Consider the following 72,089-nt stretch of genomic DNA (forward strand, 5'->3'; position numbering starts at 1 on the left):
TAATAGTAGGCACCGTTGGTGGTGGTTGGCGCGGTGGTCCGAGGTGAACAAAAGACCCAGGTGGCGATAAAGCTTCGTGCTGGCCTTTACGCCGGTGGGAGTGTCCTCAATTGCCACTTGAGGTTGATAGGTTAAAATGCAGATCTAATTCTGGCGTTGTTTCATTGATGGGAAAATGTTCACGTTGTAAGTCCCAATAATCATTTAAAAACACCATCGGTGAATACGTTTTACCACCATCTTCTAATTTGGTGTGGATTTGGACGGCAACTCGTGCGATTTTTCTCGATTTTTATTTCTTACCAAAATTTTTTTATCTTTCTTCGTGTGTATGCAGCCGGAAACTCAATGCCTTTCTTCCGCTAGTGATGGCCGGTCTGTCTTTTTCTTGTTTTTCGATATCTTTTTATCGCAACTTTCGCCACATCGCTAGGTGTGTTCGCGTGAACACGCTCCCAAGTGGATCGTAGCCGTAGACCGTAGCAGCAGACCGTAACAGTTATAATCAGCTGTTCGATGCGGCCACCTTGTATCGTTCCGCCATGCAGACAATGACATTTGCTTTGAAAACTAAGAAGCGGAAACGGAAGCGGAACGCTGCCAACAGAGTTGCATTGTGCTTTTGACTTCATTAGGCATTCGATTAGCTACTAATGAAATAATAATAGATTCGAATTTTGTAGGGAAGATTGAGCTCAATAAGCGTCTTAATGTAGAAAACTGCTTTTATTATTCAATAAGCCATCTGTGTGAAAACAGTATAAGAGTTCTTACATCCTTTGCAAGTGAGAATCGACTAAAAAAATGTTAAGAATGATAGAACATACCTTCGAAAGAATCACCAGTATCCTCAACAAAATCCCGATCGCTCGTGAAACAAACCTCTGATTCTGCAATCGAAATCAGTTAAATAAATCGGTTTTTAAGTATAATATAAATATAAACGAAATCTAACCATCATCAGTGTCAAAAGCAACATTATCCTCAGCAATAACATCTATTTTAGTTGCATCGTTAACAACAGAAGCTTCAAAAAATTCGACAGTTGTAAACGAAGCGTCTGCAATCAAAATAATAATAAATTATTTAGTTGCATTAGACTCTCTGCCCCCCCCCCGCCCCCCCCCCCCTCTTCGTTTCTTTCTTTCTCTTTCCCAAATTCCTCCGTTTTCATTTGTCGTTCTAATTCTGAGTCTCCCTCTCCTTTTCCCTCTTCCTTCCTCAATGCCAATCATACTCCCATCCAACTTCTATTTCCGAAAAAAAAATTGAAAAAGTACAGAATACATTCATTTGTCAAAAATAAAAAATCGGACTTTATAGAAGTTTTTATGCTGATTCCAACGGTGTATTTCTTTTTTGGTGCAAATTAAAGGTTTGGGGGTAATTCCATGTCAAAAAGCGAAATTATGAATTTTTCAAATTAAAATATCTCCGAAACTAGTGAATGGATTTCAAAAATTAAAAAATCGAAAAATAACTTATAAAAATACCTTTCATCTGATGTATACGTATCTTTAACTTTTCTAGTCTTTATTTACCAAAAATTTGAAAAAACTCTTTTTTGCATTCGTGAACGAGCTGATATTACCTTATAATATCATATATGTTAGCCGATCCAACACCGGCAGCGCCATGCAGAGTAATTCTGCGATGAACACCTTTCTGCATAGGTGGCCTTTGGCCGCGCTTATAAAAAATAACCCTGGTCTACGCCATGCCAAGTCCGGGTGTGTGGTATAACCGTGGCTACGTGACGTATATTAAAAAAAAATAAATAAATATACCTACATCGATAAAAATAATTGAACTCATATGACACCTTCTTTGTTTTCGCCCCTAAATAATCAAGTTATACCTTCTAATATAAAGATATATATACCAAATTAAAGGTAATGAAATTATCTTCAACACGATAGTATTAAAGTATTTTGTCAATAACACATTTTTCGACTTATTATTCGATTTATGATAAGTTAGCAATCATTTTCCCATGAAAACATAAATTTATTATAGAAATTTCTTCTAAATATAGATGTTTTATATATCAAACAAACCTTGTTTTATTACCTATCTAAAGACATTGCAATTTTCAAGATTGACTCAATAGTTTCAAACATATTTTGTTTTAAAAAAATGTAAAATTTACCTTTTGACGTGGAATTACCCCTATAGTTATTATTTGCACCAAAAAAAGTTATACGGTTGAACTCACCATAAACACCACTACCATACTCATATAAATTTTTTGTAATTTGTCAAATGTATGTATTCTGCACTTAATCGAAAAAAGTGTTTAAAACTGATTCTGTATCGCAAATTAACTAAAACATTAACTGACATGTCGCTGTACGACACCTTCTACTGAATACCCCTCGATTTCAACCAACGCAACAATTTCAAAAACTTCTCTATATAAATATGCAAAGATATATCTAAACTTGCTTTATATTTATGTTATAATTTCGTATTCGCTTTTGAATAAATAAATAAATATCTAACCTTCAAAATAACCACCTGAAACATTATCATCAGCGGCACTGTCAACAGAAGCTGTAGCACAATTGACGTTTGAACTAAAAACATCTGAAATTTAAATTATCTTAATATCCATTCAAATTCTGATATAGCAAATTGAATCTAACCTCCCAAATAAGCAACCGCATTATCATCAGTAACTGCAATATCGACAATATGACGATCGGCATTAGTAGTGGTAACATCTGCAATTAGACTTCTTTAATATACATTGTTTACAAACTGCGCACCAGAAAACGTTAACACAACTGTTTAGTGATTACCATCTGAACGCACCATTTAGTATATCCGCGTATTAAATAAGTTTGGACTAATATGATAGCAAAGTGTAAAACTCGATTAAGTCGTCACTAAACAGTTGATCAACTGTTATGTTTTTGTATGCTAATTTATATCACTCACTGAATGAAGTGTTTCTAACGATTCACTCATTAGTGTGTATTTTGAATGCTTACAAATATTACCTTCATAACAAGCAATAGTATAACTATCAGTAGTTGTAGCATCTTGAGCACCAGCAACAAAAAAATCACCACTTATAAAAGAAACATCTCTAATTGAAATTTCTTTCATATAATTTCTAATATTTTATACGAAAATATATCTAACCTTCAAAATAAGCGACAACAGCACCTTTATCAACAACAGGGGTAAGAGCAGTTGGAGCACTAGCAACAACAAGTTCAAAATTATTTTCTTCATACTCCCTGACGCATCGGGGCACGAAGGTGATATTTATGCCCAGAGGGCGGAGGGTTTTTAAAATATCATCTTCATCCATATAGCACTTATGTAATGCTATAACGGCAATACGGTCCTCATATTCTGACCACTGCAAAGTATTCCCTGAAACAATTATACAATTTGTATTCCACTACTAAATCTTCATATTAATAGAAATGTTATACTAATTACCTGATTGGCTCATTTTAAAATAAAGTTTAATCAATTTAATCAATTTATAAAGGATTTACTAAAAAACACTTTAATATGTTCACACAATGAAAGCTCCGTTAGTTTAAAGCGCCAAACGATATCAACTATTAAATTATATAACGGACGTAGCCAAGGAAAGATCTTCACAATTAAGTAACGAGTAAACAGAGTACTTATTCCGGACTTGCATAGAACGCTTTGTAGCGTTGCTTCGCTTTAACGCTTTGGCAGCGCCATAAGAAATTAGTTTGTGAGTGAATAAGCTAATAAGTAAATATTAGATATCTCCATTATACCATCAATAACTGTTTCACATCAAATATTTCCAAGTAATATTTAAAATTATTTAAAATATTTAAGAAAATTGTCATGATGTAGTTTTCCATAATATTCTTACCTTCAGGTCTGGCAGCCCCTTAACACATAAACGAACAGTCTACTCGTTCAAAATACACTCGCTCTGCCATATTAGCCGTGTTTTTTAACACGCGTATATACATTTACGTTTACGGTTAAAAAAAAAACGGCCATCGACAGTTGCGCATAGCCATATAAAACATTTGGCAGCACTGCCCCGCAAATATCAAAATGCCACAAAAACTTGGCAGAACGTACACATATTTTTTTTGTTTATTTATGACAGTTCATTAATTATTCCGGAAAACATTAAAACGCAGAAAATATAATTGCTGAGATGTTAATAAAATTCTTACAAGCTCTCGCTTAACCTGGTGTGTAAAAAGGAAAAATGTGCTTTGTTTAGGCACTTCTAAATGACATAACACCTTTCTGCGTTGGCGGCTTTCGCCCAAAATAATATTAAGTTATATAGAATCAACGGGATAGCCTAGAAGGTTTCAAGTGGTCATACTAAATCGCTCCCGAGATGGTCGGGCTAGTACTTTAATGGTGCTTGTTCCCGGAACGTACCCGATCTGCATCCGGCAAAGGACCAATAAAGTCCATAACGGGGAGTGTCATCGGTACAACAACAACATTTTTTATTTTCTGCTTTTCATTCATACGTATGTGAATTTTTAAATAATAAAAAGTGTTATATTAATTTAATAGATAACATCTCTGCCGGGGTGCGATTCAGCTCTGAATATGCCAAAATAAGAGGAAACCTACAATTAAGTTCAGATTCACGTTTCATTTGCCAAGGATTTACCTGTAAACAAGGTACTTTCTACAACCAACATGCTTTGGAATACGGTACCAAACTCGTTGGATGTATTTCCCCAAAAAAGGGTGGAACTATGCATCTTGGTTTGCCAGTATTTGCTTCGGTAATTTATATTTGTATTGATTAAAAATTGAATTGTAGATAATGTAATGTGAATTAAAATTGAATAGGTAGCCGAAGCAAAAAAGGCAACTGATCCGCATGCAACTGTTATTTATGTGCCGCCACCGTGAGCTGCTGCTGCTATCCTAGAAGCATTAGAAGCAGAAATTTCTTTGCTTGTTTGCCTCACCAAAGGTGTGCCCTAACATGATATAGTTCGCGTTAAACACGCTGTCTTAAGGCAAAATAAATCGCGTCTAGTCAGACCCCATTGTCCAGGAATCATCACACCAGAAAGGGTAAGTAAATTGCCTACTATTTGAAATATATAAACAACATGTGTGAATTTGTGGTAATAGTGCAGTTTACGTTACCCACCGAAATTTGGGCCAAAATTTTCGAGTGAGGTATCAAAAGCCGCGTATTCACGTCTAGATCAAGAATCCGAAAGCGGAAGTTAACTTTTTTTACCCGTTCAAAAGATATTAACGAAAACCCGAAAAAAGACCTGCGGGTTCCTCCGAAACCGGGGTGGGATCCATAGTATTTTTGCGCAGAACACCTTTCTGCGTTGGCGGCCTTCGGCCGCGCTTATAAAAAATAACCTTGGGCTACGCCATGCCAAGTCCGGGTGTGTGGTATAACCGTGGATACCGCCACGGTGATGCACAATTTTTTTTGTGGGTACCACACAACAACAACCACATGAAAATCGCCAACTTCGGATTATTGTTCTCGAGATTAATACGCGTCTTTTGATACCTCACTCGAAAATCGTGGCCCAACTTTAGGGTGGGTACCGTAAACTGCACTACTACCGAATTTGTTAGTGATAATTTGTCATGCTTTGGTTTATAATCAACTGAAGAAAGCAAATACCAAAGAGTTCGAAGTTCATGTAAATACCAATTGATTTCTTTAATTAGCGTTTGGAGAGTAAAATACATATGTATGTATGCATAGAAAGGGCGGAATTAATTAATTATTATCAGTAGATTTACAAGATTTTTGTCATTTTCCCTGCGTCGCCATTGTCATTACATTGCGCTAAGAGAGGACATCATCACCTTATTACCCGCAGCCAGTTAAAATTTTAGTAAATTTTGCTTTTTTCATTACTGATTCACAACGTGGAAAGTTATATATCGAGCATTCCATGGAGAATGGTAAATTTTAGCAGACTTTCGCATTGCGGTCATTATTAATATTCAAACCCTAGAAGGTTTATTGTAGTCATATCAAAGTTCCCGAGGTGATCGGGCTAGTACCTCAATGGTGCTTGTTACCGGAACGTAGATTGATAGATAATTTATTGAGGATTGCACAGTGACTTGCACATCTCCTTCACAGCACCTCATCCTAGTCGACTTCCTTGATGGACCCTAGCAGTGTTCTTGGCTTGAGGGATTGAATGTGGGAATGCTCTGGCCATGGTGAGCCCATGAACTTACCCCTACGTCTTGAAATTGCGTCGCATTCTTGGAGGATATGGCCGTTTACTGATCGATCACAAAATCGGCATGTGTTATTCGATAGTATGCCCAGGTTCTGCATACGGCTGTTCAGTCTATAGTGCCCTGTAAGAACAGCTCTTGGGATTCTAAGGTTATCTTGCGATAGGTATATTATTGCTTTGTAGCGACTTGTGCTATAACCTCCAAACAGTATCTTAGATTTTCTGAAACCTGGCGTATTGCCCCAGTGTTCTTCTCTCTTCTCCCTCCCTTCTACTAATAAATGCCCCTGTAAGCTAACTGGCAGGAACGGCTCGGGATCGATGGGTGATGCAGTTGCTGCCTCTGTTGTTGTTGTTGTATCAGTGCTTCGCCCCATCCAATAGATGTGACCGATCACAAATTGACATCAATATCCTCTAACGGAAGTCCAAGGAAACTTGCTGTTTCAACAGGGGTGGACCATAATGAAAGGGGTGTTAGAGGCGTTGGTTCCACATTACAATTAAAGAGATGGTTGGTGTCAAGTGGGGACACATTGCAAGCGGGGCATACATTTTGTATGTCGGGGTTGATTCTGGATAGGTGAGAGTTTAGCCTGTTACAGTATCCAGAACGAAGTTCAGCCGGAGTGACTCGCGTTTCCCTGGGGAGTATGCGTTCCTCTTCCGCAAATTTTGGGTACTGTTCTTTGAATACTGGATTCACCGGGCAATTCCTGGCATAAAGGTCCGACGCCTGTTTGTGGAGTTCACCAAGGACCTGCTTGTGTTTTTTTGTTTCATACGGCTGAGTTCTCAGGTGCCGTATTTCCTAAAAGTGCTTACGGAGATTACTCCTTAAGTCCCTAGGCGGTGTTGGCTAATCAATCAGAGGTCTGTTGGGATGCCCAGGTTTCGCGAGGCGAAAAACTGGAGAGATCAGGGAGGTAGCCGTTTATTGTGTTACAAAGCTCATCGATCTGTGGCCCTGGCCTGTGGCCATTATTGTGCAGTCATCGGCGTAGGAAACGATAGTAACTTCTTCTGGTGGCGAAGGTAGCTTAGATATGTAGAAATTAAACAAAAGTAGGGATAGGACACCACCCTGAGGTACCCCTTTTTAATTCTTCTTGGTTTAGATGTTTCATTTTTAAATTGCACCGATGCCTGCCGACAACCCAGATAATTTACGGTCCACCTTTTAAGTCATAGGGGAAGAGTAGGCCCTTCCAGGTCTTGCAGTAACGTGCCATGGTTGACCGTATCAAAAGCTTTTGATAGGTCTAGCGCAACGAGTACTGTTCTATGGTGGGGTTTTGATTTAAACCGCAATTTATCTGGGTGCCGATGACATTTAGCGCGGTGGTGGTACTATGGAGCTTTATGAAGCCATGCTGATGACAGGCTAGCTGCAAATTTGCTTTAAAGTAGGGGAGCAAAATGGCTTCAAGCGTCTTGGCTACTGGCGATAGGAGAGATATCGGGCGATTTGACTCTCCTATGTTAGCTGGTTTCCCAGGATTTAGTAGCGGGACCACCTTGGCCATTTACCATTTTTCGGGTATGACAAAGGTGGAAAGAGACAGGCTGGAGACATGTGCTAAATATTTGAACCCCTCTTTCCCTAGGCTTTTAAGCACCGGCATGGCTATGCCGTCCTTGCCGACTGCTTTGGATGGTTTAGCCTGACCGATGGCATCCTCAACCTCTTTGGCGGTGATGGTAATTGGTGACGCGCTGGAATTATGTTTATGTGCGTGTCTGTTGGCCCTCCGTCTATCTTTGTCGACCGCTGAATGCATTATATATTGGCGGCAGAAAGCGATCGGGCATTTTTTCGCATCCGACAGCACTTTATCGTCAAAGGTGATGGAAACTTTGTCATTGTGCCTAGACGGATTCGATAGGGACTTAAGGTGAACCAAAGTTTACCTACACCGGCAGAGAGGTTACAACCGCTTGGGTGCTCCTCCCATTTCGCCCGCTTGTGTTCATCCACAAACAATCCCTTATTTGGGGGTCGCCAGGATCGAGCTGTCTTATAAGGTCACGTTCTCTCGCTAAACTTGCGGCCTCCGCCGGGAAGTGGGGCCGAAGTTCGGGAATTCTACCGACGGGAATGAAACGAGCCGAGGCGGATTCAATGACCTTGCGGAAAGCCCCCCTTGGCGGGCAGCAAAGTGGTTGTCTGTAAAGGATTTCTATTCGTCCCACTTTCCTTTTTTAAAGTTAATGAAAGTGCGTTTTTCTGTGCGATGAAGTCGGCAGAACGCATGAGCGAAATAAGTATAGGCAGGTGGTCGGATGCCAATGTTACCATCGGTTGCCAGTTGACGCAGTTTACGAGTTATGCGCTCACGATTGAAATATCCGGCGAACTGTGATAGCTTCCTACCATACGTGTGGGGCGTCTCCGTTTATTGTGCAAAACGTCGTTTCTTCTATTTAATCCGCCAAAATCTCATCCCTACTGTCCGCCCAGTTGCTGCCTCTATTTCCGGGTTGTCCGCCTGCTGTTGTTGTTATAGCTGTGCTTCGCCCCATCCAATAGGTGCGGCCGATCACAAATTGTCATCAATGTCCAAGGAAACTTTCTGTTTGAACAGGGGTGGACTATAATGAGAGGGGTGATAGAGGCGTTGGATCCACAATACATTTGAAGAGATGGTCGGTGTCATGTGGGGACACGTTACAAGCAGGACATATGTTTTGTATGTCGGGGTTGATTCTGGATAGGTAAGAGTTTAAACTGTTACAGTACCCAGATGGGAGCTGAGCTATAGTAACGCGCATTTCCTCTGCTAGTTTTGGCTATTGTTTTTTGAGTACATGATTCAATGGACAATTCCTGTCATAGGGGTCCGACGCCTGTTTGTGGATTTCACTGAGGACCTGCTTGTGTTTTTTAGCTTCATACGGCTGCGTTCTCAGATGCCGTATTTCCACATAATGCTTACGGAGATGCCTCCTTAAGCCCCTTGGCGGTGTAGGCTCATCAATCAGATGTCTGTTGGGATTCCCAGGTTTCTGGGTTTGCTTGGTTAGCATCTCATTTCTGTCTCTAATGGGGAGTATTCTCGCCTCATCATGTAGATGGTGTTCTGAGAGCAGTATTTTGGCAGGCCTGTTGCTTCTTCCAGTGAGTAGTTTTTAGGCTTGGTGACCATATAGGGGACGCGTAGCATGCAATCGGCTGGCCAATTGCTTTGTATGTGGTAATGAGCGTTTCTTTGTATTTTCCCCAAGTACTACCAGCAAGGGATTTGACGTTTTATTACGGCTCTGGAATTTCGGTAAAATTGCGGTGGCATGCTCACCAAAATGTAGATCCTGATCGAAACTAGAAAGATCGAGGAGATAGCTATTTATCTCAGAGACTAATTCATCCATTGAAGGGCCAGGTCCCATTGCCATAATCGTGCAGTCGCCGGCATAGGAAATGATTGTAACTCCTTGTGAGAAGGGAACCTTGATATGTAGAAATGAGATAAGGCGGGGATTGGACACCAGCGGGTCAGACGCTTGCTAACCATTCAGATAATTAGCAGTCCATCTGTTTAGAAAGGGGGACATATGTGAGCCTAATATATATGTATGTATTGGAGTAGCGTGCTGTGTTTGACTGTGTCAAAAGCTTTTGACAAGTCAAGTGCCGAAAGCACCGTCCTGTCCCATACAAACCGATGGTTCAGATAAGAAGCTTTTCGTCATTTCTGCCCCATTTTAAAACCTACAAGTTTAAAATTTCATCAAATACTGACGTATACGTCATATGTTGTTCAGATAAGTGATTCACAGCTATGTCATGCAGACCACAAGAAACGTGAAACTTTGTATTCTCACACAAATTACCTACTTTTTGATTTAATTTTTATCTAAAAATTCGCTTCCTTAGTTCAGCTCCGTTCATAAAAGGTATGTCCCGTCCTTCCTTGTTTTAATTGATGTTGAAAACGACAAAGTTAATAGTGCCCTAAAGTCAAAACTACCACTCATTACCATATTGTTATTTCAATAAGTTTTTTTTTCTATTACAGCATCACTGTAACAATAGTTATAATTCAATACGTGTATCCCCTACCAGTACGTTGAAGCGAAAAAGATATGATGAAAGCAATAAATATCCCTTGTAGGGAGTCTCGAAGGAAAGTTCATCCGGGAATCGAATATAAGCTAATCGCTAAGGACACAATGATTCCACTGCCTGGAGTTTTAGAGAACAAAAGTCCCAAGATGAGACTTCCTTACTACACTAAAAACCTTTGAATGCCATAAATAATATAAATTGCTCGCTTAATGTATGATTGAAAATCAGAATTAAAATGTATTTATTATATATAATAATCTCGTGTCATGGTTTTACTGGAACAACTCCTTCAGAAATTACTGAACCGAATTGTGTATGTATATATGGTAGGTATGCGAGAACGTAGCTAAATATATTTCATACTTTTGGGTAACCACGGCCTGGCGATATCTACCTAAATATGGACCCCGGAGACCATACCGCGAGGGTTTATATACCCTTGCTCTGCTCTGGAGATAGAAAGCTATATATAAACCAAAAGTTCCACCAAGGATTTTTGTTTTGTTTTAACGATATAGGTTTCAAACGAAAGATATGAACAAATGGTGGTTTTTGTTTCAATATCTTATTCTGCTCCGGAGGTATTGGCCTAAACTGGGGTCGAGATTAAAGGTAGACGTAGATGGTAAGGGCAACAGTAGAAACAGAGGCAAACTTAGAAAGGAAAAGGGTAAGAAGGCATTAGTGTGATGGAGGGAGACAGAAAACATTAACGTCAGGGTAGGATATTCCCTATTACGGATTCAAAAGCAGGCCTGGCGAATTTCCGATGCGGTCGCCATCTAGAAACAAAAGCTGTAATATTGAACAAACACATCTACCCTATCCACACCTGTCTTTAACTTAATTCGAAAATACCATTCCTAATGTAGTCATTTTTAGCTGATGGATCTTGGTATTAAGGCCCAAAAACGACCTATCGCTAAATAGAATGGTTTCCCAATGGCCCCGGTAACATTGATACAACGCTGAATACTTAACAGAAATAAAATTAAACTTGTATGCTTTATTAAATTAACTGACAGCATACAAGTCTTAAAACAGGTACTGTGTTACACGATTGACAAAAATTAAAATTAATTCATATAATTCATTTAAATTTGCTGACTTCATGTATATACATTTATTTATTAGTATATCAACTGCTGAGTGGAATACATCGGCTGCCAGTTCGATAGCGCCCTATTTCAGAAGCATGGCATCTTCCAAACAAATTCTGAAACAAGTCGTTTTCGAACTAGCAGTCGAGGTATTCCACTCAGTAGTCTATATATAGTCTTGTTTTTTGTAACAAAAGTAAATTATCAAATTCAAAATATATTTGTCTAAGTACCACAAAATTAAATTCCTCAATTCAATAATTTTAAATTTACATACATATTTACACACATTAATTACATAATTCAGTTTATAAATTCGCTTACTTGCCTAAAATACTAACGATTATTTTTTTTTTATACTTAATTTACCCTTGGCCTTTCGAAATAAATAGGCTACCGCTAAGTTTTAAATTCATTGCTTATCACATTTTAAATTCATTGTTTTTTTTTTTTAACTTTTTAATTTTAAAATACTAACGATTATTTTTTTCTAAATACTTAATTTACCCTTAGCCCTGAATTTGGAAATAAATAGACTATCACTACGTTTTTAAATTCATTGCCTATCACATTTTAAATTCATTGTTTTTTTTTAATTTTAAAATTCATTTCCATCTTAATAAAAATTGATCAATTGCTTCAGCTTAAAACTTCCGACCTTCTACTTGAATTTTTCTTTAAGAAAATTTATGTGAAGATTCAGAAATCTTAAGAAGAAGCAATTATTTTTTCGATCGTGGTATTTACGCTTTTGTGTACTCAGTGCATCTGTTGTACAAACTTGGGAGAGCGTGAGTCTAACGTGTTGTGAAACACCTGAAAAATGCTGAAATACATTGAATCAAATTTATTTGCTTAAATATATTAGTAAACAACTTGTACGTATGCCACACTTACACTTCAATACTTGTGATAAATATCACAGTCATACAACACTTGAAGGTGATTGTAGAAGTATTGAAGTGTAAGTGTAACATACGTACAAGTTGTTTACTAATACATTTAAGCAAATGAATTTGATTCAATGTATTTCAGCATTTTTCAGGTGCTTCACAACACGTAAGGCTCACGCTCTCCCAAGTTTATACAACAGATGCACTGAGTACACAAAAGCGCCTTGGCTTAATGAGCATTTAATTTCTCCGAAATCATACTTTTTATATCTTCGTAAAATTTTCTTTTCAACTCCAACTTTTTTTCATAATAATTCTCCTTTGCACTCTTTCTTTTTCGGAGATTGCTTGTCCAATAGTCAAAGGTACTCGGTTGGAGGCTACATAGCACAATGACTCTGGGCTGGAAAATAAGTTTCCACTGGATGATGGTACATCTCCTAAAGGATCGCGATTGCAATTCGACAAACCCCTTGACGTGGAAGCCATATTGCACAGTGACTCTGTGTTCGATGATGAGTTTTGACTGAACAACAGGGTATCAGGACGTAAACATGACTCTATCAATAAATATAAACAAATAATGTATTTAAGAGAAACTAATAGGTGACCAATTAGTGAAATATTTACCAACAGCAGCCAACGAACACCTCTCAGATAATGGCCTTTGGATTTTTGAGCCTAAATTGAGGGTGTGAGAATTTGAGATTATTGGCTCACGGCCAAAAATCTCATCCATTTCTTCCATAAATGGAGCTTGGCCATATGTTGCACCGGTCTGCCTGTTGTTGTCTTTGGCGCTTTTATAAGCGATCAAAAGCGTGCGCATCTTCACCTCCAACGCCTTTGTTGTTACAGTGGTATCCTACAAAATCAATATAAAACATAATCAACCTTTTGAATACAAAATTTAGTAAAATAAACATACCAAGAAGCCTCGTGCAAACATATCTTCAAACACGTTCACGTAAGCATACTTCTTTTTCCTGCTATGCTTAAATTCGTCCTTTCGGGCACTATAGCACTGCAACAAAAGAAGCGTCCAACGTTTCCTTGATTCTTTTCTGAAAAAATTTAGTAAATATGAATTATTTAGAATTTTTTATAATATTTACCCAAAAATACTTACATTTCTCCTGATGACATTTTGTTTTTTAATTAGGGATAGTAAAACAGACTAAAAAAGTCGATAAAAACTACTTATTGAAACTTGGAAGTACTGATTTTATATTCTACTATTTCATAAGCGACAAAAAAACTTGTCTCTTAGCAGTCTTAAGCGTGAACGGATAAACGCGTGTTAAAAAACACGGCTATTATTTCGGTTGCAGATGACAATTCGATTATAAAATAAACAAAAGAACTCGTCGACGCTGGTGTATTTGCTCAGTTTTAAGTTTCGTTAATTATTAAATTAAAATTCGTTGTGGCTTAGTTTTTAACATCGGCAGTGGCTAAAATAACTCAGTTTAATGATATGAACTTATTCCAAGTGCGGTATTCTAAAGAAATCGGTCAGAACGCATTAAGTTTGTCCGGTGAAATTTACATTTTTAAGCGCTTATATTTCATAAACTAAGAGTTTCCTAGAGTTGGGGATGATAATTTTGTGATTTTTAGGACCCCCTCTACCCCTACAAATCAACAAAAGTTTGAAAATCGTGGCAAAATATATAAAATCCAACCCTTATGTACTTTCACAGAATAAATTACAGGGTTAGCTGGAGTGACTTGTTACGCAACGACCAGCATCTCCTAAATGGTTAAGCGCCAATTAAAAAATGTATCTTCCAACCGTGAGGAAAACGACCAAAACAAACCAAAGAATATCACCAAGATCATTTTTTTCCGCAGTAGCGAGAGCACTTGAGACTGGTGATCTCTTATAAAGTAAAGTTTCAGCATATTTATGGGTTAAAGACGTATCAACCAAGTGAAGAAAGATGAATGAAAAATCAATAGGGGTGGTCTCCAACATTCGTTCTCTTTCCCATTGCAAAAATAGCGCGTGTTGAGGCATTCATTTTATTGATAACTCATTTTTTTGCCATATACATAAAAACCGATTTCAAAACTTTTCGAAATTTTTTTTTCACTTATTTCATAAGCATTTTATTTTTTTGGCATTAAAAAAATTAAAATATCAAACCAACAATTTTGTTTTGTGTTTACTTTGGTTTGGCATTTCACAAAGTTTAAGAAAGTGATTTTAAAATCTTTTTTAGCTAAGCGTGGGGCAGTTGAGGGCGAGCAGTTTAATACGAGTTATAAGGAAGTAATTTGATGCACTTGTAGGCGTATGAGTCGTAGCACAGTGGATGACGTACCCGACTCACACGTTTGGTGTTGCGGGTTCAAAGCCTACAATGGACTGTATGTTATTTTACTTAGAGAGAGGTCACTATGTACCTGTTACACCTGGTATTTATTCATTGGGGGCAAGCACTGGGGGCCCAAGGTATTGGCTGCGGGATGAGCCACCTGGTTTTGATTTGAAAAACCCGGAGATATCGCAAACGCATCTCAGAAAAACCCAGAACGCAGCAATTTGGAAGCACTGAAAGTATTTTTCCTATAACTACAAACGATGAAATTGATTGTAGTGAAATTCATTTGTTTCTAGTTTTTATAGTTACTCCGAAAATATAATAAATTGTGCGGTGTTCAAGCGAGCGATTAGCGCACGCACCGTGAATTGATTTTACATATTGAATTTCCCTTTATTCATTGAATTTGTAGTTCTTAGATGACTCCCTCATGGGAACACCCCTAAAACCTCAGCTAAGTGGTTGGCAACGCGTGCGCTACTCGCTCGCCTGAACGAGCATCCACTGTCAAACACTTGTTGTTGACATTTTTCTTTTTACTTTTTTATTCATTCGAAATTTTTTACCCTCTCGAGTGTGACGAAAAGTTGTGCCTTTTAATTATATGCAGTTTATGTAAATTTTGAAGTTGTATCAATTTGTAATTAAAATTGTGAAATTTTAAAAGTTGAGTATCTCTTTATCAAGTGGAGTTTAAAGCCAGGCTTGTCCATAACAATTTGTTTGCGAAGTGCCAGCGCCAGAAAGCAAGGTTACACCAGAGTCCTTCAAATCACCGCTATCAACATCACCATCGTCGCCACCAGTACCGCATCAGACCCTGCATCCCCAAGAAGGGCAGCAACGGAGCTGTACATTTGGTCCTTCGTCGCCATTTTTGGACCCAACGCTGGAGAATTAAAGAGAAAGTATCCCAAAAATCGTGAGTAGAAATCAAATAGCGTATTCCCAGCTCACGCCCCGAAATAATTAAAAAGATAATATTTGTGGAGTTTTTCCATTTGAATATTGTACATACATATATGTATGTATAGAATTATTCATTTGCCCTCAGAGTGATAAACGCATTAAAGAAATTAAGATTAACTCGCCACCTCTCTGCCTCTACCCATCATACATACAAAATTAAATTTTTCAAATAATAATCCACAAATCGAAGAATAATCCTCCTTGAAATAATTAATATTCCCCATTTTTAATTAAAGTTTGATATTTGTGGATTTCCCAATAGGATTCATAAATACATACATATCTATTCCCAATAATTTTTTGCAATCATAAATTTTAATATTTCTTAAATACATATATAAGTCCCGTATTGCAAAAAGAAAAGGCAGTTCACCCCCAAAACAGTGCATTTCCAATATACCTATTGGTTTCTCATTCGTATGTATGTACGTGCATATGTAATAATTAACTGGTAGACAGGGACCCAAAATAAATTTATAAAATTCTCACTTTTTCAAATTTCTTTAATTAGCGTTTTCAACTTCTCTTCTCAAATACTCACAAATATTAAAAATCCCTCAAATATATAACAATTATATATCCCCTTGGAAAAAAAAAATTTTTTTTCACTCATTTATATATATATATATATATACGCATATATACTCATATATACACACGTTTATAAAAGTGCGGTACGGTGATACAATTTTAATTTTGTTGCTCTCTCAAGCGGGTACAGTGGTACGAATTCACGGTTCGTGTTATTAAAGATAATTTCAAAAGGTCAAAAAATGTATTTCTCTTGTCGTGAAATTTGCATTGCGGTGATAAATCTTTCTTTAAGTCGTCAACTCGCTCTCTCTCTCTCAGGCTCTCTCCCTCACTCTCAGGCTCTGTCCCTCGCTTGCTCACTTTATGTTAGGTGTCCCTCAAAGAAGCCAATCAAAGAAGCCCAAAAGCTCGATTCAGGTCCACCCCGATTAACGAAAATACGGAATCGTCCCTGAAAATTAAAGATACCAATATTGATAGGTTTTGGGACCGGGTCCAAACCTCCCATGACGCGGTATTAGATACAGATGATCTAGATCTCCCAGATGACTTCAAACCAGTCGCGTTTAATAAATACCGGTCATGTCTAATTATCTATGAGGACACAAAAGCCCAGATAGGGGACCAACTTATGTTGCTCCAACAAGCAAATATTCCCATAGCCGCCCCACCGCATCACTTCCCAGAGATGGAACTGGTTTCGGCTTAAAAATCCCGGCTTGTGATACAGAAGTATTTTATGGGGGTTATGAACAATGTCCGTCATTTCGTGACATGTTCACGGCGGTTTACATTAACCACCCAAAACTCACAAAAGCCCAGAAATTATACCAATTCCGGTATAAAACACAAGGCAAAGCCGGCGAAATAGTCAAACAGTTCCCACTCAGTGATGCCAATTTTGAACTGGCGTGGGAAGCCCTAAGGTCGCGATATGAAAATCGCAGGGTTTTGGTCGACAACCAAATAAAAACCCTTATGAATTTAAAACCAATTCCCATTGAAAATAGCGAGGATATACAGAAATTGCAATCATCCGTAAATAATTGCCTCCAAATCCTCGCCACCCAGCAAGTTTCAACAGAAAGTTGGGATCCAATCCTCATTTATCTGGTCACCTCTAAACTCCCGGAGAACACGGTAACCCTGTAGGAACAGTCTCTAACCTCCAGGAAAGATCTCCTCAACTGGTCCCAAATGAACCAATTTCTGACTACTCGCTATGAGGTGGTAGAAAGAGTAGACCAATGGCGCCCCTCTAAACCCACATCGGCCCCCGCCAGCACAACAAAATAAACAAAATAATTATGCATTCAGAGGCAACAATCACGAAAAATCCAATCCGAGGATTCAGTCCCATGCTACAGAACACCGCACAATGTACAAATGCGCATATTGCAAAACCTCCGAGCACCCCCTGTACAGCTGTGCAAAATTCGCTAGAATGCCAGTTCATGATCGGAACAAGTTCGTGAGAGACAATCACATATGATTTAACTGCCTATCCCAATCCCACGTTCTAAGAGATTGCAAAAGCACATTCAAGTGTGTTCACTGCCGACAACGGCACAACTCAGCTCTCCATGATGATGCGACCTCTAGCACATCATCAACACCCAGAATGCAAAAATCCACAGCCCAAGTAGCAACTACCAACCCCCCCCCCCCCTGATGTCAGTCACCCAACTCCCCACTCTCCGGAAGACAACCGCGATCAACCCACGTGTTCGAAAAATGCTCACGTACAATCTTTCTACTCGGACAATGAAAGTAAAGTACTACTCCCGACGGCAATCGTCTCTGTAGAACACCGAGGTGAACTCTTCAAAATCAGAGCCCTAATTGATCAAGGGTCAGAACGGAGCTTTATCTCTCCAAAGCTCAAATAAAACTGCGTCTACCATGCCGAGCATCTAATTTCGAAATATCAGGCATGGGTGGAAGAGTGGTTCAAACATCGAACAAACTATGCGCTCTAACTCTCGTCTCGAACGATTTAATCAAAAGGATCCAAGCACAAGCTATCGTTCTACCCCAGTTAACCAAGGTGTTACCCAAATTTAATCCCACCCAAGCACATCGTGAAAAATGGGCGCATCTGACCCTCGCAGATGCAAACTGCCACTCTCCATCCCAGATTGACTTAGTCATTGGCAGTGACCTTATCCCGCAGATAATGCTAGAATGTGTTGAAAAAATCTCCCCGAACCTACTAGCGCAAAACACCATATTTGGGTGGATCCTTAGTGGTCAAGTCCCTAGCAAAGTAGTTTCGTTCTCAACTCAGGTGGAGGAAGTATCGGACTCCCTCGATTCGCAACTCAGAAAATTCTGGGAACTGGAAGAAGTATCCACCCCCAAGTGTCTTAATGTTGAATACACTATATGCGAAGAATTGTACCAGTCCACCACCACTCGCAGAGATGACGGTCGCTATGTAGTGCCACTCCTCTTTAGACGCAGTTTCCCAGAACAGGTAGCCTTAGGTAGATCCCGAACCTCAGCTCTCCAGCAATTTCTTAGCATGGAGAGAAATCTTATCAAAAAAGGCGAGCTCAAATCCCAATATGACCAAGTCTTATTAGAATATCTCACCCTAGGTCATATGGAAGAAACCACTTCCTACGAAAAATGCTCAGACAACAAATACTTGTCGTTCTACCTACCCCATCACGCGGTTATAAAGCCTGAAAAAAGAACTAGCAAGGTACGTGTGGTCTTTAATGGATCAAAGAAATCAACTTCCGGTAATTCTCTGAATGACGTTCTCTATACCGGTCCCACCCTTCAACCCGCTTTGATGCTATTAATACTCAAATGGCGCACGTACCAATTTGTTTTCAACGGCGATGTAGAAAAAAATGTACCCCCAAATTATCTTACATGAGGAGGATCAAGATTACCAAAAAATTATTTTTTCGCTCAGCCCCAAATGGTCCAATTCAAGATTTTAAGCTTAAAACCGTCACATTCGGTCTTAATTGCGCTCCCTACCTTGCAATACGTACCCTGCACGAGCTCTCTAAAGACGTCAATAAGACCATCCCTAAAACATCTCAGATATTAAAAGACGAGACATATGTAGACGACATACTTTCTGGCGGGCACTCCATCCTCTCAGCTGCAGAGTCCCTCTCGCAAGTCAGGCAAGCCCTCACGTCAGCAGGCTTCCCCCTTAGTAAAATCACGGCAAACCATCCTGAAATAATTGAAACTATTCCCACAGCAGACTTGCTGGATTCCCAGTTTCTCGAATTCGAAAAAGTAAGTACGACGAAAACGCTCGGGATTCAATGGAATGCCATAAAGTACTCATTTTCGTACACCGTTGAATCCATCCCAGTAACCACCGCGAGCACAAAGCGAAAAATTCTCTCTTCCGTCGCAAAACTTTTCGACCCCGCAAGATGGCTAACGCCGATAATGATTCAAGCCAAAATTCTCTTGCAAGAGCTGTGGCTTGACGGAACTGACTGGGACGACCAGGTGAAACCCCTCCGCCTCGCAAAGTGGACGCAGTTCGCACATAACCTCCACGCCATAACAGGGATTCAAATTCCTCGTTGGGTCAATTACTCCCCTGACCAACCCACGGAGCTGCATGGCTTTTGCGACGCGTCGGAGAAAGCTTATTGCACCAGCATTTATGTCCGAACGACGGTAGGACAAAACACAACCTCTCATCTCCTAGTCTCTAAAAGCAAAGTGGCACCCCTAAAATCCACTAGCTTGCCACGGCTGGAATTGTGTGGAGCTCTGCTCCTAGCGAAGCTAGTCTCCGTCGTTCAATCCCAACTCAATCTCAGTCCGCATACCTTGACGCTGTGGTCGGACTCCGAAATAGTGCTCGCATGGCTAGAAAAGCCCCCCTATACATGTAGAACCTTCGTAGCAAATCGAACCGCGCAAATAATCGATCTGGTTGGAAACGCCACTTGGCGACATGTACGCAGTTCCGAAAACCCCGCCGACATGGGCACAAGAGGATGCAAACCTCTTGATTTGGCAGCTTCCTCCCTGTGGTGGAAAGGCCCAGAATGGCTCATCAGTCCCCCGGAATTCTGGCCCAAAGACTTGCGCCGCCCCTCCGTAGGTCCACCCGAAGTCCGCCGAATCGAAGCATTACATGCCAGCGAAGAAGAACCCGACATTCTGGATCGATTTTCCTCTTTTCCGCGTGCCCTGAGAGTTTTAACTCACGTGTTGCGCTTCATACGCACCCTTAAAACCCGCGCGGGCCACATACCAACTTCCCCGTTAACCCTTACACACGACGACTTCCGAAACACGAAAATCAAGCTAATCGCCTTAACTCAGTCGCGATATTTTCCCAAGGAAAAGGCATCGTTGTTAGCTTCGAAGCCTATCGACAAACGGAGCCCCCTTCTCACCCTTAATCCATATTTGGATGAAGATGGATTGCTCCGAGTCCGCGGTTGACTCAACACTAACCTACAACGAAAGCCACCCCATTATTATCCCGGAAAAATCCCGATATGCTGCACTTTTCCTACGCTTCCTGCATGAACTTTTCTTGCACGCCGAAGTCCGTCTCATGCAGCAAACGATTAGACAAGAACTTTACATTCCTCGGCTCAAGCCACTCATCAAAAAATGCATTCTTCAATGTAAAACATGCACCGTCCACAAGCAGCAAATGCGCTCCCAAATAATGGCAGCCTTGCCACCCACACGATGCACTTTCGCTCCCCCCTTCACCACAACGGGGGTTGATTTTGCGGCCCTTTTTTGATAAAAGCATCCATGCTAAGATCGCCTACCCTCGTGAAGGGTTACGTGGCCGTTTTTGTTTGCTTCACGACAAAAGCGGTACATCTCGAGTTGTGCTCAAATCTCACCTCTGAGGCCTTTCTGGCTGCATTTGCCCGTTTTGTCGGACGTCGAGGCTATCCCGCAACTATGATGAGCGATAATGACACAACCTTTGTAGGTGCTAAAAGAGCTACGGAAAAGGAATTTGTGACATTCTCCAACGAAGTATCCCAAGAAGTCGTCAAAAAATACGCCGCTCAAGGCATAAAATGGAAGTTTATAGCCCCCAGCGCTCCTCATATGGGCGGCTTATGGGAAGCTGCGGTCAAAAGTTTTAAAACCCACCTCAAGAAGTCAGTCGGATCTCACAAATTCACTTTCGAGGAATTTACCACCCTGCTAATACGAATAGACGCCCCATCTCCCCGCTATCTCAGGATCCCTCGGACTTTACCGCGCTCACCCCGGGACATTTCCTTCGGGGAACCCCTTTATTAGCGATTCCTGAACCTGACCATGAGAACCTATCTCTGCTCAACCGATGGGAAAAGGTCAAGGTGATCCATCACCAGTTTAGTCGACGATGGAGGGAGGATTACCTCAAGGACCTCCACAAACGGTATCGTTGGAAAGACACCCGCATTGAGCCAAAAGTCGGGGAGTGTGTCCTCATCAAGGACGATACACTTCCTCCCACCGAATGGCGCCTCGGACGCATCGAACGAGCACGCCCCGGCCCGGATGGCCAAATTCGTGTCGTCGAGGTGCGCACCCAATCCGGCATTCTCACACGGCCGATAGTAAAACTATGTTTTCTGCCCCTGGCGGATCGTCCGCCCAGCCCCAAGCGACCGTGTAGATGTTCGTTACCACCCCACTCACAAGACCGCTTCGCCCTAAAGATTTATCCCGTCAAATCCCAAAAACAACAATTAAAATCCCGCTACATCTCATAGTTACAATCATCAATATACCCCGCAGTAAAGTCATATGAATACGACTCGTTTCAGGCGAACATGGATGTAACACCAACTCCAAGGCCAAGAACGTCGATACGCTCTCAGGTGGTGGTGGCTAGCAATCACGCCGAGCGCCAAAACAACAACTCCAACAATAACTTCATGAAATGTCGCGTATGCGATCGCCATCATGCGCTACGTACTTGCCCACTCTTTCGGGGCATGCAGCCGTCGCAGCGGTACCTCGTGGCACGAGCCCATGGGTATTGTACCAATTGTCTGGCGCTATCACACGCGACGAGTGAGTGTACGTCGCCCATTATGTGCCGAATTTGTGCATTGCCACACCACACCATGCTCCACCGGGCCCCACCACCACCAACACCATCGGGCCACGCACCACAAACACCACAAGTGCCTCCGACACCGGCACCACGCTCTAACTCTCGCCGCCGCCGCCAACGCCCACAACAACAAGCCGTCAACAGTCGTTATAATCCGACCACCGTCACTATCCCAAAAGCACGGACCGTTCGGCGCTCAGCAGCAGGCCTTCAGATGGCTTCACACCGAGGCAAAGTGGCAAACATTCTCATGAACGAGGCCATGAGAGCTCTGGAGCAGCTCAAAGTGACTTTAGCCGGCTAACGCGCCTAGGCAGGGCAGGATGTTCAAGCGAGCGATTAGCGCACGCATCGTGAATTGATTTTACATATTGAATTTCCCTTTATGCATTGAATTTGTAGTTCTTACATGACTCCCTCATGGGAACACCCCTAAAACCTCAGCTAAGTGGTTGGCAACGCGTGCGCTACTCGCTCGCCTGAACGAGCATCCACTGTCAAACACTTGTTGACATTTTTCTTTTTACTTTTTTATTCATTCGAAATTTTTTACCCTCTCGAGTGTGACGAAAAGTTGTGCCTTTTAATTATATGCAGTTTATGTAAATTTTGAAGTTGTATCAATTTATAATTAAAATTGTGAAATTTTAAAAGTCGAGTATTTCTTTATCAAGTGGATTTTAAAGCCAGGCTTGTCCATAACAATTTGTTTGCGAAGTGCCAGCGCCAGAAAGCAAGGTTACACCAGAGTCCTTCAAATCACCGCTATCACCATCACCATCGTCGCCACCAGTACCGCATCAGACCCTGCATCCCCAAGAAGGGCAGCAACGGAGCTGTACATTTTAAAGATCAAAAAACCATTATGGCCGCCAAGAAGAGTAAATGGTTTTACCTGGTAATATTTATACCATGGATATTGCAATAGGGGAACTCATGTAACCTTATAAATGCCTTATAAAGTGTGTAAACGTATAAATTTATCTAGTGCGTAAACGAGCTGTCAAATTTTTTATGAAAAACCATTTACACAATTTGTATAAATGAATGTGTACACAATGAATGTAAACGCGGTAAACTTAAAGGAATGCAACCTTGCAGACATTACAGCAGGCATTTTCATCAGAAATCTCGAACATCAGCAAGTAAAGACGTTTTAGCTTTGATTTTTCACTTATTCTTGGCATTTTTAATTTGTATAACAATCAAAAAATTTTTGTTTGGCAATAATACAGCTGATAAACAATCAAGTTTATCAAGAATATTACTAGGTGCGTTCATATAACAGTGTGTGTAAAACGATTAAATTTTACACGTTATAAGTTTATATGCTTTCATGAGTCCCCCTAATATTCAAATATCAGTGATTAAGGCTGATCACATTCCACACGATGTGTACAGATCACAACCACAATAAAGCAAAGCTTGACGACAACCGTAGGCAAGCATTGGCTTCTTGATTACTTTGAAAGCGGCAGCCACCAATATAAATTACAGCAAATAGTAGCGAAAAATTTAGAAAAAAATATTAATTATATTTAAAAAGCGCCCAAAAGAATGACTCTAGCTTTTATTATCTGTTATTTACTTCTATTTTAGTTTTTATTGACAAAATAAAAAGGAAGCCACTTACTGTTGCTTTCAAAACCTTAGAATTACGTTTAATCTGGCTAAAACAGCTTTCGTGTTGATTGTCGTGACGCTCTGTTGCGCCGAAAATAACAAGACTAATCAGAACATGTGTAAAAATAATATGACAGATGTGGCGGCTACACCGCCGTCGTGAATGTATTCAGCCCTATTGGCGATTTTCTTTCATCATGAAATTCTAATAGTGATAGCGGCGAAGCAATCACCGATAGTGAAATATTTATCGTTCATCACTACTAGCTCATGATGCAATAACCAGGGGCCCTATTCAGTAACTGTGAGTTTTAAAATGTACACTTTTTCTTCATATAATTTGTATGAAAGAAAAATGTATATTTCAAAATTCATATTTACTGAATAGGGCCTCAGGTAGAAGCATAAGCGAAAATGCAACCCTCCTGTGTAATTTGTTGTTGCCGCTCGTCCATAGACTGTCAATCGTGCTTTCAATTTCTTCTGTCAAATGTGATGGAAGAAGAAAAATGTCATTTGTAATCTTTGTCAACAAACCGAAAATTAAAACAGAAAATTAACTAGTAAACGTTGGTTTGCTTATATAGGAGCTCTTTGCCGTTCACGAAATATATTCTTTCACAGTGTTGTTCTAGACTATTACCAATCTAAGATCTTTAACCCACATTCTCCATGCCTCCACTAGATTTGGTTTTAAAAGTGGCAAAAAGCCATTGATTGGTTGTAGAAATAATCACGGAACGAGATAGAGATTCAAAGGGTGGAAAAAAATATAAAATATAATACAAATTCAAGTGAAAATACCAAAATTTTATAATTTAAATTGAAATATCAAATAACTGTGAGAAAAAAAGACTCAAAGCAAACAAATTTGAATGCATACATATGCAAATAAACGGAAGGCAAGTTAAAATATAAATAAAGTAAAAAAAAAAAGCAAAAATGAGTGTATGTGCGAAATGCAATAGCACTATAAGAGGAGAGAGCGGTATACGATGTGAGGGAGTGTGCGATAAAGTGTATCACTTGAGCCTAATATGTGCGGATGTTTACAAATATAGCTCTAAAATTATTGGAGAAAAAAACATGGTACGCTTTATGTGTGATGAATGTGTAACATATATACAAAATGTTGATTTGGTGCTGCAAGATATGCAAATGAGTGTTAAAAAAAATAACTCAATACTGAAGGAGTATAAACATGAATTTGAAGATGAAGAAAAGCCAAGATGAATTGAAAGCCTTATTGGAAGCTGTAGAAAGTCGGTATACACAACGCATTGCAACAATGGAAAGATCGCAAAAGTTATTTGAAAAGAAAATTGGCGAGGTAAAAAACTTATACGATATCATTGAAGAAGTGAAAAATAAAACTGAGATAATTGGTCAAGACAGTGACAAGGTACACAATGAAATAAAGAAAATAAGCAGTACAAATATTGCTAAGGAAATGTCATATGCAGAAGCTATTAAAATAATAACAAAAAAGGTGAAGTGCCGCAGTTAAAAAAAGATGTAGCAATAATAGTGAAACCCAAATCAAAACAAACAGTGGAAAAAACTAAACAAGATTTAAACAGCAAAGTAGATCCTAAAAATTGAAAAATTTCGAATATCGCATAAAAAGCAATGGTGTAATGGTAATTCACAGTGAAAATAATGATGAACGTGAAAGAATAAAAACAGCGATTGAAAATAATATTGGAAAAGATTACGAAATTAAGGTGCCAAACGTGATTCGCCCAAGCTTAATTGTGAAAGGTGTAAATATTCAAGTTGATAATGCTGAGTTGATTGAGAGAATAAAAAAACAAAACGCTCACATAAGCGAAAGTGCATTAAAAGTTGTGAAGAAAATAGAAAGAAAACGAGGCAATACAATAGTTTTTGGCGTTATAATACAAGCTGATAAAGAGCACTTTTCAAAGATACTTGCTGCAGAACGAATTAATATCGGTTGGGAAAGATGTAAAGTGTACGATGCAATCAGTGTGCTTAGGTGTTATAAATGTAAAGGCTTTAACCACAAATCTGTGGAATGCAAAAATGAGGAAGCCTGTCACAAATGCTATGCCAGCCATAATTCAAAAACGTGTAATGAAATTCCCATAAATAAATGTTTAAATTGTATTAAAGCAAAGGAAAAGTTAAACCTGCCATTAGACATAAATCATGATACATTTGACAAAGAATGTCCTTGCTATGTGAACAAATTGCAAACAAGAAAAAGTAAGCTCGGGTATTAGCAATTAAAAAATTATGAGGGCATCAATCTAAAAGATAACATTAGGCAGCGAAAGTTGAAAAATAAAATAAAGTGCATATACCTTAATATAAACAGAATCACATCCAATAAGGAAGAAGTTGAAAGAATGATAGAAGAAGAACCTCCAAATTTTGTTTTTTGTACAGAGACTCATACCACAGAGAATACCAGTGATTAAGAGCTTAATATTGTTGGTTATAACCATGCAAGGTGTGATTCACACAGCCGACACACAGGTGGTGTATTGATATATATTCATAAATTGATTAGCTTCAAAGTAATATACAACAGTAATATAAACAATAATATGTGGTGTGTTGTGCTGAAAACAACGAGAAGCACAATTAAGTGGCAAATTGGTGTAGTATACCATTCACCGAATACAAGCGATGCTGAGTTCATTAGATACATGGGTGAAATGCTGGACGAATATTTTAATGAAAATGGAAACAATATCATTATTGGTGATTTCAATATAAACATGAATGTAAGGTCAACTTACTCAAACCAGCTAAACCAAACATTCACATCAATGTCAATGAGACAGTTAATCAATTTTAATACAAGAATAACCGAATCATCACAAACCAAAATAGACCTTCTCTATAGCAATAGCGGTGATATTGAAATACAAAACTTAGAGAATCAGAGAATATCAGATCATGAAACAATTTGTATCAAACTGCCTGTACAAAAAAACTACAAAATGAGAGTGTATGATAACCGCTTATGCTGGGACAACTATACGGGGGGAAAATTTATTAAATCATCTTAGGAATTATAATCTGGCCGAACTTACAAACTGTGACATCGATGAGAAAGTCATAGTCATAAATAACATTTTGGAAGACGTAATGGATACGATAATATTTGAAAAGCAGGTTCAAATCAAAATAACGAATAAGTGGTACGATCGTGAACTTACAGAACTGAACTTTACAAGTTGGCAAAGATATCAAACTCATGGGAGAATTAAAATGATATAAAACGACACTACAAAAGAGTAATCAAGTTTAAAAAGAAGAAATACATGGAGAATAAAATAGCAATCAACAGTAACAACCAAAGGCTGATGTGGAAATGTCTAAAAGATGCTGTAAATATGAACAACGAGAATTCTCAAATAAAACGAGTTTTTATAAACAACACTTATGTTGAGGAAGATTATGAAATTGCAAGACAATTAAATCAGTTTTTTATTGAAAGTATAAGAATAATACGTAGTAGTATTGAAACCATTATGTCAGTTGAAGCTGAGGTAGACATAAAAAGAAATTTATTTGAACTTAAAAATGTAAGTGTTGATCAGTTCTTGCGTACAGCGGCAATATTACAAAATAAATATGGTGGAAGAAAACTATTAACAGAAGGTGTCGTTAAAGATAGTATGGTGTACTTAGGATACTATTATACTAGCATAGTTAATGAAAGCTTTAATAGTGGTGTTTTTCCAGCATGCTGGAAAACGTCGACAATTATACCAGTTGAAAAAGTTAAAGGAACAGTAAAACCAGAAGAAATACGGCCAATAAATACGTAACCTAGCGATGAAAAAATAATAGAGAAAATTGTAAAAGAACAGCTGCTAGAATATGTAAATAAATATGAAATTATTATTAGCGAGCAATCAGGGTTTAGATCAAAACACTCCTGTGAAACCGTACTGAACATGGCGATAGCAGAGTCGAAAGAAGGAATGTCTTGCAAACTAGTAACAGTCACAGTTTTTCTTGACCTTAAAAGAGCTTTTGAAACTATTGATAGAGATATGATGTTCAGGAAATTATATAACATCGGCATCCGAAATACAGCTTTAAAGTGGTTCAGAAGCTACCTTACAGGAAGAAAACAGAGAACTTTAATTAGGAACGTGACATCTCCTGAAATAGAAGTGGAAATAGGTTTACCAGAGGGATCAGTACTAGCCGCGATTATGTTCACAATATACATAAATGATATTAAAACTTGTTTGAGTCACTGTAAAATAAGACTATTTGCAGATGATGCATTGTTGACGATAAGCTGTCCATCCGTAACTGAGGCCATATCAAAAGTACAAGCGGATATAGACTCTGTATATAAATGGCTATGTCAAAACAAGCTCAAAATTAATATTGAGAAAACAAAATGGATGGTTATGAGTAAAATACACTCAGGAGTTGACAATGTAACCCTAAAAATAGCAAATATCCAATTAGAAAGAATAAACCAAATAAAATACTTAGGAGTTATAATAGATGAAAGATTAAAGTTTGATGAGCATCTTAAATATATAGAGGGGAAAGTTTCAAAGAAGATAGGTTTTATGATACGGACGTGCAAGCACATAAGCCGATACTATAAAACAATGGTTTATAAGTCTATCGTTGAACCTCATTTTATATATTGCCCAACGATTCTATTTACAATAGCTGATTCAAGGATAAATACGTTGCATGCGATTTATTTTAAAGAAGCGTTTTGATACTCCCATACAAGAGCTACTAAACAGCTTGAACTGGCTTAGTGTAAAACAGCTTGTGCTATATTATACTTTGAAATTCATACACAACATGAAATTAGGAAACCTACCAAATTATCTAAATGATCGTGTAAAATACAACAACGATGTCCATAACTATAACGCAAGAAACAAAAATAATTTCCACTTGCCAATTGTAAAATCCGAATTTGATAAAAAGAGTATATATTTTGAGATTTTAAGAGAATACAATATACTTCCTAGGGACTTAAAAGATTGTAAAATTATGAAAGAGTTCATACGAATATTGTAAAGGAGTACCTATTAGGTAAAAAAGAAATACATTTTATAACTCAAAATTAATTATGCAAAATCCAAAGACTGTATAATGTATAAATGTGATCTCATAGATTTAATCTAAGTTTAAGACTGTAATAAATAAAATAACTAACTAACTAACTAACACCGACGCAGCACAAGCAGTTGGCAAAATTCCAATTAATGCAATGAATATTGATTTAATGTCAATATCTGGCCATAAATTATATGGTCCAAAGGGTGTTCGCGCACTTATATACATAGTGGTGGTGGACAAGAGCGTGGTCTACGTAGTGGTACTGTACCTGTACTGATTTGGTGCTGCATGTGATCTTTCACTCAAAGAAATGGAATATGATAAGAAATGTATAGAGTTTCTTTCGCAACGTTTATATGATCGAATCACTTCAAGATTATCGCATGGTATATGTAACTGTGATCCAGAGCAAACGTACAGTGGTTGTTTAAATTTATAATTTGCTTATGTTGAGGGTGATTCATTACTGATGGCCTTAAAAGATGTGGCGTTGTCTAGTGGCTTAGCATGTACTTCAGCATCACTGGAACCTTGGTACGTACTACGTGCGATTGGAACTGATGGGGATTTGGCACATAGTTTAATAAGGTATACGAGCTTACCGTCGTGAATTGTGTAGATAACTTGAAAGCAATTTATTGTTTATAGGTTTGGTATTGGTCGTTTTACCATCATTGAAGAGGTTGATTATATTGCCGATAAATGCATCATATGTCCAGCCTTTACGTGAAATGTCTCCATTACCTATTGATTTGAAAAATATCCAATGGTCCCAACATTATTTTTGTTTATGATATATAAATAAGGGACTGTTTTGTATTGTATGCATCTTTTTATGTATATACTAGAAGACCCGGCAGACGTTGTGCTGGCCTAAATTTGGCCTATCTGCATACATTTTAATAAGCTTTTTCCGTCTGACTCCGCCATCCCTCTCTTCACTTTTTCCTAATCCTTTTATTCACTCCTCCCTCCGTCTTTTTCGCTTCATCTATCTCCATCTTCGTCTCATTCTATATCTTTCTCAATCTCCTTCTCTCTTTTCTCTTCTCTCAATTTCTTCTCATTCTTCTGCATCCATTATTGCCTGTCCCAGAGGGTGGTATGTATTTTATTCCAGTCCCAGTCCCACTCCTAGTCTCAGTCCCAGTCCTAGTCCTAATCCCAGTCCCAGCCCGTCTCTGGATAATATATTACTCTGTACCAAAGCACTCATCAACAGCTTTCATTTGATATCCATATTGTATAAACACTATCTAGGCATTCACTGGACAACGTTTTGGCCTATATCTCGATACCCTAGTCACCCAGGGGTATGAAAATTACCTTTTACATAACGAAAGACCCTCCTAAATTAAAAAAATTTTCATAGTACCTTTAAATCGCGTGCCCCCCCTCCCCCCCCAAAATCCCTCCCGCCCCCACTCTCGGCGGTCGAGAGAGGCGCCGGAATAAGGTGTGACAGAGCATCGCCCAGAAATACAAGAGGACGCCGACGTAAGGCACGACAGAGCACCGCAGCAGAGAGAGACGCCGCCATAAGGCGCGACAGGGCACAGACGCCACATACTAACGGAATCCGTCTAACGGAATACGGGCGGAACGTTAGTGCCCGGCACCACAGTCGAGGATACCGCAAGATAATCTAAATGAATTTGCAAATGAAATATACAAACACGTTTTCTTTTATATTATAGTATTTAAGCAATCAATCAATAAAGTGAAGTATTATATTAAATCGATTTGCAAGGTGCCCCATAAATACAAATTTATTGTAAACGAACCCCGGACACGGCGAGAATACCCCAGCAATTATTAAAGAAGCAACGGGGCCACGGAAAAGCCACGTTACAATTGGCGCCCGAGCAGGGACCTGGCAAATCGCATAACGTCATAAGGAAAATTCCTGACTAAAGATATAAACCACAAGATGGCCGACCAGGTCGACACCACGTCGTTAGACAACATCGCGAAGGAACAACTGGTGTCCATCGCATAGGAACTGGGTATCGAGCACACAGGCACAACGCGGGAGATCCACAAACGCATCGGGGCATTGGCTGCTGAGGGACCAAACGACTTGGAAATATATAATAAATTCCTCTCAGTGGAGGCAAGATACAAGGATACCGAAAAAGCAAATGAGGGAGGAGGTGAGCCGGAGACACCAATCTCTCCGGCCACAGACGAAATCACGACCGGGGGTCAACCACAGCAGAACCCACTGGAATTTCCTCCACGGAATACGCAACCCGCACAACCGTACTTACCATCGGGAATAATAGCACCAGCCAGCAAATATTACCCCTCAGGTAACTCAGGCACCGACGGTTGTATTCGCACCCAGCATCAACCAAGTGTGGAAGTGGTCAGTAAAGTACGACGGTGGATGGGACCCGTTAGCCTTCATCGAACGGCTAGAGGAGTTTGCCGAAGTGTACGTGCTAAACGTGGATCTCCTACCAAAAACCATGCCCGAGCTACTAGCGGGCACCGCGCTACAGTGGTATCGCAATAACAATGCGCACTGGGACAAGCTTCAAACAGCATTTTTTATGTTTCTTCCTGCCAGTCAGGTATTTCGAGCATCTCGAGGATGACATACGCCAACGAAGGCAGTATAACAGGGAGAAGTACAAGGATTACGTGCTAGCAATAGAGAGCTTGATGAGAGACACATGGTACACCAGCAAACAGCGGCTGGAACGAATCTTCCCTAATAGCCACCCCGATTACCTACTTTATATCCGTCGGAGGGATTTCACCAATCTCGCAGAACTCTTAACCCTTGCCGAGGAATACGAAAGCATACACGAGGGCTATCGAAGACCATCAGACGGACAGCGCCGCGAGGTTACGCGACACGTCGTAGGTGCCAAGACACCGCAACCTGCACCCCCACCACCGCCACAACCACCGAATATACCGCCCCACTTGCCTCCAGCCAATCAGAGATTCGACCCCAACAACGCATGCAGAGGGTGCGGTGAACAAGGACACTACGCCAATAGATGCCGAAACCCACAGAAAATTTTTTGCTGTGAGTGTGGTAGCAGTGATATACGCACAATCGAATGCTGCCGTCGACGTCAGGGAAACGACAAAGGGCTTCACGAAGAACAAGGCGCGGTGAGCCCAAAGAACCCAACGCCGAATCGGCAGTAGCAATGTACCAAGAGCATGGCCGCCCTTACGCCGTAGCCAGGCTCGGCGCGGAATTAACCGAGGCGTTCATCGATACAGGGGCAACGAGAAGTTTCGTTTCGAGTAGCTTTGTAGAACGTGTGGTAAACTCTGGGAGTGGAGAAATGGTGAGAGTGACCATCAAAATAACAATGGCACACGGGACTAGCACCTCAATCTTCGACGCCAAAAGGACTGAGGTACGCCTCCGAGTAGCGTCACACCACACAGTTTCACACGTCATGCCCGAAGAAATCGACGACATCATACTGGGCCTAGATACGCTAGGGAGCATGGGAACCACCATATCCTGCGGAGGAGGTCACTTCGCACTTTCCAGGCCAGTCACACAGCACACATTGCCACTAGCCGAGCCGACACAGATCACGGAGGAGGTAACGCCAACAGGCGAGGACAACAATAACATAGATGATAGGATCAACAGGATCAACAGTGCCTACGATGAGGACAAGACGGGACCGAGTGCGCGGTTTTCTGGCAAAAGGGCTCCGAAAATTCGAGAGCATGAGTGGGCTAAAAACAATAGCCGAGCACAGGATTATCCTGACGGACGACCGCCCTATCAGGCAACGTTACTTCTCACGCAACCCAGCTATGCAGACCATCATCAACAACGAAATTAACGAATTATTTCAGAAAGGATGCATCGAGCCATCCTGTAGTCCACACAGTGCACCAATTGTACTAGCCAAGAAGAAAAACGGGAAGAGGAGGTTATGTGTTATCGGCAGCTCAACGCCCGATCCGTACCCGACGCGTACCCCTTACCCAGAATACAACATATACTCGACAAGCTACGACGAGCAATGTATATCAGCAGCTTGGATTTGAAAAATGGCCACTGGAAAATACCACTGGAGCCCCAGAGCCGTCCTTCACAGCTTTTACGGTACCGGAACGCGGGTTATTCCTAGACCTTCACCTTACAAACAGATGCACGCAATGTCGGGCTGGGCACCGTATTGACACAGGACTTGAAGGCGGAGAACGCGTGATCGCCTACGCCAGCAGGAAACTCAACAAGGCGGAAACCAACTACTCGCCCACCGAGAAGGAATGCCTCGTGATCGTCTGGGGAATATGCAAGATGAGGCCATACTTGGAAGGGTACCGATTCAAGGTAATCACGGACCATATGTCCCTAAAGTGGCCAAACTCCATCGAAAGCCCCTCTGGCCGTGTAGCACGATGGGCCTTGGAACTTCAGCAGCACACCTTCGACAACGAGTACAGGAAAGGAAGGCTGAACCTGGTAGCGGACGCACTATCACGACAGCCACTGGAGGCCCTACGACTGGCAACGACAACAGAGCGACCATGCAAGTGGTGGCGCAAGCGCGTGAACGAAGTGAGCACTAACCCCGAGAAATATTCAGACTACATCATACAAGATGGACAACTGTACCGCCATATTCCCTGCCGGTCACACGATGAAGAAGCGGTCCCTTGGAAATTTTGTGTACCCACACCACTGCGACAACGAGTATTAGCAGAAAACCACGATATCCCAAGCGCGGGACACATGGGCATCTGCCGAAAGGTAGCGCGGATTGCCAACCAGTACCACTGACCCGGCATATTTCGGGACATCAGTCGATACGTACGACAGTGCGAGTCTTGCCAGAAATACAAGGAAGCACAGCAAAAGCCGGCTGGAAAGATGCTCACACAGGTGGCCCAAGAACCATTCGCCACGGTATGCGTCGATTTCGTCGGACCACTCCCACAATCCACACACGGGAACACGATGCTATTAGTATTTTTCGACCACTTCAGCAAATAGGTGGAACTGACCCCCATGAGGCGTGCTACAGCAGAGGGCCTTCAACGCGCGTTCAGAGAATGCATCCTCGTAAGATTTGGTGCTCCCAAGATACTGATATCTTATAACGGCGTTCAGTTCACCAGCACAATGTGGCAGCTGTAATGGTCGCTTGGGCTGCAATATGTCTTTTTGCGTGTACCTATCCCCCTTTGAAATAAAATTTCTCGCATGTGAGAAATTGACTTAAGAACTTGTTTGCCGCTCTAGGGCATTTAATTGATTACCTCTAGTAAAAACGACAAATTGTCACCTATTGGCTGAAACGGGAACAATAATTGCTTGGATTTTCCCAAGGTAAATCTGTCCGAAACTTTCAAATGCTGAAATGCGCTAGAGTTAGTTAAATATGTCTCGTAGGCTAGAAAAATTGCAAACAGTAGCAAAATCAAATCATTCACGTCATTCTGTCTTAGTTTTATTACAATGATTGAAAAGACGCATTTAAGTGACATTAAACATTTTCTCAAACGAAGTTGGGAAAGTGTCAAAAACAGAAGCCAAAAGATAGGAAGTCCGATGGTATAAAAGCGCCTGAACGGCTACAGTTAGCTCTCCTTCCTGTTTTTCATCGTACCAGACGAACAGCTCCATTAAAGATATTCAGGCAGTTCCCGCAAACCACATGGGTTTTGTTTTCTCTTAATGAGGTAAGACATTTTCATTTAAATCTCCTTAGATAAGAAATAATTTTAGGGTATGTTTCTTCAATAGGCGTGACTACCATATAGGCAGAAATTCCTACCCACACTCATCGCCTCCTGACAAGTTGGAAGTCACTTCCCCATTGCACATAGGTGAGGGTGTGGAAGCTTTTTGGTTACGAACCATTTGTACACATTTTAGCTGAGGAGCATCCAGTGTGAGCATCCACTAATTCCAACGCGACCAACGAAGATTAAGCATCTAGAAGGATCCTGGGGCTTGGTTTTACCACCCCACCTCATTCAAGCACCATCAGGCGCACATGAAATAGGCAGCATTTTCGTCGCTGTTTGCCATCCACCACCCCTTTGCAAAACAAATTAGTGCACAGTGTGACAAAAATTAAAATTGTCATAGTGAAAAAAAAACGATAAAATAATAAGTTTAGCGCAGTGAATTAAATGGAAAAAAAAACTATAAAATGTAGTAACAATTATTGTTAAACCGAAGATTTTGTAGAAAAAAAGAGATAAAGTTCGTAACAAAAGCCTAAGATAAGGTTAAACGAAATTTATAGTAGTGAAAAGTAACTAAAAGGAACGATAGAAAGAAAGGAAAATTAGAAAAAAAAAGAGTAAATATGTTATATCAAAGAAAAAATAAATACTAATAATAATAATTAATTCAAAAAGTTACGTAAAAATGATATGTGAAAATATTTGAGTGCATATGTGTGGTAGGCATACCTAACCCCGTCTTTCCTCACAAAAAAAAAAAATAATAAATAAAATTATTTGAAAAATTAAAAAAAAAATAATAAATTTATTTTGGTAAAAAAAAAAGTAATAATATATTCAAATTAAATTCTGCGGCTACCGAACGCTTTTATGTGTCACTGTAAGCGATCGCACTCCCTTACAGTGTAAGTCACATCATAGCCCAAAAACAAAACCAAAGCAAGAAATTTGTCAAACAGATATTATAACTGCATCAACACCGCTGAAAGGCCTTTCATCGCTGGATTGCATCACCCACATACATACCTACCACCATAAAATATGTAAGTAATATTGTTTCAATATCTTTGTTGCCTTTGTTATTGTTTAGATTTTTTTTGCTTTGATTTGCAACCAAAACAAATCGGCATATTAGTGGGCATAATTACCTACCTACTTTACAAACGTATGTACATACATCGGTACACCTGTTGTGCGTACTTATGTATGTAAATTCGTAAAAATCGTTTTGTAGCTAAAAAGGGTCTACATAAGTATGTATGTAAAGCCGAGATGGGCACATTAGGTTAAAAAAATGTACGTTTAATCGCTTACATTCTTTTTTCTTTAAAATTTAATTATTTACCATAATTATTTGGTTGGGTTGCGTTAATACACACCAAACAAACTACTTTATTATGTAAAATGTATAAAAATTCCTAAAAAAAAAAGAAAAAAAGAGAGACAATCATAATTGTCATGTGCAAAATTACAGTCTATCGTTCTTTCGAACCAATTAAGTTTTGATGGTAGTATTTGTAGTTACAGTTCGTAAATTTTGCTACCAAACCTAAACAAACACAAAAAACAAAAATTGTTTTAATAATGTAAAATCAACCAAATAAGTGTGGCATACCCCTCTGATGCAAATATACCTACATTTCTACATAGTTATGAACCGGCATATAATTTTTTCTTGTACAAGTTTAACAAAATAGGAAAAAAAAACTTCATATAAATACCTAAAGCAAAGAGGGCAACAAAAATTCTTTGCAGAGTGTAGCTTGTTGTTGGCTTATGATGCCCTGGTAGGTCCAGTAAGTTCAATCGAGTAAATATATATAATTTCGCGATATGATAATTGATTACCTTTTGCTCATATGATCATCCGTCCGTAAGTTTTTTTTTATATTCCTTGTCTTTGCTCAAACCGGGTAAATTTAAATATACCTCGTAACAATATATAATATTGATACATTGTTATATAGTACGTTTTTGGTTCAACAATTTTCGACACGCGTTGAAATTATAACAGTTTAAAACATTTTTTAAACCCATTTTTCATGGAACTCCCCCCCTTCCTATTAGTCTCCCTACCTACATTCACACTTATGCACATAAATATGAATTTTTTTCCAAATGTAAGTTAAATAAAAACTACAAAACATTTACCAAACAATATAAGAAAATAACGTCAGCTTGTAATTTTTATGACGCCCGGGTTTTTTCAGTAAACTACCTATCGTCAATAATGCTTTTGTCAATTGATCTGCTGTACTTTAATGATATGCATTTATTTAGATATTGCATGTTCTAACTTACATGGTACGTCATTCATGTTGGTAATAGTTTTTGAAAAACCTGTTAATCTATTTAAATTAATTTATTACGCTAGAGAATGGAAAGGTTTTCAATTCCATTATGGTTTCGGTCCCAAATTTTTAACCCGCATTGAAGTTATAAACCTTAAGAAAAAAAAATTATTAAATTTATTTTAATTGTTAAAAAATACCATTTGTTATGGAATGCACCCAGCTGATCTTAGTCCATGCACATACACACTTATGTACTTACCTATAAACATATCCTAGTTCTAGTTGAAAAAAAAAAAGAATAAAAGAAGAAGGGAAAAATAGAAACAAACAAGCAATGTTACCTAAATATGAACCCTAAATATAAGTAAAAATCGTAAGCTAGTGTTTTTTATGATAGCCTGGTATGACTAGCCACATGAAAGATAGTTAAAAACCAGATTTCTATCTGCCCTTTAGGATAACAACTTTATACATAAGCCGCTAATCAGCGTGTAATGTTAGGGTTGCCCTAAATATTTTGTATATTTTAGTAACGAATATTAGGAATTACGGTTAATCCTAAACATCTTTCCAAATACGATTAAGGATTAAATTTTTGAATGTAGTTTGGCAATTAATTATTATGATTAATAAACATTGAATTGTTATCGACTTGAAAATATGAATCTGTAAGTTTTTGTATGTTCCTGTAGGCAAATGTGTTGATGACATAAAAGGTAGTATCCGTTTTTTTGGGATCTTCGAATTCTATTCGCATCAAAGATCATGGTAGGGTAGGGTAAAGACAGCGAGTGTCGACTATCACCTTAGACCTCGCCCCAATATTCACTTAAACAGATGTCCGCTTTCCCCTCTTTAGCATTTAAAGTTCGTTGTTTGGTTCTTTTGAGTTGGTTAGTTACCGATCTCGTTGTTTTGTTTCATTTCGAACATATGTATCTAGGTATTGAGTTAAGGGAATGTAGCTCCTGTATTTAGATTCTGGTTTGGAGTCCTAAAATTAAACTTTATGTAATGTCGGTTGAGACATGGCAAAAACCCACCCCATCCCGAAAGAGCTACGGTCAAGAGGACTCCCCCGCCGTGACCTCTGTGTGGTTACCAGAATTCCACCAAGTGAAAACGTGCCTCTTCATATGTGTATGCGTACATGTATGGGGAATCACACACACATACAAACATTATATACCCCTTCTCTTCGGGGTAGGTTACATAAATATTTGGCGCCCAACGTGTGTGGCTAGCTAAGGTAAGCTTTTGGGTCAGCTAATGCCAGCTGTTGCAGGCTAAGGCTCGCTGAGGCCAGCGATTGCCTTCCCAAATGTTGAGATGCAAACACCAAATCTCTGTTGATTTGATTATGATCGTGTGTAGACGTACACACACATATGTAGATAAATAATTAGCTTTTTATTAGCTGCCGCACACCTTTTGGTTGTGTTAAAGTAAATTGTTATTGAATTATTCATATTAAACTAATATCGCATCACACCTGCCGATGTTGTTTAGATGGGTTTCGTCTAACTTCCGCAAGTGGAGATGTGGGAATGGATAGTCTAGTTTGATAAAACTACGATGCTGGTGATGCAGCCTGTATACCATGCCGAGAATTTTATTATTCTTTTCTAGCCTTTCATTAATTCAGTATACTAGTATAGCAAATAACACCGGCTATAAATATTACTGAAACTCACACCACAACTTTGCTCGCTTGTCTTCTTAGGCATTGGAAGCATTATCGGTCTGTTACGTTATTGCTTGGCAATACTGTTTAATACAATTACAGAATACTGAGTATTTGGAGAAAGCTGGATACCAGTACTGATTGTCCCTAAAATATATTTTTCCTTGCTTAGCGGATGGATTGATTCTAACTTTCAATTGTCATAATCTCGAATAGGTTTACATATGGCTTGAATCCTCATTTTGTAATGTTCTAATTGTTGTCTGGAACTTGTGAGCATGCAGCCTTGCGTCCACTTGCCGAACAATAAGAATTGTGCAACTTTTGATCTTTCTCCATTTAGTATCCTTTCGGTCTTAGATTCAATAACCCAATTTAAATTTTCACGGTCATCCAGTTAATGTGTATTATTGGTCAATAATACTACCTTTTTGTTTTTGTTATCAACACATGTCGTACCCAGGAACAGTATAGTTTTGTTATTTTGAAATAATGCCCTTACACAGAAGTCCACAACAACCTCCGCGGTCAGGACTTGCCCCACAAAACAAATGTGCTATTTGTAGCTAGGAAATAAACAATATTCACCCTTGTTTTTTGTTACCCTGCAAACATCTTTTTCATAAACAGTGTTTTGAAAGTTGGTTCGATGAAAATAATGTTTGCTATATTTGCAAAAAATAAATAAGTCAGCGAGACTTGAAAGTAGTAGTAGGAAACTGCTCACCAGGAGCAATTCCAAAGATATCTTCTGCTTCAGCCGCCGATAGAACAATCATAACCCAAAGTTTGACGAGTGCGTTTAATCAAACTGAGACTTCACAACCTCAAGATTTACGAGAGCAACGTAACGACGAGGCTGGCGCAATGCAGTCGTCTGCATTAGATAATAGTCATAGCCTGGATAATACTCACGTTCCTCCACCCAGACAATCAAATAGAAGACGAGGTAGATCCAATCGTTCTGGAAATACCCATCGAAATAATGAGGTAGACTACACCGTAGTTCAAGGAATGATTGAACAATCCATCACCCGTATCATGTCAACGTTAAATGTTAACAATAACCCTAACTCCCAGCCAAGCTCTAGCCCTAGCAATACCCAAGGGTTATTACCTGCGATTCGCGAGAGTCACTCGCCAGCGTTAGTTCCTCGAAAGGTTGCAAACACCATGCAAAAGTGGAATCTCCAATTCGATGGATCTTCTGAGGGGTTAGGAGTCGAAGCATTTATTTATCGCGTGAAGTCCCTCACGGATGAAACGTTATATAGTGATTTTACTTCTATGTGCAAGCACATACATATACTTTTTGTTGGAAAAGCACGAGAGTGGTATTGGCGATACCACAAACGAGTCAATCGAGTCGTTTGGTCGAACATTTGTGCATCCCTTCGCCAACATTACAAAGATTATCGTTCTGACTTTATGAGTCGACAAATGGTTAGGTCCAGGAAGCAAAAGCCTGGTGAATCATTTTCGGCGTATTATGATGCCGTTGCTTCCCTAATTGACAAATATTCGGTCAGAAAAGAGGAAGAAGAATTATTAGAGATACTTAAACATAAATTACGCCCAGAAACCCGACAAAAACTGTTGTACCAGCCGGTACACTCTATTGGTCATTTGCGGCGTTTGGTCAAAATGGGTGAAAACTTGACACAAGAGTTTGTGGTCCAATAGACACCCTTAGTAAACCAAAACCAAATTTCAATCGACGCCAAGTATGTAGTCTAGATGAAGCAGAGCCAGTTCATTCCGACAATAAAACAACTGAAGTTGAGTTAGCAGCCATTCACATTAGCCAAGCAAAGTTAAAGTGTTAGAACTGTGATGAGGTTGGCCATATCTGGGAAAACTGTCTAGCTGAATGTCGTATTTTTTGTCATGGATGTGGTGCTCTTAATGTGTACAAACCCCAATGTCCAAAATGCGCTCGGAATTTTTCGGAAAACCGACGCGCGGGTGCATCCAATCCCAGCCGGATGCCCCCGCAAACATAAATACTTTACCTTTGCCTTTGCATTGAATCAACAACAAAAGCAGCAGCTAGAAGTGGTTAAGCATCTGTTCCCCAGTGCTTCGGAAGGTTTAGGTCGCACTACATGGATACAGCATGATATCGATGTAGGAAGTGCGAAGCCTATTAAACAGCGTTTTTACCCAGTAAGTCCAGCGGTGGAAAAGCTTCTTTATCAAGAAATTGACCGTATGCTGGAACTTGATGTGATTGAACCTTCTGAAAGCGTGTGCAGTTCTCCAATGAGACTTGTTATTAAGCCTAACAAAGTTCGACTTTGCTTAGATGCTCGTAAGCTTAACGATGCTACAAAAATGGATGCGTATCCATTACCTAGCATCGATGGTATTTTTTCTAGACTGCCTAAGGTAAACATAATTACCAAATTAGATTTAAAGGATGCGTGTTGGCAAATAGAGCTCAGTCCCGAGTCTAAAAATTTGACAGCCTTTACGGTTCCCGGTTGTCCGCTATACCAATTTAAGGTAATGTCGTTCGGCCTTTGTAACGCGCCGTCGACCATGTGTAGATTGATGGACACAATCATTCCGCCAGACCTCCTACATTGTGTGTTCGGATATTTAGACAATTTATGTATTGTGTCCGAAGACTTTTCATCACATCTGGCTGTTTTAGTTCGCCTCGCTGAGCAGTTTCGTAAAGCCAATTTAACGCTCAACGTAGCTAAGAGTCAATTTTGCGTAACAAGCATTAACTATCTAGGATATATCATCGGCAGTGGAGGTATATGTACAGACCCTGAAAAGATAGCTTGCATCTTGAATTGGCCCGCGCCAAGAAATCTGAAACAGGTGCGAGGATTTCTCGGTGTCTGCGGATGGTATCGTCGATTCATCCATAACTTCGCCGAACTTACTTATCCTATAACGGAAGTACTTTCGACGAAGAAGAAGTTTGAATGGACACCCGAGGCGCAGCGAGCCATGGATCAGTTGAAACAAATATTGACCTCTGGCCCGGTCTTAACAAATTCCGATTTCGAGAAAAAGTTTTATTTACGCTGTGATGCCAGCGATGTGGGTATCGGAGCTGTCCTAGTACAGTTGTCTGACGACAATGAAGAAAAACCCATCGCTTTCATGTCAAAAAAATTGAGCCGGGCCCAACGCAATTATAGCGTAACGGAGCGCGAGTGTCTGGCCGTAATACTTGTCATTGAGAAATTTAGGTGCTACTTAGAACTTCAGGAATTTGAGGTGGTGACGGACCATTCTAGTCTTTTATGGCTGATGCGCCAACAAAACATATCTGGTAGACTGGCACGGTGGATATTCCGGTTGCAACAATTTAAGTTTTCGATTTCCCATAGGAAAGGTAAAAAACATGTTGTTCCGGATGCTTTGTCCCAGCTAGAGGAAGACGAAATAGCCGAATTGGATATGGGACCTGTAATAGACCTCGAATCAAATGCGACGATGCCTATGCAAAGCTTAAAGTTAAATACCAAGAAAACAAAGAGAAGTTTCCTGATATAAAAATCGTAGACAAGTCTTTGTATATGCGCACAGAACATGCAATTGGTAATGAAGTTGAGGATAAGTATTCTTGGAAATTATGGGTTCCCGAAAGGCTAAGGAGCGATGTGCTCAAGCAGGCCCATGACAGTTGCACTTCATCTCATGCAGGTGTACAGAAGAACATTGAGAAGTTGCGGCGTTATCTTTTTTGGCCTGGTTTAGCAAAAGATGTACACGCTTATATAGCTCAGTGCGACAAGTGTAAGGAGAACAAAGCCACAAATGTAACTCTTCGTTCACGCATGGGTTCCCATAGTCAGACGTGTAGACCGTTTCAACGGTTATATATTGACCTGCTTGGCCCGTATCCGCGCAGCAAGACCGGCCATATAGGGATTCTAATCGTTTTAGACCATTTCAGCAAGTATCATTGGATACAACCCCTTAAAAAGTTTACGTCTGCTGCCATCCAAGACTTTTTGTTAAAGAATATATTTCATAGTTTCGGTGTGCCCGAAACTATAGTCAGTGATAATGGCACACAGTTTAAGTCTAACGACCTTAACGCCTTCCTGACAGAGCTTGGTATTCATCATTTGTATACTGCGTTGTACTCCCCTCAAAGTAGTGCTGCAGAGCGGGTGAATCGTTCACTATTAGCCGCTATTCGTTCATACCTGAAGCATGATCAGACTGAGTGGGACGTACACCTGACTAGTATTTCATGTTCCTTACGATCATCATTGCATCAATCACTAGAGTGTTCTCCATATAGAGCTTTATTCGGATTGGACATGATAACGCATGGATCAGATTATCAGTTATTGAAGAAGTTATCGCTGTTAGAAGAGCCAGTAGTGCCGATGGCGCGATCAGATAATTTGGCCTTGCTTAGAAAAGATATTCAAGCAAACATACGTAAAGCTTATGAACGCAATGAAAAACAGTATGTATGTTTGTTTAATGGTGTATCCAGTTTATACTTATATTTAAGAATTCATGAGCTTAACACCGGCTTATAATAATTGAATTTCGAGGTTTCGAAATCCGAGGTTCGAATCCCGGTGAAACCTTTGATAACATTACAAAATTGCCTGATGATGATTACGTTGGCGGTTTTCGAAATGGTCCATCGCAATATGCCAGTAAATGTTTCTTTCTTTTCAGTTTCTCTTAGAAAATATAATAATTGAAATTCAATTATTATAAGCCGGTGTTAAGCTCATGAATTCTTAAATATAAGAAAAACAGTATAACTTGCGCTCAAAGCCAGTATCGTTCAGGGAAGGTTAAGAAGTCTATCGCCGAAATTTTGTCCCAAATAAATTTACTCAAAATTTTAATGCCAAACTAGGTCCACTGTTTATCAAATGCAGAGTTCGTAAAAAAATTGGAAACTGCTACTATCAACTTGAAGATTTGCAAGGTAAAGAGATAGGTAGTTATCATGCTAAGGACATTCGCAGTTAGTTCCCCCCAATACTCCGTCTTACGGTGTCTTATTATAGGGTTTTGTAATGGTCGCTTGGGCTGCAATATGTCTTTTTGCGTGTATCTATCCCCCTTTGAAATAAAATTTCTCGCATGTGAGAAATTGACTTAAGAACTTTATTGTCGCTCTAGGGCATTTAATTGATTACCTCTAGTAGAAACGACAAATTGTCACCTATTGGCTGAAACGGGAACAATAATCGCTTGGATTTTCCCAAGGTAAATCTGTCCGAAACTTTCAAATGCTGAAATGCGCCAGAGTTAGTTAAATATGTCTCGTAGGCTAGAAAAATTGCAAACAGTAGCAAAATAAAGTCATTCACGTCATTCTGTCTTAGTTTTATTACAATGATTGAAAATACGCATTTAAGTGACATTAAACATTTTCTCAAACGAAGTTGGGAAAGTGTCAAAAACAGAAGCCAAAAGATAGGAAGTCCGATGGTATAAAAGTGCATGAACGGCTACAGTTAGCTCTCCTTCCTGTTTTTCATCGTACCAGACGAACAACTCCATTAAAGATATGCAGAAAGTTCCCGCAAACCACATGGATTTTGTTTTCTCTTAATAAGGTAAGACATTTTCATTTAAATCTCCTTAGATAGGAAATAATTATAGGGTATTTTTCTTCAATAGGCGTGACTACCATATAGGAAGAAATTCCTACCCACACTCATCGCTTCCTGACAAGTTGGAAGTCACTTCCCCATTGCACATAGGTGAGGGTGTGGAAGCTTTTTGGTTACGAACCATTTGTACACATCGGAGCTGAGGAGCATCCAGTGTGAGCATCCACTAATTCCAACGCGACCAACGAAGATTAAGCATCTAGAAGGATTCTGGGGCTTGGTTTTATCACCCCATCTCATTCAAGCACCATCAGGCGCACATGAAATAGGCAGCATTTTCGTCCCTGTTTGCCATCCACCACCCCTTTGCAGAACAAATTAGTTCACAGTGTGACAAAAATTAAAATTGTCATAGTGAAAAAAAAAAATAAAATAATAAGTTTAGCGCAGTGAATTAAATGAAAAAAAAACTAGAAAATGTAGTAACAATTATTGTTAAACCGAAGATTTTGATAAAGTTCGTTACAAAAGATAAGGTTAAACGAAATTTATAGTAGTGAAAAGTAACTAAAAGGAACGATAGAAAGTAAGGGCAACATTAGAACAGTTTAGGTCCCCCAGCGGGTTAGGGGGGGTCAGAATATACCCGCGGTAGGTATGCCTGTCGTAAGAGGCGACTAAAATACCAGATTCAAGGGGCTGTGTAGCGCAACCCTGCAGGTTGCCAGCGCAACATATAGCTTCTCAAAACCCAATTGTCAACCTCACCTATCCGCGGCGAATCCTGTTTCACTAACAGACGAGGCTCTGGCGACCCTAAGCTCCTTTTGGAACTTGGGGTTGGGGAGGGAGGGGATGGCCTGAAGGTTTAATGTGGCCACATAAATCGTTCCCGAGATGGTCGGGCCAGCACCTTAATGGTGCTGTGGTACCGGAGCGTACCGGATCTGTATCCGGCAAAGGACCATCACATCGATAACACTCCCCAAAGCCTTCGGGGAGCAACCTTATCGCTACAACAACAACAACAACATAGAAAGTAAGGAAAATTGGAAAAAAAGAGTAAATGTGTTATATCAAAAAAAAAAATAAATACTAATAATAATAATTAATTCAAAAAGTTACGTAAAAATGATATGTGAAAATATTTGAGTGCATATGTGTGGTAGGCATACCTAACCCCGTCTTTCCCCACAAAAAAAAATAATAAATAAAATTATTTGAAAAATTTAAAAAAAAATAATAAATTTATTTTGGTAAAAAAGAAAAGTAATAATATATTCAAATTAAATTCTGCGGCTACCGAACGCTTTTATGTGTCACTGTAAGCGATCGCACTCCCTTACAGTGTAAGTCACATCATAGCCCAAAAACAAAACCAAAGCAAGAAATTTGTCAAACAGATATTATAACTGCATCAACACCGCTGAAAGGCCTTTCATCGCTGGATTGCATCACCCACATACATACCTACCACCATAAAATATGTAAGTGATATTGTACCAATATCTTTGTTGCCTTTGTTATTGTTTAGATTTTTTTTGCTTTGATTTGCAACCAAGGCAAATCGGCATATTAGTGGGCATAATTACCTACCTACTTTACAAACGTATGTACATACATCGGTAAACCTGTTGTGTGTACTTATGTATGTAAATTCGCAAAATCGGTTTGTAGCTAAATAGGGTCTACATAACTATGTATGTAAAGCCGAGATGGGCACATTAAGTTAAAAAAATGTACGTTTAATCGCTTACATTCTTTTTTCTTTAAAATTTAATTATTTACCATAATAATTTGGTTGGGTTGCGTTAATACACACCAAACAAACTACTTTATTATGTAAAATGTATAAAAATTCCTAAAAAAGGAAAGAAAAAAAAAGAGAGACAATCATAATTGTCATGTGCAAAATTACAGTCTATCGTTCTTTCGAACCAATTAAGTTTTGATGGTAGTATTTGTAGTTACATTTCGTAAATTTTGCTACCAAACCTAAACAAACACAAAAAATAAAAATTGTTTTAATAATGTAAAATCAACCAAATAAGTGTGGCATACCCCTCTGATGCAAATATACCTACATTTCTACATAGTTATGAACCGGCATATAATTTTTTCTTGTACAAGTTTAACAAAATAGGAAAACAAAAACTTCATATAAATACCTAAAGCAAAGAGGGCAACAAAAATGCTTTGCAGAGTGTAGCTTGTTGTTGGCTTATGATGCCCTGGTAGGTCCAGTAAGTTCAATCGAGTAAATATATATAATTTCGCGATATGATAATTGATTACCTTTTGCTCATATGATCATCCGTCCGTAAGTTTTTTTTTATATTCCTTGTCTTTGCTCAAACTCAATATAAGAAAATAACGTCAGCTTGTAATTTTTATGACGCCCGGGTATTTTCAGTAAACTATCTATCGTCAATAATGCTTTTGTCAATTGATCTGCTGTACTTTAATGATATGAATTTATTTGGATATTGCATGTTCTAACTTACATGGTATGTCATTCATGTTGGTAATAGTTTTTGAAAAACCTGTTAATCTATTTAAATTAATTTATTACGCTAGAGAATGGAAAGGTTTTCAATTCCATTATGGTTTCGGTCCCAAATTTTTAACCCGCATTGAAGTTATAAACCTTAAGAAAAAAAAAATTATTAAATTTATTTTAATTGTTAAAAAATACCATTTGTTATGGAATGCCCCCAGCTGATCTTAGTCCATGCACATACACACTTATGTACTTACCTATAAACATATCCTAGTTGTAGTTGAAAAAAAAAAAAAAGAATAAAAGAAGAAGGGAAAAATAGAAACAAACAAGCAATGTTACCTAAATATGAACCCTAAATATAAGTAAAAATTGCTAGTGTTTTTTATGATAGCCTGGTATGACTAGCCACATGAAAGATAGTGAAATTATAACCAGATTTCTATCTGCCCTTTAGTATAACAACTTTATACATAAGCCGTTAATCAGCGTGTAATGTTAGGGTTGCCCTAAATATTTTGTATATTTTAGTAACGAATATTAAGAATTACGGTTAATCCTAAACATTTTTCCAAATACGATTAAGGATTAAATTTTTGATTGTAGTTTGGCAATTAATTATTATGATTAATAAACATTGAATTGTTATCGACTTGAAAATATGAATCTGTAAGTTTTTGTATGTTCCTGGAGGCAAATGTGTTGATGACATAAAAGGTAGTATACGTTTTTTTTCGGGATCTTCGAATTCTATTCGCATCAAAGATCATGGTAGGGTAGGGTAAAGACAGCGAGTGTCGACTATCACCTTAGACCTCGCCACAATATTCACTTAAACAGATGTCCGCTTTCCCCTCTTTAGCATTTAAAGTTCGTTGTTTGGTTCTTTTGAGTTGGTTAGTTACCGATCTCGTTGTTTTGTTTCATTTCGAACATATGTATCTAGGTATTGAGTTAAGGGAATGTAGCTCCTGTATTTAGATTCTGGTTTGGAGTCCTAAAATTAAACTTTATGTAATGCCGGTTGAGACATGGCAAAAACCCACCCCATGCCGAAAGAGCTACGGTCAAAAGGACTCCCCCGCCGTGACCTCTCAACTGCCTGTGTGGTTACCAGAATTCCACCAAGTGGAAACGTGCCTCTTCATATGTGTATGCGTACATGTATGGGGAATCACACACGCATACAAACATTATATACCCCTTCCCTTCGGGGTAGGTTACATAAATATTTGGCGCCCAACGTGTGTGGCTAGCTAAGGTAAGCTTTTGGGTCAGCTAATGCCAGCTGTTGCAGGCTAAGGCTCGCTGAGGCCAGCGATTGCCTTCCCAAATGTTGAGATGCAAACACCAAATCTCTGTTGATTTGATTATGATCGTGTGTAGACGTACACACACATATGTAGATCAATAATTAGCTTTTTATTAGCTGCCGCACACCTTTTGGTTGTGTTAAAGTAAATTGTTATTGAATTATTCATATTAAACTAATATCGCATCACACCTGCCGATGTTGTTTAGATGGGTTTCGTCTAACTTCCGCAAGTGGAGATGTGGGAATGGATAATCTAGTTTGATAAAACTACGATGCTGGTGGTGCAGCCTGTATACCATGCCGAGAATTTTATTATTCTTTTCTAGCCTTTCATCATCATTTATATATATTTCATAAATAGACCTCGCCCCAATATTCACTTAAACAGATGTCCGCTTTCCCCTCTTTAGCATTTAAAGTTCGTTGTTTGGTTCTTTTGAGTTGGTTAGTTACCGACGGCGGCCACCGTGGTGTGATGGTAGCGTGCTCCGCCTATCACACCGTACGCCCTGGGTTCAACTCCCGGGCAAAGCAACATCAAAATTTTAGAAATAAGGTTTTTCAATTAGAAGAAATTTTTTTAAGCGGGGTCGCCCCTCGGCAGTGACTGGCAAGCGCTCCGAGTGTATTTCTGCCATGAAAAGCTCTCAGTGAAAACTCATCTGCCTTACAGATGCCGTTCGGAGTCGGCATAAAACATGTAGGTTTCGTCCGGCCAATTTGTAGAGAAAATCAAGAGGAGCACGACGCAAATTGGAAGAGAAGCTTGGCCTTAGATCTCTTCGGAGGTTATAGCGCCTTACATTTATTTTTTTAATTTTTTTTTTTTAGTTACCGATCTCGTTGTTTTGTTTCATTTCGTACATATGTATCTAGGTTTTGAGTTAAGGGAGTGTAGCTCCTGTATTTAGATTTTGGTTCGGAGTCCTAAAATTAAACTTTATGTAATGTCGGTTGAGACTTGGCAAAAACCCACCCCATCCCGAAAGAGCTACGGTCAAAAGGACTCCCCCGCCGTGGCCTCCCAACTGCCTGTGTGGTTACCAGAATTCCACCAAGTGGTAACGTGCCTCTTCATATGTGTATTCGTACATGTATGGGGAATCACACACACATATAAACATTATATACCCCTTCTCTTCGGGGTAGCTTACACAGCGTTACCTCAAGGAAATGGGGATACGACAACAATTCACGGCACCCTACACCCCGCAAGAAAGCTCAACGGAACGGGCGAACAGAACAGTCAAGAGGATCATAGCACAACTCACCAGATCACAGCACAACAGATGAGACGACCTTCTCCCAGAGATCGAGCTGGCCATCAACACCAGTGTGACCGCGTCCACAGGATACAGTCCAGCTTTCCTCGTACAAGGACAGGAACCGCGACTACCAGGGGCATTGTTTGACGAGGTCAACCTAGGGACGGGCACAGCCATCACTATGGCAGAAGAAAAATCCGAAAGAATGCAAGTGGCATTCAGAATAGTGAGGCAGTACATGGAACGAGCGGCGGAAGACCAAGCACGGCACTACACTCTAGGGCGGAGAAAATGGGCCCCCGTGTCGGCGAACTAGTGCTCGAAAAGGAACACCATCTCTCCAAGGCCGGGGAAAATTTCGCGGCAAAGTTGGCCCCCAAATATGACGGATCCTACGAAATCCTAAGATATGTGACACCAGTGATACTCAAAGTACAAAAACCTAACGGCGGAAAGGAGAAAATGGTCAACATCGCGGAACTAAAAGCATATAATGCAGCAGAGACCATCGCGTGAAATTAAAAAAAAAAAATTATTAATTAGTATCAAGGATGGGAGGATAAGCAAGCACCGGTCATTCTATCGCAAGCCACCGAGGTGACAACAACGTTATTTTGCTACGAATTTTCTTTACAAATCAACAATCTACAATGGAGAGCTATAACGCTAAACTGACCAACAGTGTCAAGCGTATGCGCCAGCGCTACGAGGAGGAGGAAGCAAAGCGTCCCAGGGTCGTACCGCTGGAAGGAGCCACTGGCGCCGACGTCAGTAACATGCGCGCAACTACACGCGCAAACACGTACGCTGACGACGCACGCATCATTACACCATCAAACACTACAGGCACCGACGCCAACACCACGAACACCGAATGCCAGCACCAACGTCAGACGCGCAGTGGAAGTAGCCAGGCGGGCAACTGAACTCGTGGTATGCACCACGCGCATGTCGAAATGGGAGGAAGCCGGGGCCAAGGCCCACAATAGCACCAGAACATCACCGCAAACAGCCACACTAGATAGGATAGACGTGGAGGCAGGGCAGTTGCCGGCAACCCATCGAGCTCTTCTCGGGTGAGGACACATCTCCACCGGAAAAACAACAGTTGCCGACAATCATCGAGCTCTCCTCGGGTAAGGACACAGCTCCACCGGAACAACAACAGTCGGCAATCATTGAGCTCTCCTCGGATGAGGACACAGCTCCACCGGAGAGGGAAACGCCTAAAACAATATTCCCGACAGGACCAGGCGGCATACACCTCTACGCGACTGACCTCAACGCCCTCAAAGGATCTAAATGGTTGACTGACACAGTCATTGACGCTTGGGCAAAGGGACTGGAAGAGCAACACGGACAACAAAATACGACTCTCAGCCCTTTCGTGATCTGGCTGCTGACTCAGAAGAGGAACACAGAGGAAAATTATCGACGCATAAACCGCTGGGTCCGGAACGTCGACCTGTTTGGCAAGAGCGTGATCCTCGCATCCACCAACGCAGCCAAGCACTGGTACCTGCTCGGCCTGGCGAATGCAGCAGTCACACACCACGGCACTGACACGGAATGCTGGCAGGAGCGGTACATATGGGTAGCGGACTCGATGCACAGGGCCAAAGTCCCGCACGCAACACAGGCTTGGGTGGATTTCCTCTGGTGGGAATACATACAGCGGTACGGGTATGACGGTTTTAAGGCCCAGGAGCTAGTACTCGAGGTGCCACAACAATACAACAACAACGATTGTGGCGTCTACGTGGCCGAAAACATGGAAAGGGTATTGCGATACACGGGGAGCGGAGAAGGAATACCCGGACTGTGTAGACAGCTGTTCACGGAAGACATGGCGACCCAGAATCGCATAGAAATGCTGTGAGGACCAAATAAAGCCTCATTAATTTGGCACACACAAAACGACCCCACACCATATTGATCACAACCATTAACACAACAGGCGGTCACAAAAGCCCTAGCAACACGACAAACCAACAAGTCTCAGCAACACAACTAGCGGTCGCAACACTTAAAGGCAACACGACAAACCAACAAGTCTCAGCACGGCCAACCAACAAGTGTAAACAAATCAATTGTAAACGGATCTACTTTAAATCGATCTAGAGCTCTTGGCAAAGAAAAATAAGCAAGCTTTAAAATATTTGATATAATTTTTTCAGCTTCGAATTAATTGTAAAACTTGATGAACGAATTTTAAATTAAAACCAATTAGTTTTATAATTTTACTATTTTATTAGTTCAGAAGTGAGACGAATTCGCGTCGTGAAATAAACATAAACGAAAATAAATGTGTTTTTAATCGATTTGCAATTTAATTTTGTGAAATTTGCCTCTATGCAATATGCATACCTAATTTGCATCCAAACCTCGTGTCTCTGGGACATCAGCTATAAATATTGCGATTTTATGAAACTCAAAAATGGTATCATTCGAACGTAAAGAATGAGAACGGACAATTTATATGATCATACGTTGGTTGTATAGTTGTTAACGAAAATAAATCAATGTTAAATATATGATAATAAAAGAGAAAATGTTGGTTAAAATTGCATCATTAACGGTGCAACAGTTGAAAGATTTTCGTAGTGAAAAGAGCTTGAATACTACGGGTACGAAAGCCGAATTAATATTGCGATTGTCGGAAGTATTATGATCGGATGAGATTGAAATGTGTAGTCAAAATATAGTAGACGAAGAGCTCGAAACAACACAGAGTCAAAATGGTTCTCTTCAAGAACAAATTAATGAATTAAAAGAAATGTTATCGGGTGTAGTAAATGCTCTGACGCAAATGAATGCGACATCTGTGTCTCAGCCAAGGTCAGTGATTAGCATTCCAGTGGTTGGAAATGTGAATGAGATGTCTAGTATGACAAGTGTTCATAATAGGTATTCAGTGAAAGAAATCGCAGAAACTATTCCTGATTTTGATCTTAGTAATTATCTTGCCTTAACTGCCGAACAATTTATTGAGCGTGTTAATAGTGCTATTAATGCGTATGTTTGGGAAGAAAAGTGCGTACTGTTGGCTGTATATAGTCGAATGAAGGGTGTAGCACGTTTATGGTTAGACGGTCAACAAAATTTGTTTGCAACGTGGCGTGATTTTTCAAATGCATTAATTGAAGAATTCGGTACGAAGATGGACGAGGCTGATATAAACTATATTATGAGTAGTACGACACGAAAACAAGGTGAAAAAGTTATTAAATATTGTTTTCGTATGAGAGCAACGGGTAAAAGGTACGGATTAAGTGAATCAGCAATTATAAAATATACTCGCTAAGTTTAAAATATCGTGATTTACAATCCGCAATCGCGGTTTTGAAATTTAATACAATGAAATAGATGCGTGAAACTCTTGACGAATATTTAAAAAATTTGCCTACAACGTCGCGTATTACATATGACAATACATCGAAAAAATCAGAAACAAAAACAGCTCCTAATGAAAAATTTGAAAAATCCAGTGAAAAGTTAACTTGTTATAATTGTTCTGAAAAGGGACATTTGTCTAGTAATTGCCCCAAACCTCAAAATCGTCCACGATGCAAAGAGTGCATCCGCGTAATGATCCTGTAAATTGTGGTAAAAAGGTGAATGTGAGAGCATGCGAAACTAGTAAAATTTTTGAAAAAGAAATATACATTAATGGTGAACGATTAATTGTATTTATTGATAGTGGCAGTGATTGTCACATGGTTCGTGGGTCGATAGCCAAAAAAATAAATTGTAAAATTATGCCCTGTATAATGAAATTGAAAGGTATATGTGGTGGTACGAAAATTTCTAAAAATAAAATTAACGTTAGTATGCAAGTTGATACAGTAAATTTGCAACTTGACATGTATGTCGTTCAAGATGATTTTTTGTCAACTGATGTGCTTTTAGGGCACGAAATTTTCATAAATGACTTTATTGTAATTATTAATAACGGTAAGTTGAATTTTAATCACAATTCTAAAATTTATAAAATAAAATCGGAAAATAACACTACGTACGATAACAGAAAATTGCAACTAACGAAGCTTTTAGCAGAGTACCGAGATGTTTTTGCTGAAAATTTAAGTGAAATTGGTAAAACTAGTCTCATTGAAATGAAAATTGAGGTCGATTGTGTCGAGCCCATCTGTCAACGTCCATATAGAGTTCCCGAACCAAAAAAAAATTTTGTTTTGAATATGATAAAAGATTTGTTAGATAATGATATTATTTGTGAATCTCAGTCTGAATTTGCTAGCCCTGTAATAATGGTAAAAAAAAGATGGAACTGATCGTATGTGCGTGGATTACAGGCGATTAAATCAACATACAAAAAAAGAAGTATATCCAATGCCAAATATAGAGGAACGACTGCATGAAGCCATGCAGTATAAATATTTCTCCGTACTCGATTTAAATAGCGGGTACTATCAATCTCCAATCGAATCCAATAGTCGGAAATATACAGCTTTTATCACGACAGCAGGTCTGTATGAATTCAAGCGAATGCCATTTGGGTTAAAGAATGCGCCAACCGTCTTTCAACGTTTAATGGCACGAATTCAAGAACAAACGCAAAAGGGTGATATGTTGCATTATATGGATGACATACTCATCGGAATTAATTCAGTTGTTGAAATGTTTGACAAACTTGAGCGAATTTTTCAAACACTTCGTAATTTGAATGTAACACTTAATCCAAAAAAATGTGAATTTTAAAAGAATCGATACAGTTCCTTGGTCATGAGTTGACACCAAATGGAATCTGTCCAGGAAGCGTAAAGTCAGCTGCTGTTCAAAACTTTCCTGAGCCACGAAATTTAACTGAAGTTCGACAGTTTTTAGGCTTATTAGGCTATTTTCGAAAATTTGTACCATGTTACGCTGTTATTTCCGAACCTTTACGAATGCTATTACGCAAAGATCAAATTTTCGAGTGGAAAGAAGCGCAAGTAGATTCATTCAATAAATTGAAATCTGCTTTGGTTAATAAACCAGTAGTAGCTGCATATCGAACAAATGGTTTGGCGGGTGTACTTTTACAGAGAGAAGTAGACGATTGGAAGGCTGTTGCTTACTATTCTCGATCTACAACAACAGAAGAACGTAAATATCATAGTTATGAGTTGGAAACGTTAGCTGTGGTTGAAAGTCTTGAAAGATTTCGTTATTATGTGTCTGGCAAAAACGTCAAAGTTGTTACTGATTGTAGTGCAATAAAAACTGGCATGCAAAAAAAGGAATTAATTCCTCGAATAGCTCGATGGTGGTTACGTATACAATATTTTGAAATAGAAGTAGAACATCGATCAGGACAGCGTATGTTATATGTTGATGCAATCAGTCGAAACCCAGATGAACCGCCTAATGATATCGAAACTGCTTCACTAAAAATAGATAAGGTGGAGATTGAAGAAGACGACTGGGTTTTTAGTATGCAATTTCAAAATGACAAGATTAAAGAAGTTGTTAAAGAGTTCACGAAAACGATAAGCAAATTAAAGTTGATTATTGTCTCGCAAATGGACGGTTGCATCGCATGGTAAATAATCAACGTCTTTGGGTTGTGCCAAAATCGTTAAAATGGCAGATAGTTCATGACTGTCATGTGAAATCTGGTCATCTGGGCGTCGACAAAATTTACGAGAAGCTCCGAAGGAACTTTTGGTTTTCAAGAATGCGAAATTATATTAAAAAGTATATAGCAGCCTGCATTGAATGCGCGTACAACAAAAAAATGGGTGGTATGAAAGAAGGTCAATATGATTTCAGTGATATGGAACCAATATCGTTTAAAACGATTCATTTAGATCATTTAGGTCCATTTCCGAAGTCAGCTAAGCGTAATGATTATGTTCTCGTTGTAGTTGATTCGATTACCAAATTCACGATTCTCAGAGCAGTAAAGTGTACCGTAACGAAGCATGTTGTTGAGGTGTTGAAAGAAATCAGCAGTTATGTTGGAATACCAGAACGAATTGTAACTGATCGCGGACCAGCGTTCACATCCAAACAATTCCAACAGTATTGTCAGGAAAATGTTATTAAGCATATTTTAAATGCAGTACAAACTCCTCGTGCGAATGCTCATGCAGAGCGTACAAATCGAAGGGTTCTGTCGATGCTTTTACCATCTACGACTGCAGACGATAAATGGGATATTGAATTAAGCAAAATTCAATGGTCTATCAATACCATGCGAAACGGAACTACTAATAAAACGCCACACGAATTACTTTTCAATTTCACACCCCGAGATATTTTGAAAAATAAGCTTATTCTTGCTCTCAATGATGATAATCAAATAAATTGTGATATAGAACAAGTTCGAAAAGAGGCTGCTATGCGAATCAATGAAAAACGTTTAAAAGCAAAACAACGATTTGACTGCCATCATCGAATACCACATGTATATAAAGAAGGTGATTTAATTCTAGCAGAGAACGCACCGCCATGTACAGGTTTTTCACGAAAGCTTGAACCACGTTATAAAGGCCCCTTTGAAATTGGTAAAGTGCTCGATCGGGACCGATATATAATCCAAGATTTGCCGGGAAGTAGACGTAAACAGCGACCATATAAATCTGTTTATGCTTCAGATAAACTAAAGCGTTACTGTGAACCAACAGAAATCGATGACATATGTTGTGTAGAAGATGAATCCGAAGGTGAAGATGTAAACTGATACGAGGTCGTATCAATTAATCAGGAAAGGCCAACTGTAAACAAATCAACTGTAAACTGATCTACTGTAAATCGACCTAGAGCTCTTGGCAAAGAAAAATAAGCTTGATGAACGAATTTTAAATTAAAACCAATTAGTTTTATAATTTTACTATTTTATTACAAGTCTTAGCAACACAACGAGCGGTCGCAACATTTAACAGCAACACGGTGACCACGGCAACGCAACCATCTGAGCTAGCAACACCAAACACAACAGCCATAAAAGGAGCGACACAGCAGCACAGTAGTCAGTTAACGCGGAGCTGTGGTCGTGACCGGAGATACCAGTGAAACGCACCTCGAATGCGTCGGTTCTACCACCAAGAGAGATCGTTTCATAGGAGTGAGTCGTGGCTTCAAGTTGTGAATGTGTCGATTCTACCACCAAACACCGCTTGAGACTTCGTTCACACCCGCGTAGATAAAGGCCCTGTCACAGCAACGCGCACCCGCGAACAGGTGTCGTCCGCTCGCCTGCACCGTCGCCGACCACGCCGCGACAGTAATAAACCGACCGCTCCAACGCCACCGAGACGCCGGCAAGACGCCGACTCAAGACGCAATGGAAGACCGCAGCAGGAAGAGACGCCGACGCAAGGCGTGGCAGAGCATCGCCCAGCAATACAAGTAGACGCCGACGCAAGGCGCGGCAGAGCACCGCCTCAGCAATACAAGTAGACGCCGACGTAAGGCACATACTAACGGGATCCGTCTAACGGAATACGGGCGGACCGTTAGGGCCCGCTACCACAGTCGAGGATACCGCAAGATAATCTAAATGAATTTGCAAATGATGTATACAAACGTTTTCTCTTATATTATAGTATTTAAGCAATCAATCAATAAAGTGAAGTATTATATTAAAACGATTTGCAAGGTGCCCCCTTAATACAAATACGGCGAGTATACCCCAGCAATTATTAAAGAAGCAACGGGGCCACGGAAAAGCTTCGTTACAGTATATATTTTAATGTAACAATAATAATAACATGTATTTAATATGAATTTAGTATGAAGATTTGTATTCGTAATTTAATAAAAAGCGTTAAAGGAGAAAATATTGAGTCTGGAAAATAAATGCAAAGGGTAATAGATTATCAGGAACAACCACTGTGTGTGATGCTTTCAGCAACATACCATTAAGAAAATGATTAATAAATGAATGAATGAACAACAACTTGTCTTAATAAGTTTATTGTACAATGGTTGTTACTGTAGAGATAATCCAACCATATAGTTGAATAGTTGAACCATGACTGGTATCTACAGGACTGGCAAAATTGACATAGTATAACGCCATAGTCATAACCATATTTTTACTTATCCATATCAACTGGCATCAGTTATTGGCGCCTGGACCAAAAAATCGTGAAATTTTCATAAAAATGAAGAAAACGCAAAAAATTACAAACATATACCACAAAAAATAAGTCTCTTAGTCAAAACGTATCCAAACAATAATTAAAATCTACAAAAAGTTAATAAGTTCAAATATTTTTAGGTTATGGATATGGTGAAAAACCCAAAAACCAATTGTATTGTTTTGGATACGTTTTTATTAAGAGACTTATTTTTTGTGGTATATGCTTGTAATTTTTTGCGTTTTCTTCATTTTTATGAAAATTTCACGATTTTTTGGTTATCGCTTGGGCGTTATGTAGTGGCACCATTTTTTTTTTTTTTTGATTATATTATGTATATGGTATGTATTCCAGTACATATGTTTATTTAAAGTTACATTTTAGTAATTTCATTTGGACTAATTAAATACTTTAATCTTGTTTGCAGAGAATAAAAAAAAAATGTTTGCTACTATTTCGCAAATTTGTTTAGTTTTTTCAATTATGTTATTATAAAATGAAATCTTAATGCATTACGCCACAATAACAGTAAATTAAAGATGCGATGCACTGTTAAGGGTGGGCGGATACATAAATAGGCACTCATTAAAGTTGAGCACTAATGGTGGTTCTGTATAGTTTATTAGTTTTTTTTGGTTTTTGTATTAAAATTATATGGAAAATTCAATCTCAAAATTTAAAATGCACACATTGGTGTATGTTTGAGGTTTACATTTTTTGTTTACATTTGTAGTTATAACACCTTGATTCAACTATTTACGTTGCATTGTACTAACATGAGTTTTGTTACGACCACTAACAATAGCGTCACCAAGTTCAGGGAAGTTTTCCTTAAGAAATTGCCGCTTATCAATACCTGTTTAAATACAGTACATACTTCTTATTTGTGTGCTTGTTTTCGTTCATTTGGTGGAGGTTTGTTCAGTTGTTGTGAGTGCACCAAATATAATTCCTAGTGAATGATACAAAACGTAAGCATATTGAGTACTTAAAAAATAAGCCAATTATTCTTACTTGTTGTTTATTTATGTGTGGCGAAAGCGCTAATAATACTGGAACACAAATTCCAATTTTTTTTCTACACCAGAGACGGCATTATGAAATTCCTATGTAAAATCACCGCCTGATTCCGAAAATCAAGGTTATTTTTAATTCTATGGTAACGTTTTTGAGATATTTACGAATAACATTTTTATCAAAAAAAAAAAAAAAAATTGGGTCCACTTAATCATACATATCTCAAGAACAAATTGAGCGATTCCAAAATGGTTTGAAGTTTTTAAAAGGTAATAAAATTTGCCATAAACTGCGCATACTATACTTTTTGATAGGCCCTGCAGATTCAAAGATAACGAACAATAATTAAGGATTTTTTAAATTTTTTTTGTAACAATGTAAAAAAATTTGTATTTTGCGAGGAAGGATCTCGAAAACTTTTTATTTTCTGCGGATTTTTTTCTCTCTAAGCTCTGTTTTATTACAAAAAAAATATTTTTGGCAATTTTTATAGACTTATGCGTTTATGTTATGTTAATAATAATGAGCTTAAAGGCCGTGGTTAAATAAAACACAATGTTTAAAATCTCATGGGTTTTTTTTTTAATTTGTCAATATTTCGGCTTCAGTCTGAAGCCATCTTCAGGACTGTAAGTAAACACAAATTTATAAAAAGGGGACATTCATTTCAGATACATGGTCATTAAAATTTACGTTATGCAACTAGGTATACATATAAACGAGACACAACTTACACTTAACTAAATAGTTAGTTTAGAGCGGTAAACGACTCACACACACGACAATATAAAATTGATACACCTTAACTTTGTCACGTACACATATGCGAAGGCCTCTGTGTACCCACCCGTGGTTGGCTCTCAAGACGGTTGCCCTGGCTAGCTCAGAACTTCGGGTCGCGATTCTTAACCCTGCCGCCTTGAGAAGGGTGCATATTATGGGTCGTTCTTGACGGTTGTTGACATGAGTTCCTCCCACAGGATGCCCTCCCTTCCTTGAACCGCTCCTTTTCCGGTTATACTTACGTGCAGTTCCCTTTTGCTCCAGCTCCAATCATCCTAATACCTACGTCCCTCTTATCATCTTCCCCTCCCCCGTATTAAAAACTTAGCTCAAGGTGTGCATTTTGGATTTTTACATAATAATATAATCATAAAGTTTATTTAGAAACATAAGTTTGGGGTTACATTCATACAAACATATATATCCTTAAAACGATTTTAAATGCGATGTACCACCGCCAAAAGGGGTAAATAACGGAATTTTTCTGAGGCAATTCGCCCGAAAAGAACCTGACTTCCTGCCTAAAAGAGCTCTCTTAAGAAGGCCTACAGTTTCTATAAGCTGATAATATATATGTATTTTTTTTTTTTCCAGCTCACCGGTCTTTACTAACCCTCGCCATTAAGAAATTTTGGAGGAGTTACACCACCGTGCAATAATACAAAATTTTTACAATCTCACAAATTAACTAAATTTGACACCACTAATGCTACATTACATGGAATCCAAAACGTTCAATATTTTAAATAAATCAGTCTATATCAGTGCCTGACTGCCAACTATTCCCAATGCGGCCCTTATAATTTTTTTCTTTACACATTCGGAGTGGGATGGCCGTGATTGTCGGGATTGTAGTGTCCGACTAAGCTGTGGCAAATTGGAAACTCCTAATACGGTGAGCTTTTATAGATGGTACAGGTATACCCCGTTCTCGTGGACGCAAAAAAAACTGGTATATCTTTGGTGTTAGACAAACTTACATATCCGATTCTTAGGGTGTGTATGCGTGCGGACTCGCTTATGTCAATTACTTTTGGTTATGCTCGCCAGCAAACTTTTGAAATGTATTTTTGTTACCGTATATGTTGAGCCTTCAGGATATTCCACTTCCCTTACGCTCGCCTCCTCACTTGTTGGTTGTTGCTCCTCTGCCGGGAGTTGATCACTGATGGTTAAGTTACGTATATAATTTTCTTTTTTTTATTTGATGGCCGTTTACCGTGACCGCGTTTCTTTGTTACGCGTATCTCTCGTGCTCGAGCATATCTTTATTATTTTGCTTGAGTAATAAGTTATCGGAATTGCAAAGAAAAATGATTTTTTATTTTTTTCTTTTTGCTATCTAATTAGCGCGCGCACTTTTGGCTATTTCTTCGCCACACACCATTCGCACCTTTTTTTTATCAAAATTTCACGTCCGCCACAAACTGAATCTTCATTCCCTTCTCCCGCTATTTCTCTTGTCTGCCCCTTTTATAGATTTTTTTTTCTTTGTCATAGCCGAACGTTTCACCTAACGTTTCTTATTATATTCTTTCCGACCAATCACATAAGCGCGCATAGCGTGATACATCTGTCACCCTTCTCCCATCGAACTCTCCAAACACAACCTTTCAATATGGTAACACCCTTTTGGATCGAAAGCTCTATTTGTCATTTTGTTTTATTTGACATTTTAACAACTGCGTGAAGTTAGCTGCGTTCGGGTAAGTAGAATTTGTTTTGATTTTGCCATTCTAAAAAAAATAATTTAATACATTTCTTTTTCTTTTAGGTTCCAGATCGGGACAAGGAGTCCTATTTAACAAAAATCTACAATATTTTGTAGCGCCGCTCAACGCGGGGAACACCCACCCTGACACAGTCTCCTGCTTAAAGAGCTAGACCGGGCCTTCACTGCAAATTGCACCTTCTTCATTTACATGTACGAATTGTGAAGCTTGGTATTGTCCTCATGCGCGAAAAAGGTTTACAATAGCCCAAACACTATTCTACCTCATCTTCTTAATACGTGAAGTACACCAAAGGTTTCTCGTATAGTGTTATTTCCCTATAGAAGGGTTTTTCCCAGTCATGACATCAAGTGATTTGGAATCGAGATTGCACTTGCATCACCCCTCACGCGTGATGAAGACAATACCCAGCTTAAACGTGAACTTTATATTTACTCTCCTTTTACATAAAAAAAAAATCTTTAACTTCTGTTTGTTTTTTTCCAGGTCGATCATCATGTTAAGGTGCGAATACCACAGCTAACTTAATGCATCCAGATCCGAAAATGCCGAGGATGCTCCGGGCATGAAATACACTTGTCGAAAGGTGCTTCTACGCGTGCGATGATCCATTGCGTATAGCTAGTGATACGGAATAACTTACTTTCGACATGTTTACGGGACGTAACAAAAAAACTATTTTTGTGTTGTAAAGAATTCCTTACTTTATGGTTACTTCTTACAGGTAAAGGTGAAATCTTTGGATCTCAATTGGCACGTACATATTTTGAAGAGCCTATCATACCCGCCTCGTATGCTGTTTTTGGGCCTGGCCCTTATAGTCGCCCTAATTCCTGGATAAATGTTCATGTAAGTGTAAAACTTTATTTCGGTGGATTGCGAACAGTGGGGACCTTACAATCACGGTCGGTATGGTATGCGTATATAAAGCTCTCAGTTATGTAGAAAAAGTTAAAACTGTGCTTACTGCAAAAAAAAAATATGGAATTAAAGCTGGTCATTTAGCCAAAAATGTTGCGTGTATTACACACGCACAAAGATACGTATGGTCTTTTAATTGGCTTTTATACGATATGGAGTGGTGCTAATTAGAAAAAGTTTGTGGGTACTAATGTTTACTTAACGAAGTTTATAACACACCATCGATCCTTCCCTGGTCGACTTGACCCTCATCGCCAGGGAAGTTCGTACGGACTCTATTGTTTTAGGTCCTTCGCGTGCCATGCCCCAAGACTTTTGCCGGTGAGAGATTCCAGCATGTACATATTGTTGCCGAGAGCTTTCGTGATACGGCACCGGGTGAATTTCTTACAAAATTTCGAGTTGATACTGTTTTTGAAATTACTAAGCACAAAGTTTCTTTTATAAACCTCTTGGCCTGGCTTGAACCGAACCTCACGAACTCTTTTATTATACCGCTTTGCATTCGTTTCGTAGGCTTTATGCATATTGGCTTTAATCTTTTCACGCATAAGTCGCAGTTTGTCGTTCTTATCTAGCAAAAGTAGCTCGTGGTCCTCAAGCGAATTTAGTTTCCGCGCCAGTGCGTAGTCAGCGCCGTTTGTGAACATGTTCACGCCAAATAACGCAAAATAGGGTGAAACTCCTGTTGCTGAATGAACTGCGCTACGTAAGGCGCATTCAATTTCTGATAAGTACATGTCCCAGTCTCGATGATCCTTATCGAGATATGCTCTTATTGCAGCTAGGACGGATTGATTCACGCGTTCGGCTGCGTTTGATTGTGGGGAATAATAGGCAGTTTTCATGTGCTTTACCTTATATGCTTCTAACATCTCAGCGAATTTCTTTGACGTAAATTGTTTTCCATTGTCGCTGTGTATGGTTTCGGGGACACCGAATTTATGAAAAATTTCTTCTGTGATAAATTTGATTACATTGCCTGTTGACGCTTCGCGCATTGCCTTAAGGAAAGTAAATTTGGAAAAGTGATCTACGACAATCAGTATATAACTATTTCCACGCTTTGATCGCGGATATTTTCCTAAGAAATCCACATAGATTTTCTGAAAGGGTCGTACCGTGATCACCTCGTTTCCTATGCCGGGATTAGTTAACGCGTTGTTAGGTTTGCTTTCTTTGCATATTTGACAATTTCGTACATAGTTTCGCACTTGTACTATCATGTTAGGCCAGTAGTAGAGACGACGCAGTCGGTGTAGGGTTTTCGTCATCCCTCCATGTGCCGACGTTTCATCACAATGCGCGCTTTCAATCAGGGTAAAAGTTAATGCTTCCGGCACCCACAATTTCCACGTATTTTCTTCCATTTCCATGTCCTTTGGCAGTGATTTCTTAAACAGGAGTCCATCCTCCACCTTCAGATCCGGTAACCGGTCGGCGTTGGTCTCCACTGTATTTATTAACTCTTTATATTCTGGCGAATCAAATTCTATTGTATCTAAATTGGATATGGGCGAACTAGCAACTTCTTCGATGCATCGTGAAAGAGCATCGGCGACTACATTTTCAGTCCCTTTGCGGTGTTGTATTTCGAAGTCAAATGCCTGTAACTGCAAAGACCATCTGGCCAGCCTTCCGCTCAGATCCTTCAATAACATAAGCCATTTTAAGCTAGCATGGTCTGTCACTACCGTAAAAGGCATTAGCTCGATATACGGCCTGAACTTCTTTACGGCTAACACCGCCGCCAGACACTCTTTTTCAGTGGTACTATACTTTCGTTGACACTCATTCAATTTCTGGGAAAAGTATGCTAGGGGTTTCTCTCCTCCGTCTTCTTCTTGTTGAAACAATACGGCGCCTATACCAAAATTCGATGCGTCGCATTGTACCCAAAAGCGCTTGGTGAAATCCGGGTGTTTGAGCACTGGGGCACTGGTAAGAGCCCTTTTCAGGTTGCTGGAAGCCTCCAGAGCTTGGTCATTCATTTCAAATTTCTTGCTTTTCTTTAATATATCTGTCAATGGAGTGGCTAATGCGGCGAAGTCCTTAATAAACCGCCTATACCACCCCGCGACTCCTAAGAAACTTCTTACTTGTTTTACGTTTTTTGGAATAGGGATATTTTGTATGGCCATTACCTTCTCCGGGTCAGCCTTCAACATACCGCCGCCTACGATAAACCCCAGATAAGGAAGCTCCTTAAAAACAAAATGAGATTTTTGTAGGCCTATTGTTAGGTTGGCTTCATTTAAACATTTGGCAATTTCGGTCAGATATTTGAGATGCGATTCAAAGTCTGGTGCTATAATCAGCAAATCATCAAGATAGGTAAATACATTGGCTTTAAGCCTTTGAGGGATCACGCGATCCATTAGGCGGCACAACCTCTGCGCAGCATTGCATAGTCCAAATGGCATGGTCACGAACTGGTACAGAGGTCGTCCCGGTACCGTGAACGCTGTATATTGTTTGCTATTCTCTTCCAGCTCGATTTGCCAAAATGCGTGTTTCAAATCAACGCTGCTGATAAAATATGTGTCATCAATCCTGCTAAGTATACCTTCAATGTTCTGCAGTGGATAGGCGTCATTAACGGTCACAGAGTTGAGCTTCCTGGCATCTAAGCAAAAACGATTTTTACCAGGTTTACGGACTACTGTTATGCGGTTGCTCCATGGGCTTTCACTCCCTTCAATAACGCCTAATGCCAACATCTTGTCGATTTCATCGTATACAATGTTTTGCATGGCTGGTGACAATGGATAATGCCGGTTCTTAATAGGAACTGTATTTTCCACTAATTTTATAGAGTGTTTTTCCAGGTGAGTTCGTCCTAGCCCGTGCTACTCGAAGGTTCTGAATTTGCTCGTAACTTCATCCAGACGTTGTCGTTGCTCAGCAGATAGGTCATGTAATACGCGTCGCTCTCTTCTGCCCTCATCCGAGACCATGTCTTTTTCCAATTTGACTAGGTCAATCTCACTCACGGATATGATTTCGGGCGCTAATTGGAATGCGCGCCAGAAGTCCACCCCTAGATACATCTCCTGCTCTAAATAAGGACAGATAAAAAAAGTTATATTTTGCTTTAAATCTCTAAATTTTACGGGCAATGAAACTTTGCCTAACACATTGAGTGCGCGGCCACTTGCTGTTCGCACAGTCGATACATAACGCTCGGTTTTAATATTGTTTTCTTCTAGGAACTCACGGCAACCTCGTCCGAGAAGGCTCACTGATGCGCCCGTATCTAATAACCCACGTTTTGGGACTTTATATATTTCGACCTCAGCGAAAACTCGCGGATCCGACCGGCCCGCATTCTTCACAGAAGCTGTGACCTGTTGTCTCAAGGATTTGCGCTTAAGAAATCTATCCCGAGCTTTTTGCACTTTCCGAGATATAGTTCGACGTCCCATAAGTGCGCTTTCAGCGAAGATACGCCGCCGAACTTCTAAGTACCTCCTCCAGCGTTCGCCATACGTTGGACTCTTCTCTTTCGTAACTTTATTATGTTTATTGCTCATTACTGTGTAACAATTATTAATATTCTCTATATTTTCAGGTTCATCAGTTTCTACAGTAGTTTCCCCGGCAACAGGGGTGTTTGTTCCTACGTCTACTCGTGCGGGGTTTTCGTGGAGCGCGATTCCCCCGAAATAATCGCGCTCCTCCTTACGTTTCCCGCTGCGTTGCAAATAGGGCATCTTGGCGTTATAACGTCGGGTTTACCGCACTTAAAACAAAAAATTTTTCGTTGAAGCGACATACAATCGGTGAAGAAATGTCCTTCAGCTCCACAGTTCCAACATATAACTGTTTTTTGTTTGCCTCTTCGTTGATGTATTTCCTCCACGGTGACTTGACCCTCATCAACGGGAGGCAATACTTCATCGTCGTCGATCGCGACCACTTCATTCACATGGTGGCCCTTTGTCGCAAAGCTACTAGCCATTGTGCGCTCTCGTCGCGGAAAGCACCGTTCAACCTCATTGCATTCCAGCCTCAGTTGCTCTAACGAGTGTGTTATGATAGGGTATACTATTTTAGCTACCGACTCACGCAGATTTCCCTTTACCAGGCGGATTATTTCGTACTCCGGAATGGGGTTCCTAAGACGGGAGCGCAATGTACCCACTACGTGAAAATATTCATCTATAGTTTCACCCGGTCGTTGTTTTCTTTCGGTTAACTCTCTTAAAATTTCAAAATCGGTGCGATGAGATTCAAATTGGCGACGAAGTGCAAATTGCAACGTCGGCCAATCGAAATTTCCATTGGTACGGATATATAACCAATACCATTCACGCGCTTCGCCACTTAGCAATCGATGGAAATCACGTAGTATGTCGGCCCACGAACAACGGTACTGACCCTGTAAATATTCTAACCGGAATAGAAAGTCCTCGATTGGCATGGAGTCGCGATGACCTTGGAAGTTTATCCCCCACTTTTCAATATTTAAGTCCGATCTAATAGTATCATTATAAGGCCTTGCAATTTCTGGGTGTGAATTCCCTATCCCAGCAGGGGGTCTCTGAAAACTAGCAGTTGGGTGGTGTCGAGTAGCCGGCGGCTCGTGATATGCTAAAGTATAGGAGGTAGCTTGAGCCGTTGGCATTGGGTTGTTAGTAACGATGTTTCGGTTAATATTACCTACGGGCTGGCCTCTTTCCTTAGCCCTAGCTTCTATAGAATCTGTACTCGAATCATGCTTTCGTTTTTTGTTATTTCTATCTCGCGCCCCATCCCCGGGTCCTGAAGCTCCCTGTTCCATAGCTAAATTCTGTGTTGCATTCCTAATTTCTTTTAACCCTTCGCGCATCTCTGCCAACAGGGTCTGCTGTGTTTCAGCTACCATCTCCTTTAATATTGGCATAATTTCATTTCGTAGTTGCCATGAATTAACCTGATCAAGCCTTGCATTCCAATTAGGGTTGTTGTTATTGTTAGGTGGTGGGTGTGGAAAGTTCAGGGTAGGTGGCTGTACTAGTACCGACTGTGTGATTTGGGCACCATTCGTTTGTTTGGGCATCGTACCCGTGTTCTTTGCCATGTTTTCCGATGTGGCGCTAGCAACATTTTGGTTTGGTAGCCCATGCAACTCCCTATTGGGGTTGTTGTTGCTGCCTTTGGTTTTAATCCTATCAGATAGGTCGATGAATGTTGTTTCCTTGGCACTTTGGCCATCTTGGTTCGGGGCGTTAGCGTTCGTCATATTCGCAAATCTTAATTAGTAACGCGTGTTGTAATATACTACAGGTAACTCCTTCATATAGGATTTCCAAAAGCAAAATTCAAGATTTCGGATTTCGCACAAAAAATTTTTTTTTTTTTTTTTTTTTCCGTGATGTTGGGGGGGGGGGGGGGGGTTCAGATGACTTGAGTTGGGACCAGGCAAACCCAATGATCGGAGCACAGCCTATCGCTCCTGTGAGAAAACTCATGCAACTTTGTCTTCAAAAAAAAAAATAAAAAAGGTTTGGGGTTTTATAGATCATGTTTCATGCTTCGCAGTTCACACAAAGAATATTTCCTATCGGTCATGATTGATCCTTACTATCGAAGCTACTTAATTACATTTCAAAAATAAGGTCTTCGAATTCTAACACAGAAACTACTTAAAAAACTTATTCAAAAGCACATAGTTTGTGGGGTTTACGGCGATGCATATAGCCGACTAAAAAAAATATCGTGCTACGCCATCGATGGATTATTGTAGCCGTCAGGTGATACGGTTACTCTGCTGTACTGGTGCAATTAGATCTTGTGAAGCTCACCTTTCCAAGCCACCTAGCCAGCGAGGGGATCGCATCCTCCATGACTTCTTAAGAGCGAACACCAAAAAAAAACATATTTTTAAGATTGAAATTTATTTTTAGTTTCAAAATGAGAGGAGCTGTTATCAAATGAAGTATTTTTCACCGCCTGGTATGACGATTTGGAACCTTCTCATTCGCGGGCGCCATTTTCAATCTTCGGCGCAACACAAAAAAAATTTTGATCACTCGCCATTTTCAAACATGGCGCTTATTTGGTTTTTAAAATTTCGCACCATTTTATCATAAGGCACTATTATATTGTCGATATATGTATCTATATATGCAAATAATTTTTTTAAAAAAATCTTTTTTTTTTTTTGGCCCCACGTTGGGCGCCATTTAAATATGTCACGTACACATATGCGAAGGCCTCTGTGTACCCACCCGTGGTTGGCTCTCAAGACGGTTGCCCTGGCTAGCTCAGAACTTCGGGTCGCGATTCTTAACCCTGCCGCCTTGAGAAGGGTGCATATTATGGGTCGTTCTTGACGGTTGTTGACATGAGTTCCTCCCACAGGATGCCCTCCCTTCCTTGAACCGCTCCTTTTCCGGTTATACTTACGTGCAGTTCCCTTTTGCTCCAGCTCCAATCATCCTAATACCTACGTCCCTCTTATCATCTTCCCCTCCCCCGTATTAAAAACTTAGCTCAGGGTGTGCATTTTGGATTTTTACATAATAATATAATCATAAAGTTTATTTAGAAACATAAGTTTGGGGTTATATTCATACAAACATATATATCCTTAAAACGATTTTAAATGCGATGTACCACCGCCAAAAGGGGTAAATAACGGAATTTTTCTGAGGCAATTCGCCCGAAAAGAACCTGACTTCCTGCCTAAAAGAGCTCTCTTAAGAAGGCCTACAGTTTCTATAAGCTGATAATATATATGTATTTTTTTTTTTTCCAGCTCACCGGTCTTTACTAACCCTCGCCATTAAGAAATTTTGGAGGAGTTACACCACCGTGCAATAATACAAAATTTTTACAATCTCACAAATTAACTAAATTTGACACCACTAATGCTACATTACATGGAATCCAAAACGTTCAATATTTTAAATAAATCAGTCTATATCAGTGCCTGACTGCCAACTATTCCCAATGCGGCCCTTATAATTTTTTTCTTTACACATTCGGAGTGGGATGGCCGTGATTGTCGGGATTGTAGTGTCCGACTAAGCTGTGGCAAATTGTAAACTCCTAATACGGTGAGCTTTTATAGATGGTACAGGTATACCCCGTTCTCGTGGACGCAAAAAAAACTGGTATATCTTTGGTGTTAGACAAACTTACATATCCGATTCTTAGGGTGTGTATGCGTGCGGACTCGCTTATGTCAATTACTTTTGGTTATGCTCGCCAGCAAACTTTTGAAATGTATTTTTGTTACCGTATATGTTGAGCCTTCAGGATATTCCACTTCCCTTACGCTCGCCTCCTCACTTGTTGGTTGTTGCTCCTCTGCCGGGAGTTGATCACTGATGGTTAAGTTACGTATATAATTTTCTTTTTTTTTATTTGATGGCCGTTTACCTTGACCGCGTTTCTTTGTTACGCGTATCTCTCGTGCTCGAGCATATCTTTATTATTTTGCTTGAGTAATAAGTTATCGGAATTGCAAAGAAAAATGATTTTTTATTTTTTTCTTTTTGCTATCTAATTAGCGCGCGCACTTTTGGCTATTTCTTCGCCACACACCATTCGGACCTTTTTTTTATCAAAATTTCACGTCCGCCACAAACTGAATCTTCATTCCCTTCTCCCGCTATTTCTCTTGTCTGCCCCTTTTATAGATTTTTTTTTTCTTTGTCATAGCCGAACGTTTCACCTAACGTTTCTTATTATATTCTTTCCGACCAATCACATAAGCGCGCATAGCGTGATACATCTGTCACCCTTCTCCCATCGAACTCTCCAAACACAACCTTTCAATATGGTAACACCCTTTTGGATCGAAAGCTCTATTTGTCATTTTGTTTTATTTGACATTTTAACAACTGCGTGAAGTTAGCTGCGTTCGGGTAAGTAGAATTTGTTTTGATTTTGCCATTCTAAAAAAATAATTTAATACATTTCTTTTTCTTTTAGGTTCCAGATCGGGACAAGGAGTCCTATTTAACAAAAATCTACAATATTTTGTAGCGCCGCTCAACGCGGGGAACACCCACCCTGACAACTTACACTTGTGGTTATTCTTGATCGACTGATCATATGTTCGGAAAACAAAGTAAAATAAACATCAAAAATGTATAAAATTTTAAAGTACAGTAAGTGTGAACAAAAATATGCACAAACAAATATATAAGGATACAAACAATAGAACAAAGAATATGTCGTCATCCAACATTATGATTTGTTGATCCTAAATATGCTGCTAGCGGAATAATTTCTGTACGCTGCTTTCTTTCATGTGCGCCGTGAGACTTGCATTTTGTGTTGTTGCTTAAGCAATAAATTGCGATATGCATATGCGCATTGGTCTGTGTCACATTTAAAATTAATTCTCTTATCATTAGGGTGTTCATAATGTGGAGCATTTCCATGGTGAAGCGCTTATTATATTGTTTCTCTATGTCCAATATAGTAACATTCTGGAAATCGGGATAGTGGCCCGTATCCTTACAATGGGCCGTTAGGGCCGTTTTATTTTCCGAGGCGTTGTTCCTAAGTTTAATATTGGACTTATGGCCGGAAATCCTTGTCTTTAATTTTAATTTAGTTGTCCCCACATATACCTTCTCGCATAAGTGAGACCCGTCACCGTTGCATGGGATTCTGTATATTACGTTGGATTTCTCATCCTTTGGAATTCTGTCCTTTGTATTACTGTAAATTTGTTTCAATGTATTGTTGTATATGAACGCTATTTTGACCTTTTCTTTGTCATATAAATCCGATCTCTTGATCCTCTCTGCTATTCTTGGGACATAGGTTATCGCTTTGTATATTTGGTTATTTGCTTCTTCGGGTTTACGTTCATTACGTGCGCTGGTATAGAAATTTCGGACCAGTTTATAGACCAAGCTACTTGGAAACTCATTTTCTTCTAGAGTTTTTTTGCTGATCGTGATATTCTTCTTGTGGTACATTCTGTCGCTTATAGTAAGTACCCGTCTTATGAAGCTTTTAGCGGTATTTATTATTGTACTTTTTTCGTGTTTTGAATAAAAGTTAATTAGTCTTCCCGAAGCTCTGGGTTTTCTGTACCAGTCAATATATAATTTGTTGTTTCTCCTATTGATTAACGTGTCTAAGTACGGTAGTTGACAATCTTTCTCAACCTCTATTGTAAATTTAATGCTTCTGCTGTAGCTGTTGAGTTCATTGAGAACGTTTTCAATTTCGTCAGTTTTTACAATGGCAAATAAGTCATCTACATACATTGTAAATGGGCGTGGTTTGCTAGTAGTTTCATTTTCGAATCTTGTTAGCAGCTCCTCCATGACAATTTCAGCTATGACTGGGGAGGCTGGTGAGCCCGTGGACATTCCTGTACGTTGTTCGTATATTTTTTCATTGTATTTAAAATATCGATTCTCATTTATGCAAAATTTCACCATTGTGATAAATAGTTCCCTTGTTAGGGATGTATATTCTTTTATGTTTTCCCACATTGCGTATATGATTTCAATGGCTAAATCAACCGGAATGCTTGGGAACAAGGAGACTACGTCCAAGGAAACAAGGCTTTCGTCATCATAAATATATGTGCCATTGACCTTACTTTTAAATTCTGTTGAGTCATCGACATTATATTTAGAAGAACAAGTGATATTTTTGAGTATTCTCACGACATATTTACAGAGGTTGAATGACGGGGAGTCGTAAGATGAACAAATAGGTCGGAATGGTATACCTTCTTTATGAATTTTTGGTAATCCATAGATTCTGGGAGTAATAGCACTTTTACACAGTAGGTTGTTCTTTTGCTGGATATCTATGGCACCGCTGTTGAACATCCTTTGAACAATCTCATTGTTTTTGTCTTGTAGCTTGTTCGTCGGATTGGGTTTTAAAACTCTGTAGGTAGAGATGTCGCCAAAAGCTGCATAAGACGGGTACTTACAATAAGCGACAGAATGTACCACAAGAAGAATATCACGATCATCAAAAAAACTCTAGAGCAAAATGAGCATCCAAGTAGCTTGGTCAATAAACTGGTCCGAAATTTCTATACCAGAGCACGTAATGAACGTAAACCCGAAGAAGTAAATAACCAAATATACAAAGCGATAACCTATGTCCCAAGAATAGCAGAGAGGATCAAGGGATCGGATTTATATGACAAAGAAAAGGTCAAAATAGCGTTCACATACAACAATACATTGAAACAAATTTACAGTAATACAAAGGGCAGAAATCCAAAGGATGAGAAATCCAACGTAATATACAGAATCCGATGCAACGGTGACGGGTCTCACTTATGCGAGAAGGTATATGTGGGGACAACTAAATTAAAATTAAAGACAAGGATTTCCGGCCATAAGTCCAATATTAAACTTAGGAACAACGCCTCGGAAA

The 72,089-nt window shown here is 39.5% G+C and overlaps 1 pseudogene; it reads left to right on the forward strand.

Moving 5' to 3' along the window:
- The first annotated feature begins 23,921 nt into the window (after nt 1–23,921).
- Nucleotides 23,922–29,682, forward strand: LOC137235174 (cysteine desulfurase, mitochondrial-like; annotated as a pseudogene).
- The last annotated feature ends 42,407 nt before the right edge of the window (nt 29,683–72,089 follow it).

This window comes from Eurosta solidaginis, chromosome X, assembly GCF_040869045.1.
Source record: "Eurosta solidaginis isolate ZX-2024a chromosome X, ASM4086904v1, whole genome shotgun sequence".
Taxonomy (NCBI): domain Eukaryota; kingdom Metazoa; phylum Arthropoda; class Insecta; order Diptera; family Tephritidae; genus Eurosta; species Eurosta solidaginis.